Here is a 66,407-nt window from a genome sequence, read left to right as displayed (position 1 = left end):
TAGCTCTGCCAGGGTCATACACTGATGCCATTCCTTATCGTCGCGGATCTTTTCAATTCTGGGGAAGCGCAGCGTGCAGTTGGTTTTATACACGTCACTTGCAACAATCTCAGCTGCCTTAACCTGGACGATGACCGAGTTGCACGGTTCGATGTAAACCTCTGGTTTCTCTGTCCCACACAGGATGGATGCTGGAGGGTCCTTTTTCTTGTAGACCTTCCAGTGCTTGGCAAGCTTCAAACCAAGGTCATACAACTCTTTCATGGTGTAGCCTGAGCCAACGCGACAGAAGGAATGGAAAACTGATGGCTTCTCGCCAGGCTTTGGGGCTTCAGCAATGGCACATAAGAAATGAGACATCATCCCACCTCGTCTTCCTTTTCCCCAGTAGCCGCCAACAATCAGTAGGTCCAGCTCGTCCATCAAGCCGTCCACGTACTCTGGTTTTATTTTTAGCCAGCCTTCTCCTCGTTTATCAGGCTTGTAGAGGGACAGAGGATCCTTTACCATGATTCCCTCTTCTCTGCTGTCAATGGCATCATTAAGTGCGCCGACCACCTGCTGCATGGTTCGGACTTCAGTCTTCGGCACCACATGAATCCTTCCATTGATCGGTGTGAAAATGGTCTGAAGGATCTCATGGCGGTGTTTTAGCGTTTCTTTGCCAAGCTTTCGGTTATTCGCCAACAACACGTCAAACACGCAGAAGCATGTCTGCAACTCTGAGTCGTTCATCAGCTTCTTGATGTCGAACTTGCTCCCTTTCTGCATGAACGTCTCCGCCGTTGGGTTGTACGCCATCATCTCTCCATCCAGGATGCAGCTCACAATGTCGCGTTTGAAAGCGTTATGAATATGAGGAGTCAGCGATCCTTCTAGGGGCGAGCCACCAAACTGCTGCGTGTATTCAAAAGCGTTTCTGCTGAAGTACTTGTACACGTCTCCGTCTTTGTGCAGCTGAATACGTTCCCCATCCAGCTTTGTCTCAATGTAAAAAGGGCTGTTGCCCATTTGCTTCTCAACGTTGCGAATATTAGCCACAGCTGCCAACATCGGCTTAAAGGCGGAGAAAAGTTCGATAGAAACTTCACTTAAGGACACGGAAGGGTTGTGGAGCTGCTGGCACACCTTGTTCAAGTCCGTGTTGACGTTGTAGAGCTCTGCAGCATCCGGGTGGAAGACTTGGAGAACCGTTTCCTTACTGACTCCAAGCTTCATATCTTTCAGAATCATTCTAATGAGCCACTTTTGCTCAAGAGCAGAGCTTTGGGTGATGAGGTGCAGGAGACTCTTTTTAACAAGGTCCTTTTGCTTGCTGGCATTGTTTATTGCAACTGAGTCCAGGAAGTCGTTGACCTCTTTGATGCTAAGATTTCCTTGGCTCGCGCATCGGTTCTTCAACACAAAGTATGCCATGCTGGCAAAGTCTCCAGCTTCTCCTTGGGATGTGGTTGGAGCGCGATAGTTCAGCAGCTTATTGGCCTCTGGGCCATTCTTTGGAAGGCCTAAAACATCGATATAAAGCTTAGCTAGCATGCTTTCTTTTATTCCATACGCCATTCGCTCTCGCTCAAACGGGGGAACGATGAGGCGCATAGCAGAGTAGAAGGAGTCTGTAGTTTGGGGGTTTTCTTTGTGGAGGGCAGAATGAAACTTTCGCCACGATTCAATGAAATCCCCCAGGATCTTGGATTTATCTGGACGAAGTTTGGATTTCTGGATCTTTTCCAACGTGGTGCACAAGTGAAGAAACGGGACCTGAGCAGCAACAGTTGGCTCACCTGGAGCACCATGTTTGGAAGTCCCCTCCATGATTAAATCTGGAACACAAAATAAAATTCAAATTGCCTTTCAGCAGCTGTAGACAACACTGTAGAGCCCAATGTAGGTGCTTATCATGAATAAAATCAAATAAATGCTGTGCTACGGAAGCCACTACCACATTTTAGACAATTTCGGTGTTCTGACTATCTGCGCTTCCTCGTCGGATATTCCTACCACAGCGTGTTATGACAGTTTCGCTCTTGTTCACAGTATGGTAACACGTTTATTACGCACAGTTTATTTTAAATAGGTGATATTACTCAAAAATACAGAACTGCAGTACAACTATTAGCAATATTATACAGTGTTTGTCGTGATTTATTTATGAAAATGACCGTGTTTGTCATCCGATTGTCTGGTTTCACAACAAAGCAACTTATATGGAATTATTATGAAATGATAACATTTTTGTTTTGTTATTTAGTCTTTATTATTAATGTCCAACTGCTTTGGATATTACAAAGTGCTTTAGTATTTATAATAATTATTTTATATCAATTCGTAACAAAATCTGTATCACATGCAAACATTTTAGATTTTAACACAATAATTCCAGAATAAAAGTCTCTGAAACAGCCTAGAAGTATATTAATTCCTAAAATTCTTCTTCAACTCTGTGAACAAAACTGGATGTTAATATAAAACTTCCTGTTTAAGTAAATGTAGACAAATTACCTGACCAATAATAACAACAAGAATAATAATGTACATTTTTATGTCTTGAATAAATCAGATTATTACACCAGCTACAACCCAGACTAAGTTGTCAAATTTCGACATGTTCAGACATGCCTTTGATGACAAAAACCCTTTCAAGTCACTTATATAAAGTCAGCACTGACAAAAATCCGACAGGAACCCTAATCTAGACCTTAAATGCCAGTTAAAACATTTGTTTTACACATCTTAGACGTGCCAATTGTATTTTAATGTTAACTAAAATAAAGATGGTGGCTTTTCAAAATAAAAGTCTTCGTGCAGCGTTTGTGATCGAGTTTTTCGTTATATTTAAGAGTAAATCGATTAATTAGGAACATTTGTTGCCGAAATTTAAACATGAATGTATCTGTTAGCAGCCTGGAGTGAAACTGTGTTTAGTCTGAACAACAAAATGCGGCCGTTTTTCATCGCCGTCAACAACGCTATGACGCATTTTATTAGGCTACTTTAGGTTTAGTTTTAAATGCAGCTAAGACACATATAAACATAATTACTCCCCAAAAAGGAAAACTTTACCGTGCTATTTGAACCTGTCATAGCAGTGACTGTTGTAACACTCAAACAGCTCCCCGGAAGTACCAGTGAAGGTCTAGTTCCGGTGATGTGCCAAAGTAGTTACCCCCGTCAAAAATTGTTTCCCCTCGGTTTACACTTTGTTTTTGTTGGCGATGCTATCACGAAATAGTTTATTTGCAAAATAAGTCACAGTATAACTAATAACTACAGAAACTTTGGAGAACATTAAACGTTAAATTAAGAAGTCTAACAAAAGAAAATGTTCTCCAAAGTTTCTGTAGTTATTAGTTATACTGTGACTTATTTGGCAAATAAACTATTTCGTGATAGCAACGCCAACAAAAACAAAGTGTAAACTGAGTGTAAATTCACCGGAGAGCGACGTGTTTCCATGAACACGTCTGGTTTACAGTATTGTAGTATCGCTCCCGTGAATGGGGAAACAATTTTTGACGGGGGTAACTACTTTGGCACAACACCGGTCTTGATTTGTTTTATTCTGCCGGTTGTTATAAACCTAGTTTTTCAACTTGATGATGTAATAATGTGATTTAACGTACATTATGGGATATATATTTAGCTAAATGTATTTATATTACTTACTTTTTATAAAAGAGGTATGGAATATCAGGTGACATGGAATATCAATCTACTTCCGTTTAGATTATTGCTATTCCTATACTGACCAGCAGAGGGCAGCAAAGATAAGCAGCGGGTGCTTGAAAGTGCACGAAGGTCGTTTGCTGAACCCATCCAGGAAGTTAAGCTGCCAGGCACAGATAAGAATACACAATCAGAGGCGTTATTATTAATTTTCATGCTGACGTAAGACAGTTAAGGAACAAAGTTCGCCTATTGTAACTTTATTATTACCTTTCATTCAAATAAGCATTTTAAAGATAGTAAATAATGATGATTTTAGTATTTTGTTTTATGGTTCATCGAGTTGATAAGGTTCAGCTCATGCATAGCTCAGCAAACCTATTTATTGTTCATGAGCATTTAATTTCTAATTATTGTGAGATTAAACCATCCTTTGCTTACTCTGTTTTCCATTACACATTACTTGTTTTGACTGTGTATTAGGTGGCAGCTGGTGCACAGCCAAGATGTTAAGTAACGTAATTTGAGGAATTTATCCAAGTGACGCCCAGTTTCTCCTGATGTACGTTTTTTTTCTTCTTTCTTCTGATGTAAGGTATCCCAGCACCACAGTACCTGCTGCTTCCTTTTCATAAACAGGATCAAATCAGTCATATTTAATATATAACTAAACGTCTGTTTTTCTTTGGTTTAATAATCTTTTTGGTGAACAGAAGGCATGAGCAAGCATGACTAAGCAACTTTTTACACTATAATATACAGAATATAAAAAGCTATCAAAATCAATCAGGTCATGTGGAAAAAAAATACTGACCCCCATGTTATATCAATAATTCACTGTTTAATCCTAATATTTAGAAAGCTGAGTACAGTTCAAATCACACCCAGACCTGATTACTGCTGGACCAGTAACGAAATGACTTCAAATGAATCGGTCTGATAACACAAAGAAAGCTAACAGGTCTCAAAAAGCAACACAGTATACCACGTTTTAAAAAGAGTCAAAGGCTCATCAATAAAAAGAAAAACAAAAAAACATCTTATTAATTCTAACATCATACCAACAGTCAGACATGGTGGTGGTAGTGTGGTGGTCTGGGGCTGTTCTGCTCTCCTTAATGAGAGTGTTGGCCCTTTGTCTTTCTGCTGCATTAATATATGAAATCAACATTTTAAAAAAGAAAATTTCTACATTTACTCACATTATTTCCATTAGCAACTGAAATTAATTTGCTGATCTGAAACATTTAAATGCGACTGAAATAAAATGTAAAATCAAAGACGTGTGAAACACCTTTCCAGTCACATGGTAAAAGCCACATAGATAAACACAGGCCTACATTTGTTTTGCTTTAACTATTTTCTAATAAAACAAAATATGACAGTGAAAAACATTCACAACAAGATATTAATAATGTGGAAATGAAGATATATTTTAAAACAAACCCGGGATCTTGTTTTGCTTTATCAGCAGACCATATTTGGGGTTGAGTGCTTCCTTCCGCCAGCAGAGGGCGGCGCGTGCCCACGCGGGAGGAGTCACACGTAGCACGAGAGTTGTTTACTTTCCTGCTGCTGCAGTGGTGGCTGGGGCGTGTGTGAGGCGGAGGGAGGAGAAATGTTTTCAGTTTTCACATGTCAAACACCGCACAGAGCACCTGGGAAAGGGCAGCTGCCAAGCTAGCGCCGCGTGCTGGAGCTAAAAAAGTTCCCATCATGCATCACTCACAGGGGGTTACATAAACCCTGCTGGATGCACTGCTGCACTGCAACGACAGAAACCCAAAATACAGTAAACACATGACGTCACTGCTTCCGTGGCATGCATCAGCTCGCTGGACGGGGGTGGGGGGGTTGTCGTGTGCAGATCTGTGGTGCTGAGGGAGGTTTTCGTGGGAGGAACAGAGAGAGCTGCAGAGCTGAAAGCTCCCCGTCAACATGGCTGATGATTAAGCAGCACGTCTTTGGTGCAGACAGTCGTAAACACTTCCTGTTCCCTGCTGGGTTGATGACACATTCAAAAAATGTGTTCATTGACTGTTTACGCTAGTTGGGAGTTTTTCTGACGGATGGAACACATTTCAAACACGCCGTTCTGATGGGGCAGGAGCTAAACTTGATACCTGATGATCGAGGTTTAATATTTTTATTATACATTTGTTTATTTATTACTATTCATGAGGGTGAAAATAGCAAATTTGCTACAGACTCCCTTCTGCAGAAAACAAGGAAGCGAAACAAATTTCTAGAGCAGACATATTTGTTACTGTAAATGCAATCAAGTCTAAATAAATGTGACAGTGTCAGCATCCTGTCACAGTGTCCCGATTGATGATGCGCCTTGGCTACTAAACCAAGGGGATGGCCCTTTGGCTGACTGGTTAGAGCGTATGACTCTCACCCGGGAATCTGGGGATCGAATCTCGCCCTGGCCCTCGCCTCTCCACCTTGCTACAGTAACAACAACATTTGCAGCAAGGGGCTTTTGCGGCCCTTGGAGTGATTTTTGTGCTCTTCAGCAACTTTATGCTCAGATTTGTACTAATGTGTCTGTTTTAGGTCTTGTTTTGGAGCAAAAAATGATCACTATATAATATTTTGACATTTAATTAAAAAATAACATTTTTTTGCATGCTCAGACTGAGCTTCATCTTGGCCTTTGCGCACCCCGGTCTTACATGATTATTTACACCAAATTTTATTTCTATTTGTAAAATAAGCTAGTTGTAGCACTTCCAGCACTGCTCAGCACCACTCCACCCAGGAGTGTGATAATGTTTTTACCACAGACTAGTCCCCGTGGACTGTTGCTGCCTTTTGGAGCTGCCGTAGTGGCCGGCCTCCATCTTGGATGGGTCTCCATTTGTCTACCCAGTGCATTCGTTTGTACTGAGGAAGGTGTTTACCCAACTAAAAAACACATTTTATCAAACTTTTTCACAAAACCAGAGACACGTGCCAATCCATTCATCCATCCATTATCTGAACCCACTTGTCCACGCAGGGTGGTGAGGAGTGGGCTGCTGGTGCCTATCTCCAGTAGTCGACAACAGGCAAATAGACGAGGTACACCCTGGACAGGTTGCCTGTCCATCGTAAGGCAACCCAAATACACACAGGACAAACAACCAAGCACACTCACACCTAAGGACAATTTAGGCAGAACAATTAACCTGACAGTCATGTTTTTGGACTGTGGGAGGAAGCCAGAGTACATAGAGAGAACCAACGCATGCACAGGGAGAACACGCAGACTTCTTGCAGAAAGACCCCAGAACCTTCTTGCTGCAAGGCAACAATGCTGATCACTGCACAGCCCATGATAATTGAAATATAAATATAATCAAACAAAATAAATTTAAATATAAAATCCCATCAGGTAGGCTTGGAAAGTCAATAGTAATGCCTTGTGATCTGTTTTCAATAGTACGCCGGTTGTTGCAATCACAGGCTGCGCAAAAACGGGCATAGTCGACCACGCTGACTTTGGAGAGTGGCGAGACCCGTCCAATATGGCGGCGACGCTGTTACCCCGGTTTCACACTGAAAGCATCAGCAAAGCGGAACGGCAGCGGGACGTCACTGCTGCAAATAGAATCCATGATAGTCAATGGAGCGTTTCAAACCTGCAGCGACGCAGCAACTTCCAGGCGCGTCCCATTAATCAATCAATCAATCAAATTTTATTTCTAAAGCGCTTTTCAAACAAAGTGTGATTCAAAGTGCTTTACAAAATGACCCCAGATTCCCATAACAGGTTAAAAACATTTACAAACATATGCAAGCACACGCACACACACACATGCACATACACAAGTAAAAATTATATTAGGCTGAGTCCAGATGAGCCATGTATGGTAACGCAAGGAAACGCCATCAGAGGAGCCGTCTGTCCCGGCAGCATCAGGTCTTCCACACTAAGTCAGGGCGCTCAGTGGAGGGGGAGCATAGACCCCCACCTATAGAGCGCCCAGGAAGCTACAGTCGACCACCGCTCCCGAGGAAGAGGGCCCCCACAGAGGAAACACTGGATTAAAATGAATAAAAATGTAATAAAAGAGCTAATATAAATGACAAAAATTAGAAAATAAGTAATAAATAAAATGATATAGACAGTAAAATAATAATTTAATAATAAAACTGTGCTAAAATATAATCATATAGAACATGCAAAGCAAGTAATAAAATATAATCATGTAAAACGAGAAATAAAACTGTAGAAAATATTTAGATAAAAGCTAACCTAAAAAGATGGGTCTTGAGTCTTGACTTAAAAACATGAACGTTCTCTGCGGCCCTGAGGTCCTCTGGCAGCTCGTTCCAGAGGCGAGGGCCATAACACTGGAAGGACGCCTCGCCGTGAGTTTGTGTCCTGGCTTTAGGGATGACCAGGAGACGCCTACAGGAGGAGCGCAGAGGCCGCGAGGGTTCATATTGTAAAAGCAGTTCTGATAGATAAGAAGGCCCAAGACCGTTAAGACACTTAAAAACCATTAGAAGAACCTTAAAATTGATCCTGAAACATACGGGGAGCCAATGCAATGATTCTAAAACCATCCCAGAAGCCGATCGGGTTCTATTTTTGCCGCGTGCCGCTTCTGGGATGCATTCATTTTCACAGATTAACGCAGGGCTAGACAGGAAATCACACACAGTTTCAGTGTAAAATCACTGGTAAATTTCAAAATAAAAGTACCGTGACGATTCAATTTCATGTATATGAAGCTTGCATGTGACCCAACGGCTTGTTCACTCACAGCATCGTTCCAGAAGTGCAGTTTTTCATGTCTTTAATCCCGGCAGTGGAGAGGAACAACATCATATATGACATCAAACAGTGATATAAAACATGATTTCCTTCTTTTTGGTTTAATGGCGGATTCGTGAGTCTAGCGAAGAGCACAGCCGTGCCACTTCCAAGACTCTCCCGGTGTGAAAAGGACCGCTTTGAAGTTCACGAGTAAGCCGTTCCGCTGCCGTTCCGCGCCGCCGATGCTTCCAGTGTGAATTACGTTCTCCAACGCCCAATGGGGCGTCTACATATTCATGTCTATGGATTTTGCCAGAATACCTGCTGACAACGACTCAAGTGTTTTCAAATTAGCTCTTCTATAAAGTTCTGGACTTAGTCAACATGAAACCACGTTGACCTTTTGAAATAGCGATTAGCTTTTCAGCTAACCAGTCATTTGAGTTTGGTTTCATTTTAAGGACAGCTCTCTGCCAGAATTTGTTTTTACAGAAATTAAAAACTGTCAAATCTTCTTTGAAATCAAATAAAGTTAGAGATTTGGACTTTCTGATCTAGAACGCACCCGCTGCAGACAGCGGTGCCAAAGCTGACGCAGCTGACTCCGATCCACATCACAGGGCGTATGAGCGCGAGTGCCTTCAGCACAGTCTGTACCCAACACAAACAGCACCCAATGTGCAATTCCCAGCTGTTGTTTTATAAACAGAATGAAGAAAAACAGTTAAACCTGCCAAAGTGGCTTCTGATGTGCCGCCGCATGGAGGCACGACTGACCTCATCTGCACATCTCCTGGTTCTGTTTACAGAAAGAATGAGGACAGGGAGATCCTGCTCATCTAAATTACTGATCAAACAACCTTCTGCAGATTTGTTCTTTTCTTTTCGTGCTTTATCCAAAGATTGCCTTGCAACTACTGAGAAATCTCTGATCTCAGTTCCTTCACTCCTAGCCAAAGCAACTTTCATTTGGCCCGTCTCGCTGTTTTGAAGAAATTACATAACTTCGTATAAAATCCCAGAGGGGAAAGCCTGCTACCCGGTGTGGAGTTATGTCACAAAGAGTCCAGAGGCCTCTGCCCCAGACCCTTTGGATGACCTTCTCTTCTGGCATCAAGTGGCAAGAATATAGAATAATTCTAGGTTTTCTGTCTCGAACTGGTGAAACATGAATCCAAACATCAGATTTATGTTCATCTCAATAGCAATTTCAGTTCAATTCAATTCAAAGATACTTTATTAATCCCAGAGGGAAATTAGAGTTTCAGTACACACAATTCAGAGATCAGACATACATGGGCAAGACACATGACAAGAATTGGTGACTGTGGTCATTCGCTACCCTGAGTTGCGCTACCTTAATAGAGATAAGAGGGTTACATGAGGATTGGTTCAGGTGGAGGGAAAAAAAGGCACTTCAGAGTTCAGAGTTACCCTCCATCCTCCACCGGGAGGGCAACTTTGCTCTGCAAAAATTTGTTTATGACTTATTCCATTTTTGGTTCTTTTTAAAACACAGCAAAGGTTTCTCTTTACCTTGCTCTGGGAATCCCCATTGCAAGGTAAAGAGAGCCAGAGTAGCCAGGGCGCATGATCAATCGGGTCACAGTGACAGGACACACACTGTCACAGACACATGACATTCTGTTTCAATCTGTCCCCCTGCTGATATTCTGCATTCTGTATTCTGCGCTTCAGGCTTTGTTTGTGCGCGCGTGTGTGTGCGCGCGTGCATGTGTATGTGTGTGCGTGCGCATGTGTATGTGTGTGCGCGCGCATGTGTATGTGTGTGTGTGCGCGCATGTGTGTGTGTGTGCGTGCATGTGTATGTGTGTGTGTGCGCGCATGTGTGTGCGCGTGTGTGTGAGTGTGTGCGCGCACGTGTGTGTGCGTGCATGTGTGTGTGTGTGCGAGTGTGCGCTCATGTGTGTGTGTGCGCACGTGTGTGTGTGTGAGTGTGTGTGCGCGCATGTGTGTGTGCGCACGTGTGCGTGTGTGTGTGCTCGCGTGCGCGTGTGTGTTTGCATGTGTGTGTGTGTGCACGTGTGTGTGTGTGTGTGCTCGCGCGTGCGTGTGTGTGTACATGTGTGTGTGTGTGCGCGCATGTGTGTGCATGTGGGGGGTCTTGTTCTGTGTGAAAGCGAAGCAGTACAAGTGATAATGCTGCAGGATTTCATAATTGTATCCTTCTCAGCAGCAGCACTGCAGGTGCTCTCCACGTCCAACATGTACGTAAGCCAGGTCCTTAGTCAACTTAAAGTTGTGTACATTTTTCCACTAAGTTTTCTTTCATAAATCCCAAAGTTTGCATGGAAAGTTGCTTACGCAGTTTTCCGACCCCGTTTTGCGCGTAAGCAAGCTTGATAAATGAGGCCACTGGTGATTAACAGGCTTCTGCGGAGCTTGGTGACCTGCTGAACAGGTGACTCGCCCACTGAATCAGGATGGTTACAACTAGTTAAAAAAAGCTAGCTCGGTTCTGGGCTGCCAACTAGGTTCAGTTGAGATGTGTGAAAGGATGATGCTGGTGAAGATGACCACCATCTTGGAAATCTTGGATCCTAGAGTTCATTAACTATCGAAGGCTAACCTTAGTTGTAAAAGAGGCTGTGTCTTTTCTGTGGTTTGCTTAAAATCCTGTTTTTGTGTAAATGGAATCAAGTGTTTTGCTTTTTTGTGATTTCAGTTGATGTCACATGATGAACTACCAAATGGTCCACAACAGTCTCGTTACATAACACAAGCTAGCTGACGTTGTTCTCTACGTAGCTTTATTGTCTATATTAACACGTTGCTTTAATGACTTAAACTGTTTAAAGGGACACTTTGCAACCTTCTCATGTTTTTAAATGATTTTCTTGAATTAGTGGGGCTACAATGACACTTTACAGGGCAATGAAACATCACTGTATCCCCCACCGCCCTCTATGGTCAGAATACTGCATTTGCAACTTCAGAGTGGTGTTCCGGTCTGTTGGACTTAGAAAAAAAATTTGGCTTACACACCAGGCGCTGCAGTCTTGTTAGAGCACATTTCCTGCATGTTTTAGATCACAAACACAGCTGATTTGTTTAATTTGGTGATGAACCACTCCTGTAGAAACTAATGAAGGCTGGGGAGACATTTCAGTAGTTAGATTAAAGGTGCATTATGTAGAAATCAGGACTTTCTTGGTGAGTTTGGATACCTGTTCCTCTAGGGTCCATGGGATTACATGTGGTGTGCCCCAGGGTTCAGTTTTAGGCCCAGTGCTTTTTAATCATTATATGCTCCCTCTTGCCGGAGTCATCAGGAGACACGGGGTTAACTTTCACGGTTATGCTGATGATTCACAGTTGTACATCTCCGTGTCTCCTGATGACTCTTGGTCAATGGACACACTTTTTAACTGTATTTTAGACATTTTAAGGTTCTTCTAATGGTTTTTAAGTGTCTTAACGGTCTTGGGCCTTCTTATCTCTCAGAACTGTTTTTACCATATGAACCCTCACGGCCTCTGCGCTCCTCTGGTAGGCGTCTCCTGGTCATCCCTAAAGTCAGGACACACTCATGGCGAGGTGTCCTTCCAGTGTTATGGCCCTCGCCTCTGGAACGAGCTGCCAGAGGACCTCAGGGCCGCAGAGAACGTTCATGTTTTTAAGTCAAGACTCAAGACCCATCTTTTTAGGTTAGCTTTTATCTAAATATTTACTACAGTTTTATTTCTCGTTTTACATGATTATATTTTATTACTTGCTTTGCATGTTCTATATGATTATATTTTAGCACAGTTTTATTATTTAATATTATTATTTTACTGTCTATATCATTTTATTTATTACTTATTTTCTAACTTTTGTCCCTTATATTAGCTCTTTTATTATATTTTTACTCATTTTAATCCAGTGTTTCCTCTGTAGGGGCCCTCTGCCCCAGAAGCGGGGGTCGACTGTAGCTTCCTGGGCGCTCTACAGGTGGGGGTGTATGCTCCCCCTCCACTGAGCGCCCTGACTTAGTGTGGAAGACCTGATGCTCCTGGGACAGACGGCTCCTCTGATGGCGTTTCCTTGCCTTACCTTACTTGGCTCATCTGGGCTCAGCCAAATATAATTTTTACTTGTGTATGTGCGTGTGTGTGTGTGTGCGCGTGTGTGTGTGTGTGTGTGTGTGTGTGTGTGTGTGTGTGTGTGTGTGTGTGTGTGTGTGTGTGTGTGTGTGTGCGTGTGCTTGCATATTTCTGTTAATGTTTTTAACCTGTATGGGAATCTGGGGTCATTTTGTAAAGCACTTTGTTTGAAAAGCGCTTTATAAATAAATCTGATTGATTGATTGATTGATTTAAAAAGTGGCATCCTGTGGTAAATTTTGGTTACTGCAACCACTTTAAACAACTCTGGAGCTTTTTGCCGTCGTCAAATCACAATTGTGGGCGTTTCAGTCATAGCTTGCAGGAGACACGACAACCCCGCACTCATGGATGATAAACAGTAGCTACGTCCCTCCTTCCTTTGTTTTGAAAGGAGAAAAACAGACAATCCTTCCAAAATGACAGAAACTTTAAGACTCTTTTGGGATTTTCTCACTAAAATTCTCACTATATTCTTACATACTGCACCTTTAAGGTGTTAAAGAGACGAATGCACAGCAAGGAGATAGGTTCTACTAAACGACACTAGGGGGTGCTAAAATCAAGCCAAAACTGTCTAGTTCTCCTTTAAGCAGTGGAGCAAAAATGGTGTTGTCCTTGTAACATCACCAAAATCATACAGAGCCATTTAGATTCAGATGTTTAGGTTTTTCCGTAGAAAAGTCCAAACATCACATCTCTGGTGAACCCTAACACTCTCAGAACCTTGAATTGACCTAATTAATAACACCGTATGTTAAAACCCAAGGCAATGGTTCATTAAACTGACCTTTGAAGTTAGTTTTCTTTTTTGTCTGATTTCTATGTAAAAAGAGAACAAAATAAGACTTTATTTTAAAAACAGTATCTTTAAAAACATTATCACGACCGTTTCCACCCGCAAAACGCTGTGCTATCAGGGGAACTACTTTCTGCTGAGGAAGCAGACCCCAGATTCTGTTGTCTGTGACCTTCACCTCATCGGACAGCCACTCACATTCAGACTTTGGTTTTAAAGTTAGAAACAAAACATTTAGAGCACCTTGCAGCCTTGGCAATTCTATTTCCGCTGTTCTCCTTCATCCACGGGGTGTTATTGATCGTTTATTGTATTTCTGAATGCTGACTGCTGTAGCTGTTGACTGCTATGGGCCCATTATCAGAGTTTGAACTCAGTGACCAACAGAACTTCTAACCTTTGGCACAGAAACAAACTAACTTCACCATCGGTTCACATCCGAAGCTTTTGAACGCCTCCTTTTTATGCAGCCCCATCATTGTGTTGCACTTTTTCTCTTTCACATGAATTTTGACTTTTAACGCTTTAAAAAATCACCATCAAACCAGGTTCCATCTAATTATCTTCATTTTCACTGTTGTACAAACATCAATAAATCATTTTTCCTTTTTTATTGCTCCCGATTAACAACTGGAACCGCCTGGCAGTGACGAAAGCTCAAAGAGCCGCTCATCTTTCTGTAAACAAATATTTGACGAAAACTCTGTCCTTGAAAAATGCTGCACGCCTCGATTGTTTGCACTTGCCTGCTTTTTAAAAATTTCCAGAACTGAACACGCCCTGATCTGTGGTTCTGCAGGAGTCATAAATAATTACAAGCTTTTCTTTCGTTCTTACTGATGACACGTGAGCACACGTTGTGCTGTGATAAAAAGTACAACGAGTTAAAACCACAATGATTCACAGCCGCTCTTCAGTAATAATAAAGCGATGTCACTGGCAGCGTAAAGGTTTATTGGTTGTTTGTTCATTATTAGGAAGTCACTTACTAACCAAGTGATCGTAAAGCCTTTTTTTATTGCTCTTAGTTTGGCTCCTCCCCTTAATGGTACGTTCCCTTACTGACAAAGACTCGTTTGTAAAAAAAAATTATTCGTTATTCTTGCTCTTGTCTGCAAATGGTGCAACAGGCCCCGTCTCCACCAACACAGGCAAGTTGGGTGAAGTGTCTTGCCCAAGGACACATCAGCAGAGAACCCTGGTAGGCTCTGGGATTGATTCTGCAATCCTCTCATCGCTGGGCAACCCGCTCTACCTCCTGAGCTACTGCTGCCCCAACAGCTGTTTTCAAACTGCAGATGAAAAGTGCATATGTGGATATTTTTTAAACTGGCTTTTATCCTAAGCAAATTAGTTTTTAACCCGATACTCGTGTCTTTGGTCTGGAATAAACCAGGGGATCTGGAGAATAGTGACGCCTGCCCGGGAAAAACACGCTAACTCAGCACAGAAAGGCCACAGCCGGGATCAGAACCTCTGTCCATCTTGCTGTGAGGGAACAGAGCTATCATCTGCACTGCATAAAGGCACACTTTGCAGTTTTGCTTGCTTTCAGCACCCCCTAGTGTCTGTTATTAATTCACTGTAGTTAAACTGAAAGTGAGGCTTATTTTTCTATGGCTACAAACATTCCAGTACAGGTCAGTTCACTAAGCCAATCTGTAAAAAGTTTCCTATATAAGGAACCCAGCATATTGCATCGAGTCACTGACTAGTGTCAGAGTCTTTACAGCAATCCTCATGCTAAGCAAGCATGCAGCGACAGTGGAGAGGAAAACTCCCTTTTAACAATGACCCCCTCCATGAGGCCACAACAGCTCAGCAGAACATCATTGTAGCTTCTTCTGGGGAGAAAAACACTTAGAGAAAAAATAAAGTTAACAGCTGAAATAGCAGGAAATAATACAATTAAAGAGCAGATAGTAGAAGAAAGCAGTAGAGTGTGAAAAGTGGTCAGTGTGTCCTCCAGCAGTCTAAGCCTATAGTAGCATAACTACAGAGATAACTCTGGATAATCTATCCTATTTAGATGGAGGCATGTTGGAGGCAGGGCAAGGGAGAGCCGTCTTTACCGACTGTACACTCCACCTCCCTCTACTCCCCCACTTGTCCAGATTTAGGCTAACATCAGATTTTAACCATAGGCCCTATCAAATAAAAATGTTTTAAGCCTGGTCTTAAAAGTAGACGAGGTGTCTGCCTCACGGACAAAAGCTTGGAGCTGGTTCCACAGGAGAGGAGCCTGATAACTAAAAGATCTGCCTCACATCCTATTTTTAGATATTCTTGGAACCACCAGTAAACCTGCAGTCTGAGAGCGAAGTGCTCGGTTAGAAACGTATGGAACAATCAGATTACTGATGTATGATGGAGCTTGATTATTAAGAGCTTTATATGTGAGAAGAAGGATCTTAAAATCTATTCTGAATTTAACAGGTAGCCAATGTAGGGAAGCTAAGACAGGAGAGATATGATCTCTCTGTTTAATTCTCATCAGAACTCTAGCTGCAGCATTTTTCTTTTTTGTTGAACCTTCTGAGCCACTGTAGTTCCCTAAGGTAAAGAATAGAGTAAATTGGTGATCCTTTTTAGTCAGTCATTTAATATCAAACATGAAATAGAATTAGTGAATTTTATATAGGGGATATAGATATTGATGTAAACTGGGGTGTATATAAGAAATCAGTGCAATAAGGGCCAGTGTTTTGTCTAGTGTAACAGAGGTTAGTGTAATTTGGGTTTGTGCAATATAGATCAGTGCAATATCAGGGCAGTTATGGGAGGTGTAAACTGTGGTGTGTGCAATACAATCAATGTGTTTCAATTTTTAGATTTACCTTTGTGGTTTGTTACTACTGTTATTTTACCATAAAAGGGTCACTGTCCTTGTCCTTGTCTCTTTGTATGTCGTCCATAGACTGTCTTTGTGAATTTTTATTAACCTATGTGTACCACCAACCTGCCAGGAGGCCTGCAGATGGAAATTAGCCAAAGGCTACAATCTGGCATATTTACATTTGTGAAGGCATTGTACCTCCTCTTTTTTTTAAACTGCACACATTCAAAATCCTCTTGACTTCAATTTCATTTGAGCTCAAAACAGTCTGTTTGAAACTGGAAATTCGACCTGTTCATCCAAAACAAAATAAAGAACAGATTTGATTAATAAAATTTCATGCATTGATAGAAGGATAAGCACATCACACAAATCCCAGTGAATGCACCATGTGTACTTGACCTTTATAGAAAATACTATTAAAAATCAGACTTGACCCAGATGATGCTTTACTATGGAGAACGTATCTGGCTGCTTCCAAACCAATAATCTGAAATCCTGCCCAGAAAGCTCTATCTCTCTCCGTATTTGGGACAAAGACAATGTTTTTTGGAAAATGAATGAAAACTTTTGAAATGGACTCCCAAACACCAACATTTACACCTGCATTGCCCCATTGTGTGAGGATTTTATCTCGGTGTCAGCTACTTTGCACCTGCGGTTGATTTTGGGTGTGGCGCTGGGTTCGTGCAGGCCTCACACGGGGGTTTTGGGTACGGCATCGTTGCGTGTCGATTAAGCCCCCCCGAATGTCTGACTCTGCCATGTTCTGTAAGCTTTAGCCCCGTGGCTGGCATGTTCTACAAATGATTTACCAGGATTCTGTGCACGCACATACCACTGATGTTGCCTCAGTTCAGTCAAAGTTGTTGTGCTTCTCAGTGAGACTGCCATATCTGTTACCAATAAGCGGATTCATTTCCAACTCCTTCCCGGAGGAACTCTGTGACTGTTGGAGAAACATTTAAAATCCTATCTGTTTACATAAAATCAGTAGCCATTGTTCGGTTAAATAAAGAGAAACTCTATACAGGTGTTACTCAAATTGCAAAGTGCTCTCACATGACAATAAATCAGAAATAAAATTTGTAATCGTGGTCACATAAATGATGTAATCTGACCTCCACACACACAGAATCATAATGGTTTTATTGTGTTAAAAATACTTTCATTCACACTTCCTGTATGACGGCATCTATAATTACATTCATTCAATAGATTGTGTGAAAAAAAATACTGTTCACCGAATCTCGATGGGAGTGAACTTTCTCAAGGTCTTTAGGTCAACCAATATTTATTTTTGTTTTCTTGATGGCCAAAACCAAACATCACTTATTTATTTAAAGGTTTGGAACCCTCGTTTAGTCTCTAGTACAAATGAATGCCTTGTAAGTCGTTCTCTGGGGACAAAAAGCCCAGAAGCGCATGTATCAGCACGGAAAATTCAGCTGGAGGAGAAAGTATCTTTAGACGACAGGGACACTTATTTCCTGATATTTGGACATCTCGTCTCTGACTGGCTAACAGCAACGTGACTCTACCACCTTTTTTGTTTGCTTTGCAACGTGGATGTTTTATCACCGTAAATAACACAAGCCTGGAGGAGTTCTGCTGTGTGGTAGATATGCTAATGCTAACAGCTAGCTTCTATTAGCCAAGACGTTCTCTGCTGTTTCTTGGACGCTAAACAAACAACAGCCTTCCAAGTTGAGAGCCAAAATGGGTGAGTCCATGAATGTTAAGTGACAGTGTGGCGTAGATCTGTCGGGCTTTTCTAATCCTGGCGTTTCTATTTTCTATCGGAAGTTAATGCAGGAGTTAGGTGAATGAGACTGTTTTCATACTCAGCCTGCATGAAAAACACAGAGTGACTGATTATAATCAGAAATAATAATTTGAAAATGGATTTTAAGTGTTCCACACCTTTACATATTATTTTGGCAACAGATTTAGGTGACTGTTGTCATTGTGTTATAAGTGACACTTGTCTTTGACTTTGTAGACCATGAGAGACCTGAAGCAGTGTATGTGTCCTACAAGCAGTTTTTAAAAAAATATTTTATATTTAAATTTATCTCTCCACTTATGTGGCCTTATCAAGGGTGCACCACAAGGCTTTGTTCTTCACCCATCATATGTTTTCATACCCGGTGCAACTATGAGCTAATTTTTGTAAACTTTCTTTTCTTTTTGTTTTATTTTTTGATTTTTTCTTTCTTGCTTTAGTTGATCCCATTCTTGTTTTTGTCTTTGTTTTATCGCACAATATTTTGATGAGCTTTGATGTGTTATTTATAGGATTTTATTAGAAACATGACTAGTATTGCATAGAATGCTGTGTAATGGGATGTTTTAGTATTAAGGAGCCTTTATTTGTATAGCACCTTCTTGGGTTCTACAACCCCCCAAGGCACTTCACAACATAGTCACTCACTCATGCATGCACACATTCACACACTGCTGATGATGAGTTCATCCCCACCAATGTGTGAATGTGTGTGTGAATGGGTAAATGATTGATTGTGCTGTAAAGCGCCTTGGGGAGGTTCCAGGACTCTAGAAAGGTGCTATATCAAATATAGGCCATTTACCATTAATAACTCATACAAAACAACCTATTAACCAGCTAATCAATTCTCCAGTTAACCGACTGATTAATCAATAATTTGACTGATTAATTAATTTAAAGATACAATGTGTAGTTTTTACCATTAATTTCTGGAAGTACCAATCAAAATGCTGTTAACTCATTCACTGCCAATAATGACTAAAGTCATAATTTGCATTTCTTACTGTGTGGGCGTTGGAACGAGCCCTCGCCCCGTGAGAACAAACATCCCAGCTCTGAAGCCGATCTTCATCCGCGTACGTCACACGTCATGTGATCAGGAAGCAGAAAATTCATATGTTAGGTAATCGTTTTGGGCCGCTGCTGTAAAAAAGTGAGACACAAACCGGAAAAGCTTCTGCCGACCACAATTCGACAACGGATTACGAAAGAACGGATAACACTCGAAATGCGCTGATTCTTCCTGATATAAGAGGTGAGTCTCCTCTTTGTTTTTTTGTGCAACATTCTGTGACTCTTAAAAAACTGTAAAAACGCTGGCAGTGAAGGGCTTTACTGATCAAGAAACGGCTGGCAGTGAATGAGTTAACAATGAATTACATGATGCCCAGTTGTTGAAAAATATAGGCGACTTTGTAACATATAACCATAAAAATCTGGTCAAAAATACATGGGAGCGGGTCTACGTCACTGGGCGACACCATATTAGATGCCATGTTTCCTTCTACGGGAGCCCATGAGGACAAAATGCATTTACTGATTTGTAACAAACGGTTACAAAACTTTCGTCATTCCTAAATGTTGTTTTACACATTTACCTCTTCACTTGTTGCCAGTGATGAAAGTAAGTCTGATGTGCTTGTTATTTTGCTAAAATTTGCACTCCCCAGGGCTTTTTGACCCTAATAGGCATCCCTTGGTAAGGTCTTACTCCAACACAAAAACACTGCTTGCTTGCAACTATTTAGGTATGTACTGCCTCTATCGCCAGGAAAATACACACTGTCACTTTAACAACCTCCTATTGTGGTCATGTAGACATCAGTATGGAGCTTCAGTAAAATGCTCAGTAGAAAGTTTAAACTTTGGAAAGAAATATTGACTGTGTTAGCATGAAAATAGTACCAAGGTATAACAGAAATGTTAGCCGAGAGCATTTTGCAAACAATACGGAAGAATCCCATGGATGGAAAACTTATAATGAACACACATTTGGGTAATGGCTGAGATTTTCCCTGAGTGGCACTTTATCTTTGTTGTGAGGCCATAAAAAGCCCATTTAATGATCACAAATGCACATTAGTGTCAGTTCTTTAACTCACATATGTGCTGTAGTAAAATTCAGCAGTCCAGACGCAGACTTATGTTCCTTTATTTGTCCTTTGCTCTGATTTGAGCTGACAAACACCAGACAGGGCCTATTATTGAGCTGTTTGTCTGCATGTGGGCCAGGGTGAACATATGTGCTGCTCTGTGGCCTGGGTAACAGAGGGATGTGTACTTTCTGATAGCTCAAGCCTTACATAATTCCACATTCCACTCCGCAGGTAAATAAGCTGCAGGACTAAGGTCAAAAAACACTGAAGACCTGGCTCTCGTCTGTGCAACCAGACGCTCTTTAGCTCGAGGCAGATCCCAGTTTCGGTGACCCGCGTGTCTCCAAAGTAAAGCTCTCATTAGATTTATGTGGTTTTAAAAAGGTCAATAAAAACAAATGTAGCGTTTGATTTGTGGAGTCAGCTTTCTGTGGGTTAAGTGAGGTCAAGGAGTACTACAAGAACATTTAGCGTAATGCTGAAAAGTTCTAAAAAATATGAGACTGCACAGTACACAAATATTTAGAAATGTTTGTAAAGTATTTTTAAAAGGTTTTCTTTGTTTCGTTTTCATCTCACCCAGGGTCTTATTATGGGTGCTTGAGCTAGAAGACTGTTAGCTTAGCATTGTGACCTACTTATCATTCAGTAGGCTTAAAAGTGGCTTCTTGATGCTGGAATAAATCTAAAATGAGCTAACTGTAAGATACAGCAAAAGCTAACCACAAAATAATTCTCCAAAAGCACATTCCAAAGGCTACGATTGCTCTGTCACTAATATAAATGTCAGTGTTGCTGTAATGGTTTTTATAGTATGTAATAGGTTTATTTAATGCATTACAGGTTTAATTTTAAGCCTCATTTGGAGGAATATTTCAAATTCAGTCTCTTTGAAGCTGCCAGGGGCGTGTCCAGGGAGTGGCCTGGGGTAGCACATGCCACCCTTGGAATCTGATTGGCCACCCCAGGTGTCACCACACTGAATTCCCTTTAAATAGGCTTTTTATTGTCCACAAAAGGCTTGAGGTAAAAGAAAAAAGCATGACCACTGGTGCCACATATGCACAAAGTAGTGCCTCACCTGGGCCGCCCCATTTTAAAAGATCTGGACACGCCACTGGAAGCTGCCATCATGCAGAGCTACAGGAAATAAAAACACCGAAAAGGAAGAGAGGATAACATTTTATTTTCACATAAATGGAATTATAAAGCATTGTGTTACTAGAATGTCATGTGAAGAAGTTAAGGGACACAGCTTAAAGTGTTTTCTATCAGCGATGCAACGCATGATCACGAATATTAAGGTGTGTTCTGCAATTGCATGAGAAAATGTGCTCTCTTTATGACTCTGCGTGCCTTTGATTTCATTTTCCCTTGGGCAGTAAAGGTCAGAAACACAGATGGAAACATGGATAATCCCAGAGGATTTATGCACAGGACTGTATGTGCACACCAAACTCACCATTACGTATAATCTTGCCTTTGCGTGTTTAGCTTTGTCGATTGTGAGCTGGGGCCATGTTTTCCCAACACGTGGATTAAGTGTCAGAGGGCTAACCGTCTGAAAGTGATGATCACTGGATGCTGTTTTCTGTGAATTTAAAGAGATTTGTATAATTACAGAAATTGCAATCCAAGATCTGCCTTTTATGATACACATCAGATTAGATGACATCAGACATGCAATGTTTGACCTCTTTTGCTATGCTAACAGCAGGATTCCAGAGACAGAAAAGTCCACCCATCAACCATTGTTTTGTTCTTTCCACTTAAAATCTAGAGATTACTTTTCTCCAGCAAAGTGGTGTCCAAAATATTTGCAGACACAAGCCAAAACTGCCAAACTGAAAAAAAAAAAAACGAGATTAGATGGGATGATTGTTTACTCGTTTCTTGGTCTTGAAAAAGAGTGTTGCTATTTTAGGGTTAGGGTTAGGGTTTGCATTATTGGCAAAACGACCATTTCCGTAAAAGAAAAAAGTTTAGCTAATTAATTTATTTCTTTGGTGTGCTTAAAGCTGCTATAGTTCAAGTTTTGAATGCAAACAAGGGCCTGGAACACTCACCCCTCCCCTCAGATATCTTCCCTGGATCCACGTCCACCAGAATCAGAAACCAGAACAGAAGAAACACTACCAGTCGCTGTTTTCTAGGTCCAAACATCTTTTGTTGTCCATGACTTCAAACTGTCTTTTTATTTTTGGGACTCTGGTAGTTTTTCCTATGAGGAAGTGGTAGCAGCCGGCTGTTTCTCCTTCTCTGATATTATTGAGGGAGAACCTCTCACACCAGTGGTATTTTGTTGCTAAATACGCCAGAGCGTAAGGAATGGGGGACCCAAGAAAGTGCGAAAATGCAACGTTTTGGCGAGACAGAACACCGGATGATCCAATGGTTGCTTTCGGTTCGAGACGTTTTATTGGTGGAGGTTTTTAGACAAACGCAAGAGAACCTATTTAAATTATTTATTTTACTTTTTTAAATCTCCACAACATATTTTTAGCTATACTGTGCTAGAAGGTTGTTAAGAGGCATGAAAAAAGATTTTAAGCTAACTTGTTTTCCAAATTTTCTATGGCAGCTTTAAATTCTACCATTCTGAAATTGCAAGCGCAGACCATTCGAGAAAACTCTGAGGACCAGAAACGGTCAACGGACCCCCCTGCACTATCAGCAGAACCGTTTATCATTTACGTTTAATACCAGAAAATGTACATTCTTACCATTTATAATTAAAACAACTCAGATTTATTCTTATGTTACAGCGATAGCCTAGCTTACCAAAGCTATAGGGAGCCCAAGGGTGTTTCTCAATGTCAAAGCGCCTTGCCTCGTGAGGCGATGTCTTGCGAGGCCAGGCATCTAGCCCCGTTGACAAGTTTCAGTTGTTTTTAGCCCCGTTGACTTGTATTCATTTGTTTGTTCTTCCGGGGACCCATTGTCCAGAAGATGGGCGTGACTTAAGGCTGATTCATACTGACACTGCTCCAGTATGTCAGATCTGTTGGATCGCCATGATGCAACGTCGTATGGGCGATCCAACACTGTTGGATCGTCGGTTGGAGTCGAGCTCTATTTTCTAAACATCCGACGGCCGCGTTGTATGCTGGACATCTGTTACTGGTCAGTCAAACAACCCAACGTCATTTCCGGCATGACGTAGCTTCCCTTAAAAAGTGTAAACAGTGCGAGTGTTGACAATGGACGGACACTCCACCGACGCCTCTTCCTTCGTCGTTCTCGCTGTGCTCTTTCTAATAACAGTTGTTGTTCCTCTAGCTCAAGCAGCTCCTGCTCAATAAAAGAATTTGCTCTGTGTTGTCCATCTTTTCGCGAGTGTATGTGCGTCGCAAATAGTAAATATTAGTAGGGCAGACACGTCACTACAAGAGTATGCACATCTGCATAGGAGCGCGCCCTCTGTTGTTTTGGCGGAGAATTTCTTTGCAACAGGGTCGGGCCAGTATGAATACAGAGGAGATACGACGCTGCAGCAGCTGGGGCGCAATTGTGCCTTTGCTTAAGCATGAATCAGGCTGTAAGCTTGGTTTATGCTTGACGCATTCACTTTCCGCTTGGTGATGCGGCTCGCGGATGGAACGCGCTTCACAACTTGCAGCGTTTATGGTTCATGCGGCTTGTCTCTGCGGTGAGCCAATATTCTCCCAAACTGTAGGGGGCAGCATGGAGCTCTACGGCATGCATCCAACACTAAACCATAGTAGAAGTAAAAATTACTGTTGTTTACAACATGGCATTCCATCACTTTTTAACAGCGCCCTCGTCTTTTCCAACAGTGCGAGCTATTTCTCTCCAAGAATTATTAACAACATGTTGATCATGGTGATCTCTGAGAACTGAATCATACAAATGTCTGTATTTACAAACCTCTGCCATACTAGTTCTTGCCAGTCCGCCACATTTTTCCACGTCCGACCATCCACATGGTTAGAAAATTTCCTAGGTGCACGGTGCGGAAATTTTGGGCCGTGCGGAGGCGCGGTGGAGGGGCGTAGTTCTTAAAATGATGCAATTTCGCTGCGCGGAGCCGTGCGGACCTTACGGACGCGTCAAGCATAAACCAACCTGTAGGCTCCCTATTAGCTTGTTTGTTCAGTGAAGGTTGGATTTTATCTTCCTTCTGCCTGTTTTGTCATTGAGATACAAACAGTCATGCCTGAAAAAAGCTTCTGGCAGGACTCGTGAGTCAGGGTTTGACCCAAACAAAAGAAAGAAAGTTAGCCCGTAAGCTAGCCATGTAATTATCCAAAAAGCTGACATGCCTTGAACCTAAAAGATATAGTAGAACACACACACACACACACACACACACACACACACACACACACACACACACACACACACACACACACACACACACATACACACACACACACAGGCTCTCTACAAACAAAAACATGTGCATTACAGTCTGTTTGCTCTATGTTGATTTATCTGTCAAGTTTCAGTAGTTGTAGTTTTTCTTGAATTTTGTCAGTTCTATAAAGTTAATGAAGTTCAACAAAGAAAGTTGTTGAGAAAGATAATTTCTCTGGGAAACAAGACATTCCAGCATCCAGAATGTCTGATTTCAGATAACGGGATCATTATAACAGATGAACACTTCAGTCTTGTCATAGCTACCATATTTGAGTTCCAGTTTCCAAAGGGAATGTGAAGATTCCACAGGACTGATAAGCTAACAGCTAGTTGAGGGTGCGGGGCAGTTTTCTGGAAAACATTTAAAAACATCCACAATTTTAACATTGTGAAACTGACATATTGGTTCATAAGATGGTGTTCCCACGAGATTAGAGTTGTTTTAAAATAGACAAAATCTACTTTGTACTGTAGCTAAAACAACTCGAATTAGCCATTAGCTTATCAGTCTGGTAATGAGTCATCACTCAGTGCAGTACAGAATGGGAGCCTTTATCCCAGTTTACATGTCAGTTAGAAAATCAAATAATTGAACGAAGTGTGTTTGACTCCTAGATAATAGGTGGCGATAACAACCTTTCATGTTGGCATTTTACCAGTTGGTCTATCTAGTAGCACAGATAGCAAACAAATGCTGGTGGAAGTGAAGCAGATGGAATAAAAACAGGATGGGCCCAGTTGCCAAAGAAAAGTACAACAACAATGCTGCACCACAGCTTATTTGGTGCTATGCTGCTTGATGGTGCTACACGCCAGGAGCACGCAGAAACTTGTGGTGATATTATCAGAAGGGCGCTTCCTCTGTCTCCTCACTTCTGGAAGGGGATTTGCCCAGGCCGGTCATAGCTTGGCTCACCTGGGAGGAGAAAGGAATTTTACTTACTTTTTCTTCATCCGCATTACCTGGATGCCTTGGCTTGATTAGGGATAGACCGGTTCAGTTGGAAGACTAAATTTTTTGCGTGCATTTCAAAAGTCCAGATTTAGTTGCACTCTGGCAATAATTAGGTTTTCTCATATTGAACGTGAACCCACTGTTTCACCTACAAGTGATTGCTTTAACTGAACTTAACATTTTCACAGCTAGATGCAATTAGCTAATAAAAAAAATCTTTATCCCTTGGCATGCTAATAAATCGTTAATGAGTTTTTTGTTCAGAATTTGTTCAGAGTAAACATGAATTTTCTATAAAAGACATGTTTAAGGGTACAGTAATAAAAAAGAAATGCATCGTGAAATAATCACAGAAAAGTCTAATGTCTCAGTCATGTTGAAAGGAAGGTTACTTTGAAACAGACTTCCTTCTTAGCCGGTTGGGGGATTGTCAGTTTTTCCCCTTTTAAAAAACGTAGGAGGGATGTAGTTAGTGTTTACAATCTGTCCTGCCTCTTGAGTATCAATAGGTAATAGTTATAATGGTTCAATGATATTTTCAGTACCTTCCAGAATGAGCTGTGTCGGGGCTCTGTCATTTTAAGAAAACAAGCTATGGCTGGCCACGCCTACCCCATCCTAAATACAGGCTGCTATTTGTTGAAAGCTCCAATATCACGAAGGGGCGGGGCTTGTAGTAGAGCCAATGCTCCTCCAGCAGCAGCTCTGTCCTGCCAGTGAGAGGGTTTTTTTTCTAGTTTCTCTGTGACATCACAAAAGGGACTTTTTTAAACAGGTAGTTTTAGGCACATAATACCTCAAACCAAACACTGACAGAACATGGATGGACTTTTCTTTCCCCGCTTTGGAATGTTTATAGCGGCAGTAGAGACCCACAAGACAGCACAAAACAATCCAAGAGTTGAATTTTGAATAATATATCCCCTTTAATATAGATAAATCATGTCAGATAGAGGCTCAAGCTAGATGCTAAAATTAACAAATGGTTTGCAGCTGTCTTTTGTTCAGGTAAAATTCAGCAAAACACTGCACAAAGCTTATATTTTTTATGTTTCCATGCATAAACGCAGTCATTTACAAAAAAGAAATTTATAATGAGGAGTCATTTCTTCTAAGCAAAATAAATAAGTACAACCAGTTTTCCCAGTAGGTTTTTACATCTCCCTATGTTGTATTTAAATGGGATAAGCAGCCAGAGCTGGACTGGCTACCATTAAAGTGGGTCACGGCTCCGCCCCGGTGCTCTGGCGCGGCGTCCGTTGAGCCTGGCTAAAACCCTCTTTAGGCTGATTCAGGGAGAAATAATGGGGCCAGTGACTCCCAATCTCGTCTAGAAGCTGGCAGGGTGGCCCAGTGCAACACAGGGTGCCTGAGATGGCCAAATGAGCTGGTATCTACCATACACTGTACTAGCTCACAGTTCCTGGGAGTCCACAGGGTGATTGTGTGGAGGGTAGACTCCTCTGGTCCAATGAAAATGTGTCTTTCCTCTTAGAGGTGAGAGAAAGTTGGGTTTTTTTTTTGTTTGTTTGTTTTCAAATAGATGGTCTGTGCAAAAACAGGCTGTGGAACAGTGTGTTCCTGCTGGTGGTATGGTGGTGGGCTCTTATGTAAGGCTCGTTTCTGCCTGGCAGCAGAGCACAGCCCCAATGACAGTCACACTGCTAATTAATCCACAACAGCTAGAGGTGACTCTTCGTCGGCTGCTTGTGTTTGTGCTGTCAGTGCATTATTCTGACTATTGCTGCTTTTTCTCACAAGCAGAACAGGAAAAAATGCCATTACATTTTGCAGAGAATAAAACAATAGTGACTGTTTGATGCTTTTACGATGTCTTATAGGGCTAATTAATTATCTTCCATTGTTAATCTGGTCCTGGTCTAGAAGTGAAGCCCAAGCCATCCCCTACAAAGCTTCCTCCGCCACATCTCCAGAGGAACCAGTGGTATTCCCAGGACAAACCTAGAGATATACAGTATTTCCTCCAGTGTGCCACGGGTCGACCCGGGGGCCTCCTGCTAGCAGAACGTGCTTGAAACGCCTCTCCTGGAAGACATCAAGGAGGCATTCTGACCAAGTGCACGAGCCACCTCAGCTGGCACCTCTAAATACGGAGGAGCAGTAGATATAACTCAAAATTTTAGTTGAAACCCAAACACAGTTCCCCTTTCATGATAAAATTATTGCATTCGTGAAATTTAAATTCACATGCAAAAGGTTGAAAATGCCAAAATAATGCTATTTGTTATTGTGTGTCCTGTTCCATCTGCAGTAAATTACTGAAATGTCAAACATGGTGGTGGTAGTGTGATGGTCTGGGGCAGCTCTGCTATATTCAGGACCTGGACCACTTGCTGCAAATGATGGAGCGCCTTTTAGCTTCAGACGACTTTTTCAAAGATAACTGTCCCATGGAAGCTAGCGGTTGGCTTAACATGAGCTTCCTGCCTCTTCCACTGTCTAAAATAGTCTCTAGAGAACAGTCGTAGGATGGCCCCCATAGACATGAATACGTAGATATGCCATTGGGCACTGGAGAGCGTAACAGTGTCTAAGCCATATTGGATGGCTCCCTCACTAGCTAAACCCAACTGGCGTCAACGCAGAGTGAGCAACTATGCCCGTTATTTGCACGGCCCACCGTTGCAACTGTCGGCGTACTATTGAAAACAGATCATGTTGGATTACTATTGACTTTCTTACCTTACCCGTTGGGATTTTATATTTGAATTTAATTTATGAAATTAAATTTATAATATATTTATACTATCATTAAATACTATGTGTCTGATTTTGTGAAAAAGCTCAGTAAAATGTTTTTTAGTTGGGTAAACCCTTCCTCAGTTGAAAAAATGCACTGGGGGGTGAATGTGGACCGATCCAAAATGGCAGCCCGTTGCCACGCCAGCTCTGATAGGCAGCACCAGTCCACGCTGCATATATGATGTCTGTGATGTCCCTACTATGGGTAGGAAGCTTTTAGACTTGTGTGCCAAAAACATCGCAATGCACTGAATAAAACCGTAATTAACATTTTTTCAAAAATGAGAAAACAGGACAAAATTTGAACTCTTTAAATAAATTCTTTTATTTCTGTTGGTTGCTATTCATTATTAACACAGACAAAAAGCAATACTTGACTACCAGAATTTATAAATCATTAAATTATCTCTTGTGAGCATCACAATAAACAGTATATTGAATTATGTACAATGGAAGACAAAACATTCAAACTGAGTCAATCCAAGACCAATAAGTAAAGAACAATCCATTCCTAGACACAGAGATGGGAACGTTTTTAGACTAACAAAATTCCCAGCAATGAAAAACCAAAACACTTGGCAGAAAGAGAAATATACAAGGAGCAAATCGGCTCCTAGTCAACAACAACAACAAAAAAGCAACGTTACATTTGGTTCCAGAGTTGTAAACTAGATTTTATTCATGTCGCTATTGCATATGCCATTGGGTAAAGTGTGTCAACAAGGCAGAGATCTCTATAATAAAATAAAGAAACATTTTTTTGTCGTATTATCACAGAAATTGTGAGGGAGAAAAGCAGTACGATACATGGTATAGTCCACCGAAAAGCCCAAATCTCGGCATCCCCCCTATTAAAAATCTGTAGCCAAAGTCTTTACACAAGAACATCGCTGCAACCTAATTAAAGAACTCTATGTAAATCCAATATGTTTTCATTAAACTCATTTCTATTTACACAATGTACACATTTAAAACTCTGACGATAAATAGATACCATAAGTTAGCTTGGTACAACTCCAATATTATTCAACATTTGTCAAAAAACGTTTAAATATGCTGGCATCCAGCCAGCTCGGAGATACATTCAGACAATTAGTTTACAGTCTAATTTACACGAAAGGGGGCGTGGAGACGGTTAAGGTCAGCATAGCAGACGATTAAAAGGTTACAGTCAAAATGCAGATAAGAGTGCTTTTGAATGCCTTGGCGGCCATTTTGGAGGATCTACAACAAACAACACCATGTAACTTTCCAATGGGAGGACATTTGTCCTCTTGTGCTACCTAGCTAGCTTGTGTTACAGCAGCTTATTTAGGCAAATATTATATTAGCAAAGTTCTGAGTCAGTGGCTGTGCCCAAAGTCAGGGGATGCGTCCTTTCCTAGTCGCATTTGAGGTTTGATTACGGCACCGCAAAGTGACAAGGCTTGAAGATTACCGAAAATGCAGCCCCCAAAATCATCTTTATGTTTTTTCCTGTAAATGATGGGTCTGGTGTATCCTTGTTGGTCAACTATGTCCTAGGAGTCATTGCCAGCCAAACGAGGGATTTTTGTTCTTGTAACAATGGCGGACTGGGCTGGAGACCAGTAGAATTTATAAATGCAAGTATATTAAAAGCTGGCGGTTGGGTTTTTAATACAAGTTTTGCCAAAAATCTTTGGAAAAATTATCATAAAAATGCTGATGTGGCAGGTCTGGTTTTTCATACTTTGCCAGGTTTTGTTTTAACTTCTGTTTAGCGCTGTCAAGGTTGCTACACGAAAGAACATATGGTGAGTGCGGGAATAAATCTGATGGTTAGACTGTCTAATTACACGGCTGCTCACTTCTGGTCTTTGCGGTCGATTAAGGATCCTCTGAAGAACCCTACTTTGGTAGGCTAAGTCTTTCCAAGGATTGAGCCTCTACTAGCAATATGCTACAAGTTGGCATTTATCATAAATGTTTCCACACCCGCGAAGAAAAAAAAATTCAACATCAGAAACAAATAAATGTTCTACTTTAGGGTTCACTCAAATAATTGTGGTCCTTTAGTGCCTAGTTGATGAAATGTAGCTAATATTAGCAGGATTCTGATGCTCTACATGCTAAGAATTTTTTTATTGTCAAAGTTATACATATTTGACTTGGAGGTCATTTTCAACTTTTATTTGAAATGTTTCATTTGAAGTAAACTTTTCTACACGGGTCTTTTAGCGGATGTTAGATGCTTTCTAACTTTTTTGCTGTAATACCTTGTATTCAGATCCATTACTGACTGATCCATAACTGTTTGCTGGATTTTATATTTTACTTTTTTTTTTACGGTTTACTAACTTCATTTAAACATACTTTGAATTTAAAGTATTGCTTAATCAATACTTTTACAGTTTACAGTTGTCTATAGTAAGAATGAATGCCTTGTAAGTAATACTCTGGGAAAAAAATTCACCGGAGCATCAGTTTCAGGAACTAGCAGATTTCGGGTGTTTCTCAATGCCAAGGAACCTCGCCTTGATGGCCCCGCCCCAGTTGCCTAGGAGATACGTCATCAGGAACTACCAAGACGTGTTCCAATGTTCATTTTAGCCGTTTAGCTAGCTGAGCAAGGATACACGGGAGGGGTCTTGTAGCCTAGCCTTGGTCAAAAATTTCCCACAATACACCACAATATTTTCAAAAGGATGGCGGATCAGAAGCCGGCAGCTACCTCGGGGGCAAATTTCAAGTTTAAAAGTAAGTCAACTGATTTAAAATGTTTTTTTAGATCCAAAGAAGTTATCTGTGGTTGGTTAGTTGCTTAGTAGTTGCAGCTTCGGTGACTAGCGGGTAGTAACTCACTTATATATTTAATTTAATAAATATATACACAATTTAAAAAGTAAAAGTTTCATTATATATTTATATTTAAACTAATAGGTTTAAAATATAACTTTATCTCCCGTGTCATGTGATGTTACGTGACCGCCGTGGAAGCCGCGGTCACGTGATGCAAGTCTGTTCCATTTAACTGTTTTCTTTGACCAAGGAAGTACAGTGTCCTCGTAAGCAAGGCGCCTGGCCTCGCAAGACATCGCCTAACAAGGCCAGGCGCCTTGACATTGAGAAACACCCTTCTACATCAGAGTTGAGCTTCAGATGACAGGATTTGGAGTCTTATTTCCTGATATTTGGACATCTAACCTCGGATTGGATAACAGCAATGTGACTCTACCACTGACTCTGTTTGCTCTGCAGTGTGATGTAGATCTCTCAGTTTCACCATCTATTTTCGATCAGAAGTGAATGCAGGACATGTTCAGTCTGCATGAAAAACCCAGATCAGAAATAATAATTAAAAAATGTTTTTTCAGTGTTCCACACCTTTAAGATTGAACAAAAACATTATTATTTATTTGTCACAACACTCTGGTTTTAGGACTTGTTGGAAGATGTTAGCCATCATCAGCAGGGATTTAAAAAAAAAGTGTTTTTAATGTTAATTTTACAGTAATAATAATACAGTAAATTACAATTTAATACGTCACATAGTCTCGTTTTGACACAAGCCAGCACTCTCAGATATGTTTCCTTTAACATTGCTTGCGTTGAATGTTTGATTTTGCAGATTTTACATCGAACCCCCATAATGGTGCCACGTGTGACTGTAATCCTTTACTCTACCACCTTTTCAGTGTCTCTCTCCATGAAACCCCAGGTCACAGATTAGACACCGCCTCAACCGTACCCCCAACCTCTACAGTCTGGTTCTGCCCCGACCCACCACTATCATCTCAACAAGACAGTTGTACAGTCAAATGATATCACAGCAGGACGGCCCGCGCCGCTCACGACAGCGGGCCGTAGGTTTGAAGGTAGGAGTGTGTGAGGTTTTTAGGCTCAAGTGATGGAGGAACTGTGGGAGGAACAGCGCCTGGTGTTTCAGGGTCTGAGCTCAGTTAGAAACACATGCAACTCTTAAAGACATCTACAAATATATCTGTTTTACGAGTCCAAATCTCTTTATTGGACAAAAATAAACCGACTTAGAATGTTTAGGAAATTATTAATTAAGAAAATACTTTAATATTAATAGAATAAATCATATTTCAAGCAGCCAAACTGGTTCTGTACACTTCTGAAATAATATATATTTAATAGTAAACTATGCAATATGCTTTTCACAAGATCCAAACAAATGTACTATCACAGAGTTTTTGAATATTTCTTAGAAAACATAAGGACAGTTTACACATTAAGGCATTAAGAAGGTTTTATCAGACATTCAGCATCCAAAAATAAATAACATATCTAATGTAAATATATATATATATATATATAGTATTTATATACTCAGTGTACCTTGGTATCCTCCCTCCCGTGGGCATGTAGCAGGTTTTGTTGATCACTAGCATACCAGTTTGTCGTACTCTCGTCTCAGACACACACTCACACACTGACACAATTTTACTCTCAAGTAAATAAATAGTATTTGTGTACCATTAGAGCTTGATTATTGTCTGACTATCTTCGCTTCTGTGCTCATGCCAACATTTAGGTCACAGGAGAAATGGCCTCTCAAAGTGCAGGGAACGTGAGACGTACTGACACACACACACACACCTGTCCCGCTCCTTGGTGTTTTTTCTTCTGCGTTAGCGTGCAAGTTGGCTGTTTGTGATGCTAGCGGTCCACGGAGTCTTTTCGGGGCAAAAAATGCCCAAGGAAAGAACAGAGTTGTGTTTTTTTTCTCTTTTCTTCTTGGTTTAACGTTCATTTTTGTTGTCGAGCAGCAGGTCAGGACGCAAAGTCCAAGGACAGTGGAGCCCTTCAGTCTGGATGAGACAAGAAGAAAATACAACAAACAGGAAGTTAATGATAATGTGGAACATTTGAAACATTTTGGCCATTTTCTGGAAAATGAGAAAGTTAAAAACAGTTTCTATTTCAGCTGTCTGCACAGCCTCAGTTCGGAGAAATAGTGCTTACAACGTGGCATCGTGTACTGGTGGCACAGTGGATTTTTCATCATTAACATGAATTTACAAGTGCAAACATCAGCAGGAGAAGCTAAATGTCACGTCTGCTTCATCCAGGGTCGAGTCCGGTGGAGATTTACTAACATTTCTAGATTTATACGGTAAAAGCATGTTCGGAAAGACCGCTTTGAAACTTTATCAACTGAAGCCATTTAAGAGGGCACGAGATCTTTATGGGGCTTGCGATCGTGTCGCCATCACCGTCGCATGCTTCTCTGTCAGCTCCGCAAGGGACAGACACGCACGGATTGACGGAAGCGTTTTGCTTTCATACTTCTCCGTCTCCTGGAGAGTGTTGCAAAGCAATTGCCCAGCAGGACAACAGAGGGCGTAGCGCTGTTCTGTGGTATCCTGTCATGTATCGGTCCAAGATTGTGTTTTTTGTGTATATAAGAGACTTTTAACACGGACATATTTGTCTCTCATTCTCCCACCTCTTCATGCGCTCCCCACCTCTAAACCCACGTTTCCTGTCATTTCCGTCCACAAATAAAACGCTTGCTGTGCATCTTTTCACTCCTCCAGTCACGGGAGAATTAAACATTCATATTTTTAGTTTTTTCGCGAGGTTTTCTTCAAACTTCTCCGTGTCTGCCGCTAGTTATCCTCGGCTCTCTTTGCAATGGCGGCGCTGTAAACAACAGCGGCGTCCTGACCAATCACAAGCTTGCGTAATCCGTCTCGTTCGACGGATGTTTAAAAAAGTGGGCTCGACTCCGTACGTACTTGCGTGCCTGCCGGAGCCCTACGCAAGGACGGATAATGGTGTTGCGTGTCTCCGCACTGACGCAGACGGAGAAGCATAAATCAGGATTTACTTGTTACTCTAGACAACAGCGCGCTCCGTCTGGTTCTTCGTTTAAACTATATTTATTTGATCGGTTATTACACAACCATGATAAATCTTTGCAGTGCTGTGGGGTGAAACACGTGATCGTCAGGGAAAACAGTGGAAAAAGGGCTAACTTTTCACCGTTTTCCGGAAACCAAGTGTCTGATATAAATACGGGTTTTTTTTTGGCTCACTTGGATCGCAGCTGTAAGGCGACCAAACATCCCTTTCTGGAATATTTTAATTCTAGTAAGTTACAGATAGTGTATATTTTTTTTATACATCATCCCTTTCCTTCAACTGCAACATGCACACACAACACACACAACACACACACACACAGGTAGACTAGTGCAGGCGCACTGACACACAAACACGCTGCGCCGCTAAAAGTAGAATCGTGTTCCGTTTTTGCTGCATCATTTTCCACAGTTAACATAGGGCTAGACAGGAAATCACACACGGTTTCAGTGTAAAATGTCCGGTAATTTTCAAAATAAAAGCCTATTGCAGCAATGCGATTTCGTATTTATGTAGATTACATCAATTCATGTGACCTAACCGCTTATGTACTCCCAGCATCGTTCCAGAAGTGCAACGGTGTGTTTTTCATGGCTTTAATCCTGGCAGTGGAGAGGAGCATCACATCAAACAGTGATTCCCTCATTTTTGGTTTAATGGCGGATTGCATGAACAAATCATGATCTCTGGAAGTCTCGAGTGATTTTTTTGATCTCGCAAGTCCAGCGAGGAGCACGGCAGAGAAGCCGCTCGTGGCTGAGATTCTCCCGGTGTGTACCGGCGCGCAGCGCAGCTCGCGAGTATACCGTTCTGCGCTGCTGTGTTCCATGTGAAGAATTCAATTCAGTTCAAAAATACTTTATTAATCCCAGAGGGAAATTGATTAATTTGGGAAATTTGATTAAGAAGGGCTAAGATTTATAATCTTTGGTCAGAATTGTAAAATATTGGCTGAAATATCCCTTAGAAGTTACTTGTGAGTAATATTTTACAAGAAGGAAGTGCTTCTTAGAGCATTTTTTAGTGCACTTATCAAATTTATGAATGTAGAGTTCAAACAAAACATCTCAGGGCACTTTTGTCCCAACAGGCTCAGCTACCAAAACACCCCGATCTTCATTCATCTGAGGTATTTTTTCACCCATTCTCATGGGAACGCCCAACCGCGCTGGTGCTAATTAGCCAGACCTCTGAGACAGCGGACACGGGCGGTTGAGAGAACATGAAGTGGCGGTCGTAGCGTACAGAGAGGACCCATCAGCGCGGTCGCGATGATTGTTTACAGAGAGATGGGAAGACTCATTTCGTTTAAATACCAAGAACATCGAGTTCTGGACGGACAATTTTTTTTTTCAAACAGAAATTATAAGTGAGCGAGAGAGAGGTTGTGTAACCATCTGAGCGTACGGATGGGGGCATTTATTCCTCATGACATAAAGTGTTTTAAGTGTGTGTTTATGGTGGTGATGGACAGCGCTTTCTGAACTCAACACACCAGCTGTTCCACTTGTAAAACCTGTGTGTGTGTGTGTGTGTGTGTGTGTGTGTGTGTGTGTGTGTGAGAGAGAGAGAGAGAGTGTGTTCCGCAATGGTCGTAATTACATAATCTGACATGCAGAGAGATGGTAGGAAGGGGGGTCGGGGTCTAGCTGCCTTCCTGTTGCTATGGACACACGCCGAGCACTAGCATCTGTGATGGAACAGACAGGAATTCTTGCTGCGTTTAACAGATGTTGAAATCTGTGCGGGTTTAGTCACGTGTGTGTGTGGGGGGGGAGGGGTCAGCACGGCATGAGGCTTTGGGGGGGGGGGGGGTTGCAGCATTACTGCTTCCTTAAGGAGCATCAACCTGGAAAATGAAGGACGTTCAAATGCAGATTCACTCTGACCATTAAAGGAAGGAAGGACGCGTACGCTCACAAAGAGTCCATCGGGAGAACTACGCCGGGACTTTTGGAAGCTGCGTGACTTATGACATGATTAAAACTTGCAAAAAGGGAACATTTATCCACTAAATCTAGACTATTATTTCAGTTCTACAGGATTTTCTCTAAGCATTGTTACAAGAATCCAACATCTGGTATTTGATGACTAGAAAGGGATATTTGGGCTTCAGCGATCACCTTTGGGTCATGCATTCCCCAGCTGCTGACCGAGGAGGTTGTGTTGGCTTTTTCTGATCAAACTGCCCCGACCCCACCCCCACCCCCACCCACCGTCTAATCTCGCCTACAGAGGCAGTAATCTACTCTGGAGCCGCGGTCGGCTAAATGTGGGGAACGCTGGCCACGCAGTTAGCGCTTCTGTCTGGAACATCCCGGCCTACTTTAGCATCCACCCCCCCCTCGCCTCTCTGAGCCATCACACACACACACACACACACACACACACACACACATTGGAAACTCTTGACACAAGATCCTTCGGGGCGACGTGTGCAGGTCTGCTCTCTGTGTATCAGGTAACGTTTCTGGGTTTCCTGCCTCGGCTGCGTCGCGTGCTCCGGTGCTGATGAAGAAACACTTTTCACCAGTCGGCCTGTTTGTGTTTTGTTTTTGCAACGAAGCAGCGGGAGTGGATCAGACTCACGGTGTCACCTCCGTGACGAAACATATTAAAGCACATCACAAGGTGGTCCAGATGGAAAGTAAAAAACACTTTTATTTTTGCACATATAGAAGCGAAGGACTATGAAACATAACACCTGATTATCAGAAGAGATGCTATTTAAAGAAGAACCAGGCAGTTTTGGCTTGCTTTTAGCACCCCCTAGTGTCCGTTTGTACAACCAAAAGCAAAACTTACCAACCTCGCTGTGCATTTGTCACATTAATCAAGCAGATTAAATGTCTCCCCAGCCTTCCTAACCCCCTACTGCACTCCAGTGCACATGGGGGGGAGTCTCAGCTGCGGAACAGCATCTCCGCTGTGCTCCTCGGTTGACTCGCAAGATCACAAAATCACTCGAGTTTATGCCATTAAAGAAGAAAATCGTGGTTCATATCGCTGTTTGATGTCATACATGATGTTGCTCCTCTCCACTGCCAGGGTTAAAGCCAGGAAAAACACACCGCTGCACTTCTCTAACAATACTGGGAGTAGATAAGTCATTACGTGTCAACGTGATCTACATAGATGTGAAATCGCATCGCTGCAATAGACTTTTATTTTGAAAATTATCAGGGATTTTACACTGAACTAGTATGTGATTTCCTGTCTAGCCCTATGTTGATTGCAGAAATTGTCGCGTTCCAGAAGCGACTCGCGGCACAAATGGAACGCAATCCCATCTTTAGCAGCACGGCGTGCCGCTTCTGGGACGTATCTGAAAATTGCTACGTCGCGGCTGGTTTGAATCACCCCGTAGACTCTAATGGATTCTAATTAAAGCAGTGACATTCCGCACTGTTGATACTTGGCTGGGTGGCCTTTCATTAACCCTGTAAATGGTCACATACCGGCTCAGGAATTTTTTTTTAAATATGATAAAAAGTCGCAAAGCATCCCTTTAAACTCCGAGACACAGATGGACCACAACATAAGAAATGTCCGAACGTTAGCTAGCATAATTAGCATAAGTCACTGATCGAAAATCTAAAACTCTAAAATTTGATAGTCTGTAAACACATCATTACTAAATCCACAAAACTAAAACAGAAAATTATCTAAATAATAAAGAAAATATGACATACACATAAATAAATATGAATTATTTCCAAAAAAAATTTAAAAATTCTATTAAAAATTAAAAAAAAGGCGTCACCTGTTGAAATCTTTCTCTTATTCTGTATCGTATTTATTTAAAGGCTCCGACCCAGAGTCTCAGGACCATCACGGGCTCCTACCAAGAATGCTTTGAGTTACGCCAGAACTGCTTTGCCCAAATATCCCCTCCTGGCGCACTTGCGCCGGAACTTGCCCGCCCTGCACTTTCTGCAGTGACATCATCAGCGGGAGACGTAAAAGAGAGCGAGAGCTGAGGAGATGGATTCGCAGATTTGAGAAGCTGGTTATCAAACTGCAAACACACAGAGTCTGCATGCAACAGATGGTGGCCTGTTACTCGCAGTGAGGATGTGCAGAAATGGGTGCAACAGGAGTGTGTGTGTGCATGCATGCGAGTGAAGGCAGAGCAAGGTGGCAGGTGTTTCCTTATTGATTCATTTACTCGTGAGGGCATTAGAGACCCTCCGGAGGTGTCAGATAAAAGGTATTAGTCGGACGGGGAGGTGGCTGGCTTTACTAATCTGGTACAGAACATCCACCTGGCTGAGCTGCGGCTAGCCGAGGCCACCGATGCAGAGCAGAGGTAAACACCACCTCCGGGTCACATGGTCCAAGCGGCTGGCAAACTCCTGACCCTAATTTCAGGCGTCTGAGCTGACCATAGGAGGGAAATCAGCTGCATTTTGCCATCAGAGTTGAAGTTTTCCAACAACAACAGCATTCTGAAAAGCGAAGGGGGCAGTTAGGGCTAATGGGTTTGGAGAGCTGGTGTGCAGCCAAAATGGATTTTTACAGAGAGTGTTAACTAATCAGCCGAGGTGTTTGGTTGCCGAGTTTTGGGTCAGAATGGCACGCGGCCCAGGAGCCCAGCGGGACGTCCTGACAAACATGGAATCAAAGCAGCAAGGCGCCGTGCCAAAACTCCTGTAATGTACTTCGCCCTGTCTCACCTCGACACTGAGCGTTTAGTAAACAAGTGATGGAGCTCTTCCAGAATGCACCTCGCCCACCTCAGCAGAGCCAGTTAGTCGTCGCTTTAAAAAGCTCCTGACCGCCGTGCACGCACAACCGCGTCTTCCCTTCTGGTAAGTGAAAGGCCTAATGAGGCAGAAAGGAAGCAGAGTGCACGTGCCATCCTGCTCCATTATGCACGCATTCATTCGCTCGCCCACACACACACACACACACGGCCACGCAAGCATCACTGAAAAACAACTCGAGCTACTATGAGCCTCCCTCTACTGAGCATTCAGGATGCACCGCTGGGAAGAGAAAAAAAGGAAAACAGCCAACAGTTCTGCATGCGTACGTGCAAGAATCCACATGTATGGACTCAACGTTCTCTTGTGTTTTTCTGTTCCCTTGTCAATTACAAGCTTTATTAGTTCCATAAAAATATTTTCACACACTCAAAACACAAGAGCGGAACTCGTGTGATTCAACTCAGCTGAGAGAAAAACAGGAAATTTGGTTTTTGGTTCAAAAAAATCCCTGAAAAGCAGACACGCAGAGCAGAAAAAGCTCATCAGGGAAATTCCAACTTGTTTACCAGACGGATCATCAACAAGTAAATCAGATTGACGCTACCGAGTTTTTTTTCTGGAAGGGTGATTTAATCAAAACGCATTTTGTACGCTCTAATATGGCTTAAATTTCAGAAATTCCCATTGACACGTGGGAAAATACCATGAATTCTACTTGCCATGACAGTTTTTAGCGAGATAGCCACAGTGGAATCTTTCTGATTTGACTTTCTGGAAGAGCGTAACTCGTTACATCAGCGAACGCTTTTACTGTCTCTAGCTAACCGTTTTAAATGATTTATTGAACAATACCAAACAAAAACTAATTATTTATCCTTACCATAGGAAAGGGAAGTACCAAGAACTTATAAATATTATGCACATTTTTGCAAATAGAGGAATTGTTTTTTAATAAACCCTGTCTTTAATACTTTCTGTAGACAGAATTTCTACCTTTTTGTCACCGTCTCAATGTTCATCTCCACAATTCGACCTTCAAATGATATTTTGGATTCTTGTTTGTGGAACTAATCTCTAATCTGCTTTATTCTGGAAGTGGTGTCGACATTTCAAATTTTTTCTTAAAAAAATAAATAAACAAATGCAGTTTTACTTTTTCGGAATGGCTTTTACTTTAATGTTTGTGGTTCATTCCTGAAATAGAATTTTTACTCTTTTGGCAACATTTTTACATCTTTCCCAAGGTATCGACTTTAATCTCAAAAAGGGAAAAACAACAAAAAGACAGAAAATACCTATTTTATTGTTTTCTCTCCTAACGTCCCTTCCAGGCCACCATACAAAAATAAATTTAGATCCCCCCCCCCCCCCACACACACACACACACACTGGGCCTCACAAGTCGGGTTCAAACCAACCAACCCGCCCCCACCCCTCCAAAGCTCTACGTGCCTGCACGCGGGAGTCCCCCAATAGGTCAGAAGGTCAAACCTGTGGCTTTAAAGTCAACATGGCACATCCCCCCGCGTGCAATTTGTTTACGTCTCACGCCAGCAGGTTGTGTTTGTCTTTTAGTGTTTTAGTATATATGTCGATGGTTTTAGTGCACTAGGATACTCTGGGAGCTGGTATTGATCACTGGCGGAGGAAATGAGGGGTCTGTGGAGGTCAGGGTGACGTGGAACTCACCCGAGTGGAAAAACAACAACAGCCGGAAGTGCCTGCGGCTCTCTGTGACATTACAACTCAGCCACTGTTCCATTTTTTGTTCCAGAATGCACTCCTGCTAATAAACAATTTAATACTTCCGACCAAAAGGTGCTGGAGGCTTAATGTACAAAATGTGGAACTAATCTCTAATCTGCTTTTCCCACTCATCTCCATTAAAACTTCCCCTCATAAGGGCTTTTATTTTCCTTCCGACAGCCCCAGTCCAGCAGCATCCCAGCTCCGTCATGGCGCTAGTTTACTTCCCGTTCTAGGCCCAGTCTCGTTTCATAGCAGCGTTGTGCTGCGTTCATGTAAACTGGGAAAAATACCAACTCAACTTAGTACAAACTCGCACTGGAATACATTCCGCTTAAAAAAACAAAACAGATGAAAGCAAACTAATGTTTGGGTATATATATATATATATATATATATATATATATATATATATATATATATATATATATATATATATATATAAGTTTTAGCAGCAAATATGTTTACCGGGAGCTGCATGGAGCTCCTACAATGTACATAACCACCGAGCCAATCTGAAATCAGAGGCAATGCAGCTCTCCATCTCTCCTCCCCTCTCCTATTCCACTGCCAGCTGTACAGTATCAGCTTCCGCTCCTGCAGTAAGACCATCATTTGTGCAAATTCTTTAACTTATAAAGCAGCTTCACCCACCTTTGGCAGTGGTTGCAGCCTCCTTGAACCCCAAACAGACGTATGGTGCATTGTGTAATCCATTGATGCCTCCTTTGCAGCTGCTGGCAGATTTAAAGCCAACTAGGTCTCCACAGTTTTCCCCATCCCTGTTGTCCAACAGGTTTAATGCGATGTAGTCGAGACCTCTGGCGTAGCCGGCCGAGCTCTGACGGTTCACCGGGCTGCCATACTCCTCATCTGAGCCCTCGCTGCTTCGGGACGAGATGTTCTCTACGGAGCTGGGCCTCTTCATCGTGTCACCACGGGCAAATGAGGGAAAGACTGGGGTCACAGTGGCCGTGGAGGAGAAGGTCTCCGAGCTGTGGCGCCGTCGCCCCTGTGGATTGGCCCGGATGACCTTGGCAGAGCCATCTGGGTCCACAGGGGTGGATGAGGAGGCTCCGAGGAGGAAGACCCCGATGCGCTCCGGGACCCCTTGGTCCTCGCGTGAGAGCCGCCTCTCCCTGCTACTCTGGCTGCTGGATCAAAAATGTTCATATCAGATAAACTTTCATGCTCAATCCCAACAACAATCACTTGATAATTTTATTCTAAAGTGAGATTACGTTACTGAATAGTGTACAGCAGCTAGGGTGAACTGACACATACCTTGTTGAGGTTTGAGGCACAAGCTGCGGGGGCGAGCTGGTCATCCCAAAAGTCATCTCAGTGTAGTCGTTTTTCACCTCATCGTTGAGGCTTTTCTTATCCTCCACATGGTACACCCTGTCCTCCCCCGAGCAGGAGCACGAGGATAAGTCCGGGAGAGCGTCCCGGCTCTCAGCAGGGGTGCCAGCCTCTTTAGGTGAGTGTGGGCCAAGCTCCAGGTTCATGTAGTCTGCCAGCGATGACCTCCCTGGACCCCCCTCGGTGGACCCCAGAGATGAGGACTGACTCTCTGTAGACACAGTGGAGGGAGGGGAGGATCTGGCACTGCTGAAGTCAATGTTGATGTACTCGCCAGGGCTCCGGGGCTCTCCGGGGAGGGGGTGCTCATTCATGCTGGGCAGGGTCCTGAGGGTGTCCAGAGATAGCCTGTTAGGTCTTCCCAGCCTCCCTCTGTAAGACAGGTTCTCTGTTCGATGATGTCTGATTGGGGAGGGCACAGAGGGGCTTAGAGGTGAGGTTTGAGCAGCACTGGGATGCATCACCGTGTAATAGTCGGACTCCCCTGCTCGCTTTAAGCTCTGCGGGCTCATCAGCACATACTGGCCGCTGTCTTCATCCCTAGATGCCTGAAGTTTAGCCGGCAGTGTGAGAGAGCCAGTCTGATATGATGGCCGGAATGATGCTGGATCACCTGCAAGTGGACCCAAGAAGTCATCCGGTGGAGTCTGGAGAGGAGGGGGGTTTCCCGGTGACATATTCATGTATTCACCATTTCTGTCTGGGCTCTCGGTGGAGGATTTTGAGCTGCACGACATTCTCATGTAACCGTTGTCTTCCAGAGAGCTGCTGCATGGGGAGCTAGTTTTGTAGCCACTGTTGGCAGCTGCTTGGGGGTGCACCCTGGGGTTCACAATCTGCTTTGGTGCTGAGACACACATGGGGCTCATGGGTACGTAGTTGTCCATCTTGCCAGATTGGGGTGCTACACCTGGTGTCATGGGCATGTAGCCATCGTCACCAAGGTTGCTGCTGGAGCTTCTGGATGAGCCGATCTCAATGTCCCCGTAATCCTCAGGATAACACACTTTCGGTGAGGCAGAGTGGGAGTTCTGTCCATGAGCCATCCTCATGAGGGTGTACTCATCCAAGGAGGCAGAGGACAATGGTGCCACCACACTCTGTTGGCGTGGTGTGGTGAGGGAGTGTGTTCGTTTCCTGTATGCCTTGTCAAAAGCCAAACCCTCGGCTCCAATGTTTGACCTGCTGCCATTAGCGCCCTCCATAATAATGTAACCGCAGGGGTCACTGGTGTCCCGAGATGGGGGTGTGCTGGACAGAGAGTCAGGGGTGTCACTGCGGGTCAAACAGAGGAACCGGTGTTCACCTGGGCTGGAGCTGTAATCATCACAAAGCATGAAACCTGTGTCGCTGAGGGAGCCGGAAATGGATGCGCTACAGCTGAAGGGCCGCCTGACTTTGTCCGGAGTGGAGACGCTCGTCTCACCTTTGGGGGACACGCTAATGGGACTGGAGGATGCTGAGGGGGAGTTGGACACTGGCATCGAGCGGCTGTGATGGAGGTTGGAGACCGATTCCAGCACTCTGCAGGTGCGCCCACTGCTGAGGGTGTGACACCTGCTGAGTTGGGAGCTGGGACTGGTGGGGCGCTCACTCACAGAGATAGACATGGACACCGGCCATGTCACGCTTCCATCTCCCTCACTGGACGTTCTTATCCGACAGGATGTGCACTTGCTCCCCGGGGACGAAGCGGCACTGCTGTCTGTTCTGGATCTCCTGACCAGACCGGTCTGACTGGGAGGGAGGTTGTTGAGGTTGCGCCTCGTAGGCACAGAGATGGGGTTGGTACTGGCTGACTGGCTTTTGCTCCTTGGCCTGAACTCGGAGAGCTCTTTCATAGCCTTCATGGCCTCCAGGATCGTCTCGTGGATGTTCTGCGCCACCACCGAGTCATCCACCTGCATCCAGAACTCCCCTGGCCCCGTAACCGCAGACCTGCCCACCTCAATGAAGAAGAAGTTGTCAGAGTGACCACATCTCCTGATATTCATGAGCTGCAGAGTGACGGCTGCCGTTTCAGAGTTCAGCTTGATGAAGCTGATGGTTCTGCTGGACAAACACAGCCTGTAGACCCCAGTGAAGTTTTTGATCTGCCCCAAGCCTCTGGATTTCAGGTTGACCTGCCACACCTCCTTATAGGCGGTCGTTGTGGAAACAGGGTGACCGTAGCTGGCCTCTTCAAAGCCCACTAGGGAGGAGGTGGAGGCGGGGCTGTCGAACACTTTCCCCTCTGCTATTAAATCAGTCAGAACCGTGTACCAGCTGTCCTGCTCCTGCTCGGTGTCTGCAGCCACAGCGAAGTACTCGTCCTTGGTGTAGAGGGCGATGAGGTACTTGTGTTTGGCGTCGGCGCGCTTGTTTACGCACAGACAGGAATCCAAAGTTATGACCCGTTTGGCGGCGGACTTGTTCCTCCATTTCTTCTCGCTCTCATAATACTCCAACCGGGCAGGGGAGCGCTCGGTGAGCTCCCGGAGCACAAAGAACCGCCGGTGTCCGTGTTTCTGCTTCCTCAGGTACCCGCACTTCTTCACGTCAGCCGTCCCGTTAGTAAACAGGTGTCCTCCCGCAGCCGGAGGACTTGCCATTACTCTTCACGTCTCGTTTTTTCCTCTCCCTTCAAGTGCTTAGAAATTAATTAAACGATTAAAACTGAAATCAAATCACAGTTGCAAAGACCCGTTTGGTTTAATCCGCAGACAGACTGCGTGAGTCTGCAGCGGCGGAGGAGCGCGGTGTTCCCAGAGAAGCGCTGATCCAGGAGAAAAACAACATGTGACGCTGCTGCTCTAAAAACAGAATAAAACAGAGTCACGGGCGGGCGGGAGGAGGGGCGTGGCCTCCGGCAGGGGCGTGCCTGGCCGTCGCGCAGCAGCGGCGCTTCCTATTGGCTGATTCAACCATTCAAACCCACGAAGCCTCGCCTCAATGTGTTCCCCCCAGCAGCTCACTTAGAAATAAAAGTGCTGCACGTTTTCATTGAAAGTCGCGAAGATTGTCTTGCAAAGTGAACGGAAACTAAAACAGGAACCATTTTGAAATTATATGTAATACGTCATATATTATTACAGCTAAATTTTTACGCGCCATAAATGCGATTTTCCGTCAACTGATTCAGTTTGGATTCAGGAGGATTTGAAATGTGCTGCAGCATAAATCAGGAATGTCCCCATTGATCCATCAGGCAGCGAGACTGTAAACAACCCTGACGTCCCACTTGTTATGTAAGGACGGTTGTGGCCTATTTTTAAACCCGTGGGTATTCCTCTCCAACTGGAACATCGTGTTTCCTTTTTCTGTTCCTCACTAATTCTTCTTTAGCCCAACTCCTAGATTTAGCAAAAATAATCTCTGAAGAGATTTTTTTCACCACTTTTTGTTGTTTCCTCACCCAAAAAAGGAGAAATTAATTAGGGGATGTGTTTTGATTTTGCTGCCTCTGTACAAAATGATGCCTCTGAATGAAAAACAGCCAGCTCACAAGTGCGTCAGAGGGCTCAGGACCACAAGCTGAGAGCGTGCTGCCATCATCTGGCTACTGGGGTTCTGTTTTTCCATAAACGCCAACAATTCCTGCAGAAAAATGAAGAAAACAAGCTTTATTTCCTTTTGAATCTCATTTAAATTTGAGCTAAATAAGCCCTGAGTGATGACTTGCAGGCTGTGACAAACATCTGCTCATCAGATCAGATCACCCTGCTAATTAAGTCACTGATCCTGATCATTATCTGCATGAGAGATTCTTTTATTAGGGCTTAAATGCAACAACATCATGTGTTTTTCAGTCTCACTTATAATCTTACATTTGAGCAACAAGATCAACATTGTTAGAAAGATAAAAGAAATGCACCAGAAATAAACATCTGAGTGTGAAAATAAAATATTATTGATAATAAGTAACAGTATAATAAGGATTTTAAACATGCTCTGTGCTGTTTATCTAAAATTTAATATGAAGGGGTATTTTCTGATTTTTTTGTGCATGTTTTCAATCACTCACTGAACCCAAGTTATTTTTTTTTTCTGGAAGTAAATAATTCAATAATGTTAGTCTTTATTTCTCATTGAACATAAATAAAAAAATCTAATAAATACATTTTTTGTCAAATATGGTGATGTTTGAATGTAAAGTTAGACTTTATTAACTTCAACTATTCATACATTTTAAATGGTAATATTTTTGTTGCATTATTTTAACTCATGTGCCTGTTTACCATTTAAAGCCAGCTTGACTTTATATGCTGAGGTAGCTGCTAGCCACAAGCATCTACATTATTCAATAAAATTTCATTTATACAATTAAAAGCAAAAAAAAAAAACTATGAAAACTGAAGCAAAAAAATTACATGAGAAAGTGTAAAAAAAAGTATTGGTGGCTGTTCCTTCATGTTCTGAAACAATACTGACCTCTAGTGGTGAGACAGTTACTTTTCTAGGCCTGGATAAAATCCATGTACAGTCTATGATAAAATCCAACCAAGTTTGAACCTTTAACTCCTCAATGCAATGTAATAATAATGTGAAACACAATATTAATCTTTCAATAATGTCAGCTCACTGTGATTAACTTTAATTTCAATCCTTCCCACATTATCAAGATTTTTTTGATTTTGTATTTTTATTTTTAAATAAACGGCATAGTTCCTCCTTTAAAGGCATTTTCAGGTATTTTGAGTTAATTAGCTGATTAGAGTGTGGCACCAGGGGTCTTCAATAGTGAACCTTTTCCATCCATCCATCCATCCATTTTCATCTGCTTATCCGGAGTCGGGTCGCGGGGGCAGTAGCCTAAGGCGAGAGGCCCAGACTTCCCTCTCCCCAGCCACTTGGGCCAGCTCCTCTGGGGGAATCCCAAGGCGTTCCCTGGCCAGGTGAGAGACATAGTCCCTCCACCGTGTCCTGGGTCTACGTTTAGGTCTCCTCCCGGTTGGACGGGAGGAGACCTAAACTGGCTCCTCTTGATGTGGAGGAACAGCGGGTCTACTCCGAGCCCCTCCCGAATGACCGAGCTTCTCACCCTGTCTCTAAGGGAGAGCCCAGCCACTCTTTGGAGAAAACTCATTTCGGCTGCTTGTAGCTGCGATCTCATTCTTTCGGTCACTACCCAAAGCTCATGACCATAGGTGAGGGTAGGAAAGTAGATCGACCGGTAAATCGAGAGCTTCGTCTTCTGACTCAGCTTTCTCTTCACCACGACAGACCGGTACAACGCCCGCATCACTGCAGATGCAGCACCAATCCGCATATCGATCTCACGCTCCAGTTTTCCCTCACTCATTAACAAGACCACGAGATACTTAAACTCCTCCACTTGGGGCAGGACCCCATCTCTGACCCGGAGAAGGCATTCTATATTTTTCTGAATCAACACCATGGTCTCAGATTTCGAGGAGCTGATTCTCATCCCAGCTGCTTCACACTCGGCTGCGAACCGCTCCAGCGAAAGCTGAAGATCACTTTCTGACCCTAAGGGAATAGAGCTGGTCCAGTGTTCCACGGCCAGGACGAAAACCACATAGCTCCTCCTGAATCTGAGGTTTAACAATCCGATGGACCCTCCTCTCCAGAACCCCTGAATAGACCTTACCAGGAAGGCTAGGGAGTGTGATCCCCCTGTAGTTGGAACACACCCTGCGGTCCCCCTTTTTAAATAAGCGGACCACCACCCCGGTCTGCCAATCCAGTGGGACTGCCTCGGATGTCCACGCAATATTGCAGAGCCGCGTCAGCCAACACAGCCCCACAACATCCAGAGCCTTAAGCAACTCCGGGCGTATCTCATCCACCCCTGGAGCCTTGCCACAGAGGAGCTTTTTAACCACCTCAGTGACCTCAGCACCAGAGATTTGAGAGGCCAACCCAAAGTCCCCTGACTTTGCTTCCTCACTGGAAGACGTGTCGGTAGGATTGAGGAGGTCTTCGAAGTATTCTGCCCACCAATCCACAACGTCCTGACTAGAGGTCAGCAGCACACCGTCCCCACTAGAGATAGTGTTGGTAGCGCACTGCTTTACCCCCGTGAGGCGCCGGATGGTGGAACAGAATCTCCTTGAAGCCGCACGGAAGTCTTGCTCCATCGTCTCACCAAATTCCTCTCATGCCCGGGTTTTTGCCTTGGCGACCACCCGAGCTGCGTTCCGCTTGGACTGCCGGTACCCGTCAGCTGCCTCTGGAGTCCCACAGGCCAAAAAGACCTGATAGGACTCTTTCTTCAGCTTGACAGCATCCCTAACCGCCGGTGTCCACCAGTGGGTTCAGGGGTTGCCACCACGACAGGCACTGACGATCCTGCGACCACAGCTCCAGTCGGCCGCCTCAACAATGGAGGCACGGAACAGGGTCCATTCAGACTCAGTGTCCCCCGCCTCCCCCGGAACATTTGGGAAGTTCTGTCGGAGGTGGGAATTGAAGCTCCTTCTGACAGGAGACTCTGCCAGACGTTCCCAGCAGACCCTCGCGATACGTTTGGGCCTGCCTGGTCTTACCTGCATCCTCCCCCACCATCTGAGCCAATTCACCACCAGGTAGTGGTCAGTTGGCAGCTCCACCCCTCTCTTCACCCGAGTGTCCAAGACATGCGGCCGCAGGTCAGATGAAACAACAACAAAGTCGATCATGGAGCTGCGGCCTAAGGTATCCTGGTGCCAAGAGCACATATGGACACCTTTATGTCTGAACATGGTGTTCATCATGGAAAATCTATGACTGGCACATAAGTCCAATAACAAAACACCACTCAAATTCAGATCGGGGTGGTGGTGGTGGTGGTGGTGGGGGTGGGGGGTGGGGGGTTCTCCCAACCACACCTCTCCAAGTCTCACTGTTGTTGCCCACGTGAGCGTTGAAGTCCCCCAGCAGAATGAGGGAGTCACCGGAAGGAGCGCTTTCCAGCACCCCCTCCAAGGTCTCCAAAAAGGGTGGGTAGTCTGAACTGTAGTTAGGTGCATAAGTACAAACCACAGTCAGAACCCGTCCCCCCCACACTTAGGCGGAGGGAGGCTACCCTCTCATTCACTGGGGTAAACCCCAACGTACAGGCACCAAGATGGGGGGCAACTAGTATGCCCACCCCTGCTCGGCACCTCTCAGTGGGAGCAACTCCAGAGTGGTAGAAAGTCCAGCCACTCTCAAGGAAACTGGTTCCAGAGCCAGAGCCATGCGTTGAGGTGAGTCCGACTACATCTAGTCGTAACCTCTCAACCTCACACACAAACTCAGGCTCCTTCCCTACCAGAGAGGTGACATTCCATGTGCCAAGAGCCAGCTTCTGTAGCCGAGGATCAGACCGCCAAGGTCCCCGCCCTCGACTACCACCCGTCACACACTGCACCCGACCCCTTTGGCCCCTCCCACGAGTGGTGAGCCCATGGGAAGGGGGACCCACATTTCTTCTTCGAGCTGTGCCTGGCCGGGCTCCATGGGTGAACGCCCGGCCACCACGCGCTCGCCAACGTGCCCCACCTTCAGGCCTGGCTCCAGAGGGGGGCCCCGGTGACCCACGTCTGGGCGAGGGAACACAGTTTCCATTTATATAATTCATCATTTGAGGTCTTAGATGAACCTTTTCACAATATTCTAATATTCTGAGATACTGAATTGTGGATTTTCATTAGTTGTCAGTTATAATCATCAAATTAAAATAAATAAACATTTCAAACATTTGTGTGTAATGAAATAATATAATATTCAAGTTTTACTTTTAGAATGGAAATACTGAAATAATTCGACCTTGTCATGATATTTTATGACCAACACCCATATGTGAAAATGCACAGCAAAATCATTTTGCTTCAGTAACTGACGGTCTAGATATTTAGGTAATTAATTAAAATGATTTAGTAATTAAATAAAAACTAAATCATAAATTATAAATACACACTATATACCACACACACACACACACACACACACACACACACACACACACACACACACACACACACACACACACACACACACACACACACACACACACACACACACACACACACACACACACACACACACACACACACACACACACGAGTCAAACCAAAAATATATCATGAACCCGCATACTTTTGTTTTCTGATTCCATTTAGAGTCGAGAAGCAAACAAAATGCATCAAACAAAAAATAATTTTCACAAAATGGTTCACAGACGCTACAGCCAGATGCTTCCGGTTTTGAAGGTAAAGTGAGACTTTTCTCGACTATGACTTCAAAAGTTGACAATTTTAAAATATTTAATACAGTTATTTTAAACGTAGAAACTCAACTGATTTGTACGCCTAATGCTTATTTTCTCAAATGACCAATTTCGGTTTTATTTTTCTACTTCCGGTTTGATTCAAGTGTGGTAAAATGACAAGCTTGACCTCCTCCGAGCAAAAAGAGGAAGCCGTCCAGCAGTTGTCTTTTAGCGGCAGTCCGGACCGTCAGCCGAGGCAACATGAAGTCCTTCTCGGTGCTTTTTCTTCTCACGGTGGCCTTGTTGTGCGGACACGTTACTGCAGAAAGAAAACTAGCCTTTGTGACCGTGGTGAGTAATGTCAATCTTGCTGCAACGCTGGGGAAGCTGCGCTACACAATTAGCGGAAGAAGGTTCAACATTTCTGAGATTTAAACCCTTATTTGCTTGAATGTGAAAATTCTTGATTTTCATCGAACAAATTAAAGCCATAATAAATCTTTGAACTTCTGCTGGGAATTCGGCGGTAAAATAATCCACTTCAAAATACGTTATTTTCATTTATATGTTTAATTTTGCTTTACACTGCTAGCTAACCATTTAGATGTGCACTTTTGCTATTGTAAACATATGCTAGCATTTTAAGCGACAAAGCAAAATTTGGGCAGCATATGTTTAATTTCCAAGAACTGAATGTTGGCAAACTACCTTAGAAAAAAACAGACTTTGTGACCTGACAACAGGTCAATATAAAACTGTTTAAATGTCCAGTTGACCTGGGACTAATGAACAAATGCTCCAGTGAACTCAGAAGTCAAGTATGGACGAGTCTTTATGCAAACACAGCAGCAACAAAGAGCTGCACACTGATATTAGTATATTTGCTTCTTGGTTTTCAGTTCCTCACAGCCTCAGCTTGCATGGAAACATCACTATCACTTTTTATTTCTGTAAATCTCAATCAAAACTAAAATAATTCAAACTAACGTGCAGGTCATATAAGAGTCATTCTTGAAAACTCACACCTATTATCTTGCGCACACACTCTGCAGCAGACAAGATTAGGGCTCAAAAACAAGATAAACTAAATCTACAAATAGTTTACACAAGGTCTTTTTGGCTCTTCTTTTCAGACATGAATGTTACCCAGACAAGGCATTATCCTCTTATTGGCTTTAGAATTGGACTTTGAAGCGGGATTCTAGTGTTTCTACTAAAATACCCCACCATTTAATGGTTAGACACCTGCTTTGTAAACGTAGAGCTCTGTTATGACGTTCCACTTGTTTTGGACCTGTTTTTCGAAAAAAAAATTCTTGAGTGTTTGAGAATTTTGTTCTAAAGGTATTCAACCCGATGGCTTGCGAGTGAAACCTACAGATGTTATCTTTGTCAACTGACCACAAAGTTTATTGTTATGTGGAAGCTTTTTGCACAACTCCTCCTACTTTTAAAGTGCTCAGAGATGGAAGAAAAAGCTACAGCAGCACTTTTTGCGCTAAACCGTTTTTTTTATGAAATAAATCTTTTGGTGGCCATCGTTTGGGCTTTCATTGGGGTCAACATACAACATTTGAACCCCATCACCTAAATAAACCGGCACAAGACAGTGAATTAAGTTATATTGACCATTTTCAGACCTCGATATAAATAAATAAATAAATGGGTTAGGGATGTCTGTGTCGATATAGGCTTAACTTAACCCTTAGTCTCAAACCAGTGGAGGCTGGTGAAATTTTTTTGGGTTGGTCACATTTCTGCTGTCTGTTTTCAGATGCGCCAACCACATATTACCAGTAGGGGATGCTAAATTATCATTCTTGTTCATCACACAACTTGAACCCGATGGACCGGTACCAGAGCTACGAGCACTTCCAGCAGCAAAGTTGTTCCGAAAACATGCTTAATAGTCACCAATGTATGCAAACTGCACACATACTCAACGGGAAGAGGCTCATCTTAACGATAGGTTCTACGTTTTCTACCTCAATAACACCTTATAACGACAGTAAGCCTCTAAACAAAGCTAATTTCTTGAAGTCTAAATATTAAATTTAGTCTTACCTTTGCTGGTTTATGGTCATAATAATCTGTTTAATAGTAAAGTAATCCACTTGGTTCGTGTAATCCTGTGTCCCAACGTCACACGGAGCTGATTCCTGACAGTTTAGGCCTTTTTTTTTTTTTACTTGCTGGAGAGTGTTTACAAGTTTCCAAGTCCACATTTCATCATTTTGCAGTTAAGGGTGAACAGGCTGAGCTGAGCTGGGACTCTGTTCGGTTTCGGTCGCAAACTTCTGCGACCAAGGGCTCTCCTGCTCATTGTCACGGAGGAGGATCCGGCGGCGGCGCACACGGCCAGTTCTAACGTAGGTCTATGGTAAAGATTGTTGCGCCCCAAAAGGAACATGAAATATGTCACTTCTTCTTCCGGCTCTTGGAGGGTGCAGATGCTTTTCTTCCCCTCTCCTCCATATCTTATCCTCAAGGCCTTTGTCTGTGTGTGCTGGGTGCACGGCTGCTTCTGCATTTTTTCTGGAAACTGAAATTCACTAAAATGGATCTCGTTCAGTTGGTCACTCAATGCGGTTGATAAATTTTTTCAACGATGAGAACAAGAGAAGGGGCTCCCGGAAGCCCCTCCGGGACAGACCAGCTGTCTGTGGAGGACTCTGAAGACGTGTGGATATTCGTGGTGTTGGTGTCGGGTTTCCTGCTGATCGGCATTGGAGGCTACCTGGCTTACCGGAAAATTAACGAGCTGTCAAGGAATATTGGCCTGATCCCAGAGCTCAGAGATGGATTGCACCGCGCTGTGAATTCACAGACTCACATAATTGTTGAGATGTTTATGTTTATGTGCTTAGCAGACGCTTTTACCCAAAGCGACTGACAATTTTTTTAACCTATAGGGCATGTTGTGATCTGTGGGGGAAACCGGAGTACCCGGAGAAAACCCACGCATGCATGGGGAGAACACGCAACTCCACGCAGAAAGGCCGCAGCCGAGTTTCGAACCTGCGACCTTCGTGTTGCGAGGCAACAGTGCTAACCACTGCGCCACCATGCAGCCGAGATGAATCGTAAGCTTGGGACTTTGGCCGAGATTCATTCATTGGCACAGAAGATGGATGCCATCAAGGAGTGAGTGGACGAATCAGCACGGATTGGGATAGATTAATGTCCATTATTGGGATTTTGAGAGGTTGAGGACCAACAAACTGTAAGACAGAGAGAAAATTATCTCTGTCTGGCCCCAAAACAATTTCTAACCGGAATCTGGCGTCCTTGAGCCTGCAAGGCTACAACGAAAACTCCCCCCTCAGAAGATATGTGGAATGTGGCGTCGCTATGGCAACTCAACTCTGTCTCCTATCCCAGCCTGGGCGGGACTGCGGGAAGGCCCCTGAAACGTTCCAGGGTCACTGCAACCCTCTAACCCTCAATGCTCCTCTCCCTATCCACACTGAGGTGACATGCGCTGCTTCATCGTGGCTGCAGCAACTGAAGTGGGGATAGTCCCAACCCACCACCCCACCTAGTGGACTCTTATGTTGTGTTGTCTGAAGTCTGTTGCATACCTGTCTGAGGTGTTTTTTTGCAGAGCAAAGCTGCCCTCCCAGTGGAGGGTAACTCTGAAGTGCCTTTTTTTCCCTCCACCTGAACCAATCCTCATGTTACCCTCTTATCTCTATTAAGGTAGCGCGACTCAGGGTTGCGAATGACCACAGTCACCAATTATTGTCATGTGTCCTGCCTATGTACGTCTGATCTCTGAATTGTGTGTACTGAAACTCTAATTTCCCTCTGGGATTAATAAAGGATCTTTGATTTGATTTGAGGAGATTTGGTTATGGTAAAAGTGTGATAACATATTTAAACTACAGATTATACACAGCACCTATAGTCTGAATGCTGTATAGATTGTTTTAATTTCATGCATTTAAAAAATATTTTGTGATTCCTATCATCTTCCTGTGAGATTGGGGCTATGGACGATCCGCCACTTTAACCGTAACATTCATTAAAAAAGAACTAAATGATTTTAGTAACTAACGTGACAAATCTCCTGTCATTCATGATGTCACCGCGGCCCGACCCTGGATAAGCAGCCGAAAATGGATGGCTGGATCACAATACCAAATCTTCTACTTTAATAATGACTTAAAATAGCTAATATCAGACATATTTAGGTTAAGGAGTTTGTTTTAAGACATAATTTTTGTAACATTGAGATATTACTTTAAAATGGTTAAATTCCACATGGTTACATTAAAATAATACATTCTTGCAAAGCAGAATGTGATAAAATGTCATTTTTTTGTTGAATAAATATTTTCTATCCAAATGCACGGCCATATATAAGCAGATAATCACTTGTCAGTTTTTCTACATTTTTTTTTCATCTTTAATTTTACTGCAGGACATTACTGCTTATTTTTACACACTGTCACACTACTGTCACTATCACGTCACCGGACGCCTCCGCCCTTCTCTCTCAGTTGTTTCGCCATGGGGACAGATCACCGATCAAAGCCTTTCCTACTGACGCCCACCAGGAGGAGGACTGGCCACAAGGCTTCGGTCAGCTGTCGCAGGTACGTGGAAAATGTTAGCGTTTTTGTTCCATTTACAGCGGAATGTGCATTATATCTGAACCACCGTCCAAAGCGTTATTAGCGATGACCTCATGGACCATCTGTAGGTTCACTCTTGTCTTTGTAATCTGTTGTCTCAGGAGGGGATGAGGCAGCATTATGAGCTGGGCCAGTTTTTTAGGAATCGGTACAAGAATTTCCTCAGTGAATCCTACAATCGACGTGAGGTAAATGTTTCTGTCGTGTGACGTATAAAAGGAATTTTTTACAAAGCCAAATCTTAAAATGTTTCTTGCTTTTTGGGTCAGATTTTGGTTCGGAGTACGGACTACGATCGCACCCTGATGAGCGCTGAGGCTAACCTTGCAGGTCTGAGGATATGTCCCTTTTCCTTTTTTTTTTAGGTCACTTTGCTTACACCAGTAAAAGAAAAATGGTTGTTTTTCTCTTTATCTCCCACAACCAGCAGTCTGACAGATCTATTATTTATACTGTAAATATTTCCTGGGAACCAACAGTCTAGCTGATGCGTTCACTCTGGTCCTATTTCATGTAAAACTGCTGGTAAATGGCTTTTAGAAGAAGGTTCTTGGCAAGAGCTGATGACAACATGTCAGAAGGAAGCCGCTGAGATTCTGACGGCGACACAGAAGGTCTTTTCAAGGTCAATTGCATATTTGTTACTGTAATACGTCCACATATCCATAATGAGCTAACTTATATCGTACTACAATCATTTGACTCAAGGATGTGTAGAAGGCCAGCCGTCAAACTGACCGCTGGTGGGAGTCTTAGTTGTGTTGGATTTCTGGGAGTCGTAGTGAGCGTCTTCATTTATACGAGCTGAACTCCCTCTACACCCTGAACATTTTATTTCAGCACACGTGTTTGAGTTTCTCACCTTTTGTGAACAAAACGTCTCTCATGTGGACCAGACCGACTAAAGACCTCAACAACCTCTCAGGAGGGAGGAGACGGACGTGATTAGTGAGTCAGAACAGGTTAAAGGAGCAACATGTAAGAATTCTACAGCGAAATAATCACAAAACAGTCCGTCTCAATTAGGGTTCGCTGGTCCTGCAAAGTCACAAAATCACGAGAGAATTGTTAAACCACACAGGATTTCAGAAGTCCACACGATAACAGTCACGTCGTCCTCCATATTGAGAGTAAGTAGCCAGTTGAGGTGGCTCTGGCATCTAGTTAAGATGCCTCCTGGAAGCCTCCCTGGTGAGGTTTGCTGGGCACTTACTACTGGGAGAAGATCTAAAGGGACACCCAGGACACGCTGGAGGGACCACGTCTTTCACCTGGCTAGGGAACACCTTGTGGTTCCCCCGGAGGAGCTGGCCCAAGTGGCTGGGGAGAGGGAAGTCTGGGCCTCCCTGCTTAGGCTGCTGCCCCCACGACTCAACCCCGGATTAGCAGCGGAAGATGGATGGATAAATTGAGTGAAGAAGGCTAGAGGTAAATGTTGGGCTAACAGTGATTTAGAAGCTAACAGTCTACTCTAAAAATATGTCAAGCTACTTTTTCAGCCATCAATAATTCTATATAAATGTATTTATCTACTCAACTTACTGTGTAGGGCTCGTCGTTTAGAATCTTCTGGTGCTGATCAGTAACTGGCAACAGCCATGAAACTCATAAAAACGGTCTGCAGTACTCAAATTTGGCCACAGGATGTCATGCCTGCTTCCTTCTTACATATTGCACCTTTAAATTCCAGAACATTGCATATGCGCATTAAATTGAGAGAGCCTCTTGGATGAGAAGATGAATGCCTTTAGAAGCTTCCCACACTCCTTCCAGCACTAATGACTCACCTCCCTCCCGACCTCATCATCTAGGTCTTTATCCTCCCAGCGGTCAGCAGATATTCATGCCCAGCCTGAAGTGGCAGCCCATTCCTGTTCACACGGTACCGATGAGTGAAGAGCGGGTCGGTATAAAGCAAAACACTCAAGCATTCGCTGTTCTGGGGGAAGACGATGAGCTGGATGGCTGATTTTTTTTATCCATTCAATTTTGAATTGCAGCTTCTTTCATTTCCTCTGGGCGACTGTCCTCGCTACCAGCAGCTGATGAACGAAACCGAACATAGTGCAGAGTTTATCAACGTCACCACGACATACCAGGTACAACTTGCATTGCTGCTTTCTGTAAACAAACAAACAAAAAACAATGCATTTGGTTCCTTTTGTATATTATTAGTCATTTTGGTGTATTTTGTTTTTGAAGGACCTGATTGAGCTGGTGAGGAACAAATCGGGACTGACGACGGCCACCGTGGAAACTGTGTGGAGTGTGCATGACACGCTCTTCTGTGAGGTGAGAATAAAGATATTTAACCAAACAAACACTATTCAGATTTATTTCAAATGGAGTGAATAATGTTCAGGGGAGTCGGGGAAAACCCCCAAAGTTCAAGTCCTGTTGCGTGGTTGACTTTCTCAGAGCAGACATGTAGGGGTCATAAAACAGTTGTTTAGTTCAGGTGAGCTTCAGTAAACGTTTTTAAAATACAAAAGCAGATCTCATCTGGTGTCCTCTGGTTCCGCAGAGACAGTCGTGGTATCAGCTGATAGAGGAACTGGTACTTGTAGTCAACAGTTTCACTTCTGTTTCTTTTGTTGTTGTTGTCATTTTCCTCCCAACGAAGAGTCAACAGAAATTCATTTGGATCAAAACTCACCCCGGTTTGCCACCGGATGTGTAATGGTTGTACAATGTCTGTGAAGTGTAACACGTTGCTAATAGTCGCCGTTATAGTCTTGTTTCTACCGGTTACGCAGTGGCAGGTCTCGGAGACGTCCCAGAAGTGTAGCGTCACGCTATTCTGCACAATTTACCCGTAGGGTTTATTTTTTATGCTTCCTGAGAGCTTCCAGCTCAGCAGTTCAAACACTGAAGCATCTGGTGAATTTCAAAGTTAAATACATTAAATACAGATTTCCTATTTCTTATCAATAAAAAAAACCTCATTACCCTTGACGTCTCCTTAGTGGAGGCAAAAAGACCAGAGAATACACCGCAGACCTTTTGGGTTACTTGCCTTCGTCTCTCCTTGTTAACTTACAAAATTACGCGTGATCTTCCAATTCTCTCGTGATGTTGGGACCTTGCATTTGAATTGAATTGAAATGTTTCTGGTAGGTAAAAGTTAACCGATACCAATGACCTGAAAGGGACTTCACTGTAACTTGTCATTTCTGTTCACCTAATATTTTAGTTTTGTGATCATTTCTATTCATATATTTTATTTTTTATCTACCTCAGTCTTTTCCTGTTGAAAGCAGAGAAGAAAATAAAACCTGTATTCCAATTCATTTCATTTTCTTGTGTGGTAGAAGTATTGGTAATCGGTATCGACGAGGACTCCGATCCAAGTGTCGGTTTGGAAAAATGTGGTATCTTTGCATCGCTAGTTTCTGGTAAGAAGGGAGCGCCACCAAGGTTGCAGGAAAAACACACTTAAGTTACTTATTTGGTAGAAAGCCAGTGTTTACCTCCTAATAGGACTGGGTGATATGGTGTCAAATCAGTATCACAATATATTGAGCCATTAACTTCAATAACAATGATCCCTTTTATTCAACTGACGTGAAAGTGGCGTGTAACGTAACAGAGGTGTTTTCCCTTCCAATCGGGGGCATTTCAGATGAGAAACAAGTGAAAATGTTCCATTTCGCTGGTCCTGCAAACTCATGAAATCACGGGAGAATTGCAAAACCACGCTTGATTTCAGAAGTCCACATGGTAGCAAGCAACGAGAAAGATGACTGCATGTTTTAAAAAAGGTCCATTTTCTGTTCCGTTTATCTTGGCTGTGGAGGTTTCACAGAAAATTATATATAATAATTTTTTGTTTTATTTTTACTAGTTAACCCATTGAAAACTGTACTTTTATTTTGAAAGTCTCCGGATGTGTTATGCTGCTTTTGTGTTTGACTCCCTGTCTCGTCCGATCTGATCCGCAGAGTTAGACTTGTTTTGGAAGCGTACTGCATCAGATAGACTCTCGTATAGAATCTCAGGAGCTACAACATTTATTTTAAATGTTTCGGTACCACAATATAATTAACTCGCGTCACTGAGTGTGAATAAATTATAACACACAGCAGGGGAAAAAAATACCAATTTCCACCATTAAAATAATGGTCATTGGTTTACGCTAGTTCTTTCTGAAGTTTGTCATATAAATGGAAAACATCCAGTTTGATCAACTCAAATTAATGCTCAATAAGTAAAACAGAGAAGTTTCAGGGAGAAATGTATAAACGTTAGGGAGTTTATTTCTGGGGGACGCTCCAGGAGTATGGGGTGGGTGGCTTTCTGTTAAGGGCCATTCATTCCCTTTACCAGAGGAGCTTGAGTTTGGTCCGCATAGCCGGTAGTAAGTCGGACCTGTTCCCGGTGAGGGTTGGACTCCGCCAGGGCTGCCCTTTGTCACCGGCTCTGTTCATTACCTTTATGGACAGAATTTCTAGGTGCAGACGTGGTGTGGAGTGTGTCGAGTTTGGTGGCAGGAGAATCTCGTCTCTGCTTTTTGCGGATGATGTGGTCCTCCTAGCTTCATCCAGCTCTGATCTTCAGCTCTTGCTGGGTAGGTTCGCGGCCAAGTGTGAAGCGGCTGGGATGAGGATCAGCACCTCCAAATCTGAGACCATGGTTCTCGACCGGAAAAGGGTGGCTTGCCAACTCCGGGTCGGGGGAGAGGTCCTACCTCAAGTGGAGGAGTTTAAGTATCTCGGGGTCTTGTTCACGAGTGAGGGTAGGAGGGATCGGGAGATCGACAGGCGGATTGGTTCGGCGTCTGCAGTGATGCGGACGCTGAGCCGATCTGTCGTGGTGAAGAGGGAGCTGAGCCAGAAAGCCAGGCTCTCGATTTACCGGTCGATCTACGTCCCAATCCTCACCTATGGTCATGAGCTTTGGGTAATGACCGAAAGAACGAGATCGCGGATACAAGCGGCCGAAATGAGTTTCCTCCGTAGGGTGGCCGGGCTCAGCCTTAGAGATAGGGTGAGAAGCTCGGACATTCAGGAGGGACTCGGAGTAGAACCGCTGCTCCTCCGGATCGAAAGGAGCCAGTTGAGGTGGTTTGGGCATCTGGTCAGGACGCCTCCTGGACGCCTCCCTGGGGAGGTGTTTCGGGCATGTCCTGCCGGCAGGAGGCCCCCGGGTCGACCCAGGACACGTTGGAGAGGTTACATCTCCAATCTGGTCCGGGAATGCCTTGGGGTCCTGCCGGAGGAGCTGTTTGAGGTGGCCGGGGAGAGGACGGTCTGGAGCTCCCTAATTGGGATGCTGCCCCCGCGACCCGGACCCGGATAAGCGGAGGAAGACGACAAAGAGGAAGTTTATTTCTAAGTTAGTGGTTTTGGTGCCCCTTTCGTCTCATCGTACATCTAGTAAAAGTTGTTTTTGGGACTGTTTGGAATAATTAACCAAAGGTGAATTTTGAAAGAGAACTCAAGCATCTTGCAAAACTAGATTTTTGAGAAGAACAGGTGACAATCAGGAAAAACAGAACCGTCCAGGTTAGACTCGCCTGGAGACAGAGACCGAACAGCAAGTTAACAGCTGAAGTCACACACAGACAGGGTCGACCTAACCCCGTTTGACCCCTTAAGTTGTTTTTCTGTGTGTTTAGTCACGTCACAACTTCTCCGCACCCGACTGGGTGACTCCTGATGTCATGGAGAAGCTCAAGATCGTCAAAGACTTTGGAATGCAGGTAAAAGCTCTGGTAGGGCCTCGGCTTTTCTCCATCGTTAAAAAGAAGTCCAACAACTGCTATTTAAAATTTCTGCAGGTCATATTTGGGGTCTACAAGCAACAGGAAAAGAGTCGCCTGCAGGGAGGTAGGTGGTGCATTAGTCACCCTCTGATGATATTTCTGGCCTCTTTTTTTCTGCCTTTCATGTTTGAAATCAGATATAGAAACGAAACATCAAACTTTATATTTTCCATTCTCAATAAAGCAATCTAAAATAGACCCTGGAATGTTTGGGTCCAAGTTATTGTCTGATTTAGACCAATCAGCACTCAGCTTTGTGTAGCTTTAGTCATGTTACAATGAGTTACTGACAGATCAGGCTTGTGACTACATTCCTCTCAATGAACGTTGTTATCTATGGTCCTTAGATTTGGATCTTGACCAAAAGAATGAGATCCAGGTGAGGTCAGTCTGTAGAGTGGCCGGACTCCGCCTGAACGATTAGGGGAGGAGCTGCTCCTCCACATCCAAGAGGTCAACTGAGGTGGTTTAAGTTCTGAGTAGTAGGACTGTGTGACAACTCGAATTAATTTTATTCTTAGAAGGGAAAAGACAAGAGAACACCGATCAGTACAAAAATGTTTGATATACAAGCAGAAATGACGCTTCAACTAGGGATGCAACGATACCACTTTTTTCCAAACGGATACAATACCGATACTTGGATCTGAGTACTCGCCAATACAATTACCAATACCGATACTTCTACCACACAAAAAATGCAATGATTTGGAATACAGGTTTTATTTTCTTCTCTGCTTTCAACAGGAAAAGACTGTGAGGTAGATAAAAAGTAAAAGATATGAATGGAAATCATCACAAACTAAAATATTAGGTGAACAGAAATGACAAGTTACAGTGAAGCCATTTTCAAGCAACTGCATTGGTATTGGTTCCTGGTATCGGTTAACTTTTACCGATACCAGTATCGTATCGGTGCATCTCTAGCTTCAACCCCAGTCTTGTCTCTCAGTTACAAGTGAACACAGCACTGGTAATCAAAAACAGGTGGGCGAAAATCATTGTAGGCTCAGAAGCCCATCGCCAATGCTCCGTCCATGACCATCACACACTATGTGTAGAGCACCAAGTTAACAGGGGTGCACCAACCAATCAGGGTTATAAACAACGCCCTCCCCCAAATCCAGCCGTCACGGAGCAGAGCGGATATGCCCGGTCCGACGCTCATCTAAACAGGATGGGCCACAAAATTACATTCAACATATGCACCCATTCAAACACATAGTGGGAGGGGCTTACCTTAGTGTTTCATGGCATAGACAGTTCAAACATTTATTCTGAAAATCAATGAAGAATAACTGACTCTCAAAAAATCACCAAAACGTGTCTTTAAAATTAACTGGCTTAGTCAGAAATTCAATAAATAAAAGAAATATAACAAATGTGTGTTTGCTGAATACCCCCCGAAGAGAAGAGGTATAAGAAACAAAGATAAAAATAAGAAATATATACATTAATACAATAGGGGTCTGTCACACCAGAACGTGCTAAACGGAGATGGGTGAATACCGAAGAACAGCAGTCATTTACAAAAAGTTCATTTCAACTCTTCATCAATGCCCAACAGTTCTACAGTATTAAAAGAATGAATCCCAAACTCCTCCCTGCTCAGGAGAAACCTAATCCTGTCACCTCCTCTAGATGGTGATGCCCCAGAATATCAGCGATGCTGCTGAATCACAGCCTAGCAAGCCATCCTAAAGATGTAAATACGTAACCTGGCTCTGACAGATTTCAGTCATAGGGATGGAATCTACGGTTGTCTTTCATGCTGTCTCTTTAGGCAATTGGACATCACTAGGACCAATCAGAGTAGAGAACAATGTGACTTATTCATTCAGATGGAGATCAGTCAGTGGGGCAGTCCGTTATACACCGTGGAATAAGAAGTACCTCTATCTGCTCAGGTTTCACAGAAAAGCCCAGGACTGAATAGTTCAAATTTTTGCCTTGTCTCAGTTCTCCCATAATCGTGCTAAGCCAGGCTAACTTACTGCTGGTAGTGTGGACCAAGCTCTGTCACCGGTCACACAGGGACCTAATAGCACTTACACATAGGGTCAGTACGATCAAGCACTGGGTCAGCTTTTGGTTTCACACCAGGGTCAGATATGTTTTCTGTTCTGAGGTGACTCTTTCTTTTCCTCGTAGGTCCGATTGGGACCAAGGTGACCCTAAGAACTGATTAGCCAGCTACCTCCAATAGCTACCACCTCCGATTGGCGAGTATAATCAGCCACCCCCGACCGTACTTACCCTAATGTGTAAGCTCCATAACAACCCGTATCAAAGGCCATTGTACCCCATAGTCCCAGAGTACTCCCCACCGTAATTAAATTACATCCACAAATTAACAAATTACTTCAGTTATTTAGGCTGCATGGTACATGCTGCATGAGGTGAGGAAAACTACTACCTTTAGATATAAACAACAAACTATTTGGTTCATCACCCAATATTTTTTTGGCATTATTGCAGTCCTGCTGACTAGGACGCCTCTTCATTGTTTCTCTGGCAGGTTTTTGTTATTGTATGAAATCACTTAACCTTGATGGAAAAGTCTTTGCTCAACTCCAAGGGCATGAAAATATATTGAATGGGAAAACATTGTCCTTTTTCCTGATTGTCCTGATTCGGTGTGTGGACCGGAGAACTGATAGCTGCCCTCCATCGTTTAGGTATGCTCCTTGGAGAAATAGTGAGGAATCTTTCCGAGATGGCCATCCCAGACCCACAACGGCAATTCAAATTGATGATGCTCTCTGCAGTAAGCTTTTTATGTTTTTTTATTCTACGTTGTTGAGCATTTATTGCCTTAAATTTATCCTAACCTTTAACAATATGTCTCTTAAACAGCATGACTCAACCGTAGCTGCTCTCCAGGCCAGTTTAGACGTTTTTAACGGAATTCAGCCACCTTATGCCTCCTGTCACATGTTTGAGCTGTACAGGGACGATAATGGGTAAATATTTTAGGTCCAGTGTTTACTAGAATATGTCTCTTGGATATGACATTAAGCTAAAGTAGAGTGAATTTAAAATTAGGGATGTGTATTGATGAAATTATGGCGACATGATACATATCACGATACAGTGGAAGCAATACAATGTATCACGATATATTGCGATACATTCAGTCAGATGTTATTAGCAATTTTTTTGACTGAATTTATTGTAGGAATATTCAATAAACAGTCCATACTTATACTTAACTCATTCAGTGCCATTGACAACAAAAGTCGTCGTTTTAAATCCAACCGTTCACTGCCAATGACGACTAAAGTCGTCATTCGCAATTGTTTACTGTGTGGGCGTCGGAACGAGCCCCCGCATCGTGAGAACAAACATCCCAGCTCTAAAGCCAATCTCTATTCGCGTACGTCACGCGTCATGTGATCAGGAAGCAGAAAATCCATGTGTTAGGAGATCGTTTTGGGCCACTGCTGTAAAAAAAAAAAAAAGTGAGGCGTGAACCAGAAAAGCTCCTGCCGATCACAATTCGACAACGAATTATGAAAGAACGGTAAACGCTCGAAATGCGCGGATTCTTCCTGATGTAAGAGGTGAGTCTACCCTTTGTTTTGGTTATTTTGGTAGTTTTGGCTTTGACATCATCCTAGCGCACAACGTTCTGTGACCCTTAAAAAACCCAGTAAAAATGCTGGTAGCAAAGTGCTTTTCTGATCAGGAAACGGCTGGCAGTGAATGAGTTAACATGTTTAACATGAGGTATCTGAACTATGTTAGAGGGATTTACATTTCAATGGTGGAAACAAAACCTATTTCTCACTGTTGCCAACTAGCGGTTGGTGATTGAATTGCACCAAAATATAAGAAAATACACAAGTGTTTGCATATAAATTTTTCCAAAAAATTAGATACATGGCTTTTGGATATTAATTTAACATCACAGACAAACACTTCAGGATATATTGCCACATTGATATTTTTGATACACATCTTTTATATATTGATATATTGCTGGAAAAAATATTACAATATATTGGCATATCGATATCTTCTTACATCTCTAACGTAAATGAATGGACAGTAAAATGTTGAAGTTAGCTGTAGGTGGTTTGCATTCATGACCACCATATTGGTTTCAGCTCTGGACCACCACTATTTTTTAGCCCATGAACAAACATGGCCTCTGTCGAGTCTTGTTGCAGGAATCCACGAATCCTGCCAAAACAGTGGGAAAAGGTCCAATATCAACAATCAGCATCATAATATATTCACCAGCTACAGCACCTGAACACATTTATCTGATTGTGTTTCTTAAACACGTTGCACATACAGACACCTTATGTTATAGAATTAATATAGACCGCTACCTGGATAGCTTTAATGCTAATGGTCTTGCCCATTTAGCCTTAGACCATTGTGGGACCTTATTCTGATGCTTCAGGGCTGATTTTAATATTTTTTAATGAGGATTAAGGAAAAACTTGAAAAATGATGCTCCAAACGAACTTTCTAGTTGATAGTTTAACATCTGTTAAGCTAACATGTAGCTAAAGCTAATTCAAAGGATTTTCTTCTAGGCCAAACTCAAAAGATAATTGTACTTTGCATTGTGGTTGTAATTTTCACACTGCCTCAAACTGACCAAAATCATGAATTAGGTCCAAATGACAAAAGTTTTCTGTTTTCGCTAACCTAGCCTAATCCTAACCGGGAGTGAAACAGACACCAATCATATTTATTACTGATTGTTTATATAATTACATTTTAAAAGCTGTAAAGGTTTTTTCTGTCCCTCAGCTCGGCTTCAGTGTCCATGTTTTATCGTAACGACTCCAAAGTGGAGCCTTACCCTCTTCAGCTGCCAGGCTGCGCTCTTGACTGCCCCCTGGAGGACTTTGTGAAAATTACAAAGCTCTCCATCTCAAACGACAGGGACAAAGAGTGTCAGCTGCCTTCGCAAGTGAGAGATAAAGGTGAGGTTAAGACACAAAGATTGCTGCTTTCAGTGCAAACTTTCAGATTAATTTTAAAATTTTGTGTTAAGAGGTCCTCATCGGCCTGGCCTTGTCCGCCTGTGTGCTCTTCTTCCTCATCATCTTCCTTTTGGTTTTCATTTGCCGGCAAAAGGAGATGATGGGCAACCGGGGGTACCAACACGTGGTCAACCAGGAAGCGGGAGAGGAGTCCTGACAGAGGCACAAACTCCTCTACCGGAGCTCCACAAGCCTCGTTTCCTCAGACGACAGCAGCGACGAAGACGATGATGAACTTTAAATCTGAAGAATTCAAGAGTCAGTTCAGAGGAATGTGAATTTTCAGATAATGTTGGCTTGGGAACAGTTTGGTGGATGTTGGTTTGTTCTGATGACCAAAATGCCTTAAATACATTTTGGTGTGCTGGCTGTAACACATTTTTCCTGTTCAGTCTGGAGCTTTAAATCTTTCAATCCAAACATTTAGATCATGTTTTCAGAATTTATTGGAATAATCTTGACATTTTTTCAACCACCGGTAAGATGCCGTGTGCTCTTTTCGATAAATCTGAAACGTTGAATTTCTCAAGTACAAACAACTTTAGACGGTACGAAACACGTAAAACCTACAAGTTTTTTAGGAAATCTTTGTTTAATCCGTGTTTCCCCTAGGAATTTTTCCAGCGGTGGTGGTGGTGGTGGGGTGGGGGAGGGGGATTATGACACGTCTCACCTTTATGTTGCTATTGTTTTATCAGATACACTCCACTCTGAACTGCACCAATCCAGCAACTGCTGCATTTTAATAACCAGTATTAAAGGTGAATACACGAATATTTGCACAAGAATAATTTTTGTTTTAAACTCTCAGTGACACACTTTGCAGGGTGGGTGGGTGGGGGGGGGGGTGGGGGGGGGGGGTTTGGCATTAAATGATTCTTGGCGTCTGGAAAAACATTTCCTTTTGCCCCCCTTTATTTTGGTCCAAGATCATTACTGGGCTGGCCCTATTAAACACCTTCTACACCCCTGCTTAGTAATCTTCATGAAGTATTTTTAAGCCAATAAAAAAATGGCTGAAAC

At 43.1% G+C, this 66,407-nt stretch overlaps 3 protein-coding genes across 6 annotated transcripts in view; 1 reads left to right on the top strand and 2 right to left on the bottom strand.

Annotated features, from left to right (window-relative positions):
• The window catches only part of lig4 (ligase IV, DNA, ATP-dependent), a 7,522-nt gene extending 4,360 nt beyond the window's left edge, over positions 1-3,162 (bottom strand). The window contains exons 1-2 of the mRNA XM_015952488.3: positions 3,061-3,162; positions 1-1,820 (exon numbers count right to left, since the gene is read on the bottom strand). The exon at positions 1-1,820 is cut by the window's left edge and continues 251 nt beyond it. Coding sequence (XP_015807974.3) covers positions 1-1,812 — 1,812 coding nt within the window. The 5' untranslated portion in view covers positions 1,813-1,820; positions 3,061-3,162. The remainder of the gene's footprint in view (positions 1,821-3,060) is intronic.
• Positions 3,163-32,859: 29,697 nt separating this feature from the next.
• LOC107381024 (insulin receptor substrate 2) lies at positions 32,860-44,568 on the bottom strand. 3 transcript variants are annotated; one of them, XM_015952489.3, is made up of 3 exons: positions 41,730-44,568; positions 41,100-41,599; positions 32,860-32,933 (listed from the first exon to the last, which is right to left on the bottom strand). In XM_015952489.3, exons 1-3 carry the CDS (start codon positions 44,396-44,398, stop codon positions 32,929-32,931), a joined length of 3,174 nt encoding a protein of 1,057 aa, XP_015807975.3. In that variant the 5' UTR covers positions 44,399-44,568; the 3' UTR covers positions 32,860-32,928. The 3 variants fall into 3 exon arrangements, with proteins under 3 accessions (XP_015807975.3, XP_070400311.1, XP_070400312.1); XM_070544210.1 differs by lacking the exon at positions 32,860-32,933 and having other exon boundaries at positions 40,903-41,599; XM_070544211.1 differs by lacking the exon at positions 32,860-32,933 and having other exon boundaries at positions 40,903-41,596.
• A 5,590-nt stretch (positions 44,569-50,158) lies between these two features.
• On the top strand, positions 50,159-65,754 carry acp2 (acid phosphatase 2, lysosomal). 2 transcript variants are annotated; one of them, XM_015952492.3, is made up of 13 exons: positions 50,159-50,331; positions 54,483-54,578; positions 54,719-54,805; positions 54,887-54,947; positions 56,429-56,520; positions 56,618-56,716; positions 56,820-56,909; positions 60,235-60,318; positions 60,397-60,445; positions 63,060-63,148; positions 63,238-63,344; positions 65,149-65,324; positions 65,479-65,754. In XM_015952492.3, the coding sequence occupies exons 1-13, from the start codon at positions 50,242-50,244 to the stop codon at positions 65,613-65,615; spliced, it is 1,257 nt and encodes a 418-aa protein (XP_015807978.1). In that variant the 5' UTR covers positions 50,159-50,241; the 3' UTR covers positions 65,616-65,754. The 2 variants fall into 2 exon arrangements, with proteins under 2 accessions (XP_015807978.1, XP_015807977.1); XM_015952491.3 differs by having other exon boundaries at positions 65,396-65,754.
• Positions 65,755-66,407: the final 653 nt, after the last annotated feature.

The sequence above is a fragment of the Nothobranchius furzeri genome, chromosome 14 (genome assembly GCF_043380555.1).
Source record: "Nothobranchius furzeri strain GRZ-AD chromosome 14, NfurGRZ-RIMD1, whole genome shotgun sequence".
Taxonomy (NCBI): Eukaryota; Metazoa; Chordata; class Actinopteri; order Cyprinodontiformes; family Nothobranchiidae; genus Nothobranchius; species Nothobranchius furzeri.
This window is presented reverse-complemented; position numbering and strand designations above follow the sequence as displayed.

Coding starts and splice junctions, on each gene's coding strand:
- acp2 (XM_015952491.3), top strand. CDS start 50,242: ATGAAGTCCTTCTCGGTGCTTTTTCTTCTCACGGTGGCCTTGTTGTGC. Junction 56,521..56,617: donor TACCGATGAGTGAAGAGCGG/GTCGGTATAAAG, acceptor TTTGAATTGCAG/CTTCTTTCATTTCCTCTGGG. Junction 60,446..63,059: donor AAAGAGTCGCCTGCAGGGAG/GTAGGTGGTGCA, acceptor TCCATCGTTTAG/GTATGCTCCTTGGAGAAATA.
- LOC107381024 (XM_070544210.1), bottom strand. CDS start 44,398: ATGGCAAGTCCTCCGGCTGCGGGAGGACACCTGTTTACTAACGGGACG. Junction 41,600..41,729: donor GTGCCTCAAACCTCAACAAG/GTATGTGTCAGT, acceptor TTTTTGATCCAG/CAGCCAGAGTAGCAGGGAGA.